Below are 72,089 nucleotides of genomic sequence, written 5' to 3'. Positions count from 1 at the left end.
GAATGACTTTCAGGAACTTAGCTTTAATACCAATTGTTAAAAATTTAGGCCTTAAACAAGAGGAAGATGAATTGTTTATGAAAGATTTTCGCAAATGTTGAAAGTATATTGAAAGCCAATGAGGAATCAATGAAGTATAAATCAATTAAGCCAATTTCAAAACTGTTTTTAATGTAAATCTAGAAAATCAATTAGTTGTTTTTGCTAAATCGGTTGTTTTTATCAGCAGAACATAGCAAAAACAAACTTAAAAGAGAGTAGGGATAGAGAGATCAACACAAAGAATTTATACTGGTTCACTCTTAACCAAGAGCTACATCCAGTGCTCATAAACCTCTGAGAATTCACTAAGCAATCAAATACATTGATTACACAACACACACCAAAGAGGTGATCTTGAACCCTTCAAGAACACACACCACCTTTGGCAAAACACCACAGATTTCATAACAACTTTTGAATCTGTACAACACCAGTCTTTACAGAAATACAGTAGTAAAGAGATAAAGGAATGAGTACAGGTACAATCTCATATTGAAGTAAAAAGAATACAATACAATCATATTCCACTCTTAGAAAAAGATCTAAAGCTTCAAGCAATCTTGGAAAAACTGTTTTAAAAGTGTTATCTTTAATCAATCACAACCAGGAGCGTATAACCACTTCTTTATACTCCAAACTGTTGTTAAAAGCATTTAATGAAAGAACCAAAATAGTTTTAAATCAATTAAAACATATTAAATCAACTTAACAAAATTCTATTAAGGATTTCAAAAAATCAACCGATTGAAAACACGAAACAATATTGAATTGGCTTGACAGGAAAGTCAACCAATTTCAAGCTTTTTCAAATTCTTTTCAAAAACCTCTAAGTGTAAAATAACCGGTTGAATCGAAATTTCAACAGGTTGATTTTCCACTTTCTTTAGAAAACATTTTTTTTTTAAAAGAACTTGAATCAAGCAACCTTGGATCATAACTATGAGTGAATTAACAAATTCAAACTACACAAAACACACACACAACAAGCAGTAGAGTCTTCAAGCAATCTACTTGGATTTGGAGACATCAAAGCTCATGTTCAATAATCACCCCCTATTTGGTGAAGACAAATCCCTAGTTTACTTGTGTTGCTCTATTTGAATTTGGAAGCACCTGCAAAGCAGAAATTGTGCATGTACAAGATAGCAATAATAACCCAGGTTTTAAGAGTACCCAAGAACCAGTTTTCATCAATAGGTTTCTAGCAAGAAAACCAACAAAATCAGTGTGAAAACTAATATGAATGAGGTGAAAGATTAGAGCATTCAGGAAAAACACAATAAACCAGAATATAAAAACCAGATAACTCTCCCCCTATTTGTCTTTACAAATAGAGTAAGACAAGGGATAAAACAAAAACAAAAAAACAAATTGTTCAGCAGGCTAAAATAGGATAAGAAATAAAGCAATAAAATTCTTCAATCATCTTTGCCATATTAAAGCTCAAAGAGCTGATTTTGAACAGCTTCAATCTGTTCATCAACGTTATGGAATCTTGTCACACAAAACTCATGATGACTCCTTTGTTCATTTGCAAAGTTGTCCATCCTGCTTACCATCAATCTCTCAAAGGTGACATAGATGTGATGCGTTCTCCCATATTTCTAGCACTTGCACCAACACCAAAAGCATCATCGTAACCAACATTATCTTGCCCAACTTGGTTTCCATCATCACCATCACTTCCAGCAACAACAACAACAGGTTCTCCTTCATCATCTTTAACATGGATACCACTTGAAGAACCAGCTTTGTCACCATCTTTGCTCACCCATTTTCCTCCAATTTTAGTGAATCCCATCTTGCTTAGGGATCCATTGTTGACTTAGTGTGATGCCTTTACCACTTTAGTTATCTCCTCTTCAAGATTAAATTCAAAATAATGCAAAAACTTAAAGATAACTATAGCATATGGATAGTGATAATCACTTAACCTCATGGATTTTTGCATATGCTCCTTGATGATATGGATCCAATTAATCTTGATCTTGTTCATGATGTAGTAGATAAGGACAAGATCTTCCTCAGTGAGTACTGAATGGTTGCTTCCTCTTGGAGTTAGCATCCAAGACATAATAAAAGCAACAACCCTTTCATTTAGCTTTAAACCTCCCACCGAAAAGTTCCTCACTTTAGATTGAGGATTCTTGAGACAGTTTCTATAGAACTACATTTTGTTGAATTCCTCAACAACCCCAATGTTCCCTTTGTTTATCCTTAATACAACATACTTCAGCCCAACAACAACATACTAAACCTCTACAGTTATCTCCATGTTTTTGCCTTTCACATGACATCAAAGATTGTCTCCATCCACATGAAGACTTGTGTAAAACATATTCACTAAGTCAGGATAAATATTCCCTGAGAGCTCCAGAAATCTTTTCAGCAGTTGCTCCTTCAAGACATGCCTCACTTTAGTGAGATTCTGCCCTTTCAGCTAGTTGAAAGTAATAAGCTTTGAGTTGTTGATAGCCTTCCTACTAGATTCATGTAGGAACTTTTCAATCTTTTCATCATCCCTTGAAAACCAGTTTTCAAGGTGCCCTCCTCTATTCACAACATGAGTCTTCATCCTTTGTTATGAGGGAGGAGTTGAGTCCATGATTCAAGAATGATTTTTCATAAAAGAGAGAGAGTCCAACAGATGCAAGATGCAACCAGAGGAAAAACAATGGGTTGTTTCTATGAAGAAAAACAACTAAACAAGCACATGTATATAAGTAGTAAAGGTAGTTAACAAATTTTGGCTTTTAATGGGTTGTTTTCCAGAAGAACAAGAATATGGTCAAAGGGAATATTGTCATACGTCAGCCCCCAAAGAGATTGCCCAGTGACAGCATAGTCCAGATTTGACCATCCATAAAAGCACTTAAACTTTCAAGAAGTTATGGAATATAATTCATTTTGACCATAATAACTCCCAATCAGATTGTATTCAAGGCCATAATAAATGTAATTTTGACCCATGACAACTTTGAATGGGAAGCAACAATTGTACCAATGCACAGAGTTTCAAAACAGCTTTATCACAATGCTGTCAGAGATAAAACAATCGGTTGTTTTTCTGTGACTACACTTTTGAGTTTTCATAAACCAAATGTCTTTGGAAGAGATAAAACTATATAGTGTTGATCACATAAACTGTTGCATAGAGATGTTTCACAACAATTTTACTCAAGAGTAAGAATCAATTAAGATTTCATTTAATCAATGTGAGCAAAAATATACAAATTTAAAAGTAAGAAAACACATGTTCTTAGCTTTTGAGAATTTTTCTCTTAAGACAACCTCTATATATAAGTCAAGAATGTCACTTGACTTTCAATAAATTCTCTTGAAGCTTCATCCTTCACATCAGTATGATTTTATACTTTCAAGGGTACCACATATGCTGATTTTCCATCAAAGAACACTACAAGAAACAAAAACCAAGAAACAAGATTTGGTCCCCTTAAAAATTTGGGCCTTTGGGCATTAACAGGAATATTTTGATCATTGGGAACTTTAGAGTTCTTAGGAACCCACTTCAAAACATCCTTGGGAACAAAAAATTTTCTAACTCTGCAGAATCTAACAGAGTGACCATTCTTCATGCAGTAAAAGCATGAAACAATCGGTTGTTTCAACTTTTCAATCGGTTGCTTTTCACAGAAACTTGAAAAAGGCTTTGAAACAGATATTTGCTTGCTGTGTGAATTAAAACTCAATCCCTCTTTGTCAAAAACACAATGTAGTGATGCAAGAACTGTCTCAAAGTTTGATTGACCTTTTGAAATTTTATCCACAGTTTTCACAAGATAGCGAACCTTCCTTTGATGAGATTCACAATTTTCACAAAAATGTGAGTCACATTTGTAAGAAGAGTTTTTGTAAATTAATTTCAGATTTTCAAAATCATTTTTCGAATTATTCAGCTATTCTTCCAATGCTTTGACTCTATTTTCCATCCAATTATTCATGTCTTTCAAGCGATTGTTCAAAAAGGCCAGTCTATTAGCTTCTTCACGAGTTCTTTAAATGCATCAAGAAGCTAGTTGTAATTTTCAAAATTGATTGAGATGCTGGAACTTACACTGCTTGTGTCAGATTCTCCTTTAGCCATCAAGTAAAGATTTACTTGTTTAGCTTGAGGAAGAGACATCATTGTCTTGCCAAGCAATGTAGACTCTTTTAGATTTTCTCTTCTTTTCAAATTTCTTGCCTTGCCCTTTCTCCTTGCTTTCATTATTTGGGCAATCAGCTTTTATATGACCCTGTTTACCACATCCAAAGTAGGTATAATTGTTAGCATTAAAATCATTGAGTTTCTTGTTGTTATACCTATTGGAGGATTGATTCTTGTTGTTGTTTTTCTTCAAGAATTTGTTGAATTTCCTAGTCACCAAACTAAGAGTTTCTCCATCACTATCCTCACTTGATTCTTGACAGTTTTTGTGACCTACAACCTTCAAAGCAATGCTTCTTATATGTTTCTCTTCATGCTCTTGATCATTAAGTCTATTCATCTCCAATTCATGTTCCCTAAGCTTTCCAAACAAGGAAGTTGTTGTCAAGGTTGTTAAATCTTTGGATTCAGAGATGGCTGTGACTTGGGCTGCCAAGATCTGTCTAAACACTTGAGGATCTTGATATTGAGTTCCTCCCTTTCTAAGTTTTTTCCTAGGCTGATGAGATGATTGAAAATATGAGTGAACCTCTTGTGAACATCAACAATGGTCTCCTCTTTTTGCATTCTGAACATCGCATACTCCTGGATAAGAGCATGCTTTCTTGCTTTATTTACATAATTGGTTCCTTCATGAGTAACTTCAAGAATATCTCACATTTCTTTTCCTAAAGTACATTGTGATACCCTAAAAAACTCATCAGAATTTAGAGCAGATGTTATGATGTTCTTAGCAATGCAATCAAACTTAGCCTTTTTTGCTTTCATACTCAGTCCATTGGGACCAAGGTTTTTCAATAGAAACATTATCTTTTTCAACTTTTGGAATAAAAGGTCCATTTTCAATGGCATACCAAACTCCTCAATCAATTGATTCCACAAACATCTTCATTCTTACCTTCCAAAACAGATACTTCAAACCACAAAGCAGAGGTGGTCTGTTAATTGAGACACCCTCTCCAAAGGGTAGTTTTTCAGCCATGAAAAAGATTTTAGAATAAAAAACTTGAATGAATTTCAAGAACTTAGCTCTGATACCAATTGTTTATGAAATATTTTCGCAAATGTTGAAGGTAGATTGAAAACCAATGAAGAATCAATTAAGTAGAAATCAATTCAGCCAATTCCAAAACTGTTTTTAATGTGATTCCAGAAAATCAATCGGTTGTTTTTGCGAAACAATCAGATGTTTTTATCAGCAGTGTTAAAAACAAATTTAAAAAAGAGTAGGGATACAAAGATCAACACAGAGAGTTTATGTTGGTTCACACTTAACCAAGAGCTACATCCAGTTCTCATAAACCTCTGAGAATTTACTAAGAAATCTAACACCTTGATTACACAACACACACCAAAGAGGTGATCTTGAACCCTTCAAGAACACACACTATCTTTGGCAAAACACCACAGATTTCATAACAACCTCTGAATCTGCACAACACCAGTCTTTACATAAATACAATAGTCAAGAGAGAAATGAATAAGTACACCTGGGTACAATCTTAGATTGAATTAAAAAGAATACAATGCAATCCTATTCCACTCTTAGAAAAAGATCCAAAGCTTGAAGCAATCTTGGAAAAATTGTTTTGAAACTGTTATCTTTAGTCAATCACAACCAGGAGCGTATAACCACTTATATATACTCCAAACAGCTGTTAAAAGCATTTAATGCAAGAGCCAAAATAGTTTTAAATCAATTAAAAAAAATCAAATTAACTTAATATAATTCTGTTAAGGATTTCAAAAAATCAATCAATTGAAAATACGAAACAATCGGTTGAATTGACTTGACAACAAAGGAAACCAATTTCATGTTTTTCAAGTTCTTTTCAAAAACCTGTAAGTGTAAAACAACCGTTTGAATCGAAATTTCAACAGGTTGATTTTTCACTTTCTTTAGAAAACATCTTTTTTTCAAAAGAACTTGAATCAAGCAACCTTGGATCATAACTATGAGTGGATTAACAAATGCAAACTACACAAAACACACACACAAAAAGCAACAGAGTCTTCAAGCAATCCACTTGGATTTAGAGACATCAAAGCCCATGTTCAACACAAATGTTATTAGTTGTAAATGACATATCGAATAAACAATGATAACATGAGCACACGGAAGACGGAGAGTTTGAAAATCCTCGTAATCACATCACCAGTCATTTAGTCTTATTGTATATGACATACACTACAACATTTTTTAGTTTAGGCAAGACTAAAATAGATTACAGGTATAAAAGTGTTGCCTAAACCTACTAAATGCCATAGTTTTAGAAATAGGCTTAAAAATTATAAGAAGCTACATTTTTATCTATTGAACTTCAAACTCTAAATTTTATCTATTGTACCTTTGGACATGACACATAACAAACTGTTGTTCATTTTTTCGTAACAAGGCAATAATATCTTATGGATATTGATGATCAACTCTTAACATGCACTTGTCTTCGCCTCTCGTTCAACAAACCAAGATTTGGTTCTTTCAAAAGTTGTCTTCACAAGAGCACAAGTGTGTAACAATCATGCTCCCTTTAATACAAAGTTCATGACCTCAGCTAAATTTGTTGTCATGTGGCCATACCTCCTGCCTCCTACCATGCATTGTTATTGGTCCACAATGCCTTCATTGAGGTTTGATATTTCATCTGACGATAATGAAGTGGAAAATAATGATGATGAATCCCTCATTCGTCAAGACGTCCACTGAGACAATGAAGAAGGCGCCTACGTGGAACAGGATCTCATAGATAGTTCGATCATCTTTAAGTTAAAACAATTACATAAATTGTTCAAATTAAATTGGGTTGTCATGTTTGTGTGTTTCACATAATCTTATACTTTCATGTTTTTTTTTAATATAACTTTATTCAAACATGTAATTATTCCTTTCCGGTTAACATTTTCAGTTTTAATTTTCTCGTTAAAGTTTTCGGTTTATTTTTAGTGTCTCGATTTTAGGTTTTACCAATTTAGTTTGTTATCCTATGAATTAGATTTAGTTTGATCATTTTTCTCAAAATAGTTTAGTTATGTTATTTTATATTATAAAAATATTACATAATTAATTTTATTAAGAATTTAAAATAATTTAAATATATTAAAAAAATTATATTTAAATTATTTTATGCTATAAAAGTATTTGTGATTTACTATTTTATTTAATATAAAAAAATTAATTTTAAGAAATGATTTTTGAAAAGAGGTATTTGTAAAATTGTATATGTGATTTACTATTTTCAATTTGAAATCGTATTTGTGATTTACGATTTTTATGTAGATTTATGTCCATCAAATTGTATTTGTAATATACGATTTTTTAATTAATTTTTTATTTATTGTATACGATTTTTTTTTATAAAATTTTTGTTTTAAAATACATTGAATTTTTATATGATGTATATGATTTTTGTGATATTTAGGAAAATCCTATAAGAGATTCAAGATTTCAGTGAAATTAAATCGTATTGATTATATACGATTTATTATTAAGAGATATTCATTTTAACTTTTTTTTGTCTTTTTTTTTTAATTTTTTGTTCATCTCTATTTTTTTTTCGTCAAACCGATTTTTGACATCAAAGTTGAGGTTAAAAAACATTGATATCTTGATAAGATATGTAATTTCTCATGAGGGATTGTTATACAATATTTATATTGAAAAATGTATATGTTCTTAAGTTAACAAGGTATTCTCACATAAATCAGTCTCTTGCGTCCAAACTTAATACAAATAGTCTTGATAATTTAGAAGTGATTATTGGTTTGTTATAACATTATATGTTTAATTGGATAGTTATTTCACTGTAATATGTTTTCATTTTATGATCTAGTTTGGATATAAAAAAAATATTAAATAACAATTAATTTAGAAAAAAAAATTAATTATTTTAGTTTATAAACTAATATAATTTTTTTAGTTTATAAACTAATATAATTTTTTAGTTTATAAACTAATATATAATTTAATCAATATAATAAATAATTATTTTTTATTTTTAAATTAGTTGTTATTTAATAGTTTTATTATAGTACAGGAAGAAATAATTATAAAAAAATAAACATGTAAAGTTTAGTATATGCCTCTTTGTTTTTTTATATTTTTTTTCTTCTGTATATATTTAGACATGTATGATAAACATAGTGAATATGAGACTAGAATAGAAAGTATATACCTGTAAGCTTTACATAACTTCAAACTAGAAATTTTGAGACGTTATACAAATGATCTATAACTTCTTAATATCTTAATTTATTGCAATACTTTTATCCAAACACGTTTTTCTTCCGTTCACTGGATGATAAACTAATATTATTCAGTTGATCCCAAACTCTTTTGCATAAACAAAAATTGAACATGAAAGTTTTCATTAAGTATAATTAAGTTTACATTGAAATCATATAATTAATGTCTAAAACTAAATTATGGTAAGAACTGTGCATGAATCTCATGTGGTCACAGAGTTTTAGACGTTTTCGTAGATGCTAGATTGCCCTAATATGATGATCAAATTTGGCGACACCTATGACAATTCCGTTGGTTTTGCAAACTCCAAGTTCAAAAAACCACATGAAAAAGATTTTTATAAAACCAAAAACGAACTTAGAAAGGTAGTTTTGGTTCCAAGAAAAGGTGATTGAATCACGTAACACCACTTTCCTCATTTTCCTCAACCTCGTTCTTTATTCTACATAACTGCTAAATAACCCTCTCACAACATACTTTATAGTTTCAAACTCTCATATCTCTGGTACCCCATTTTTTTTCTTTCTTTCTCTCTAAGTGATGGCTTCAGACCCCAGAAAGGGACTGGTTCTGAGTTCAAAGGCCCTAGCTGATGCAGCTTCATGGTACTGTGCCTTTGTTCTTGTTGCCCTTCTGCTCCTAAGCATGTTCAGAGACAGCTCCATGCTTCCAACCCATGCCAACTTCGTAGACAACCAACTCCTGTTCCGGCCATGCGAGGAAATCTATGTTGTTGGAGAAGGTGAGACACTTCACACAATAAGTGACAAGTGTGGTGACCCTTTTATAGTTGAGAACAACCCTCACATCCATGACCCTGATGATGTCTTCCCTGGCCTCGTTATCAAGATCACACCCTCGTATCATCCCTAGAAGTTAAGGTTTTTTTATATATAAGAAATAATCCATTATGCTTTTTTTCATCATCCTTTTTTACTTCCATTCTTGTATATATATCTTCTCAAAATCAACATGAACTTATACAAACGTTTTCTATGTTAGCATTTATTTCCCATTTTGTATAAATAAAGAGTAAGGGAAATTCAACAGTTTATAGCCTTTCTGGTGGTCTTTAACAAAAGAAAACAGTGTAGTAAATTCAGTTTTTCTCTTATGTATTTGCTATAATTAGAATATACTTAATATTGTGGTAATTAGATTTTTTAGAAAGTGAAAGAGTTATATATTACGAAGCTTTCAATAGATTAATTCTGCAATTAATGTTACAATTTCGTTTATGATTGTTGACAAGATTCAAAGCTTTTATTTGTTGAGGTTGAGGAATTATTCTCATAGCCACATATGGGCTTGGAAGTTTTGAATAAATTTAATATTTTTTATGGACTTTATTTTGTTTTATATGCAATCGATTGAGGGCAAAATTGTCACAAGCTATGTATCTTGTTGAGTCTATTTATTTGGTCTACGAATGTTAATATTCTTTAATATGTTTTGATATACCTTGAAATTTTATTATTATAAAGTATGAAGTGTGGGTGGCATTTATTAGTTTAAAAGTGGAGTTAAAACGCCATTTTGTGTGTTTTAATAATTTTCAAACATAAACATGTATTATTAACTATGGTGTTAATACTTTTGTTACTACGAAACAAGAACAAGAGAGAGAATTTTGCAAAATTGGTTAATATACCTTGGTGCAAGGATGATTTTAGAAGTTTGCTATTTATTGATTATTTAAAACTTACAAAAGAAAAAAGAAATTCAGGTAGTTAAATGAAATCACGAAAAGAGTATTCTATACGCCTTTACGCAATTTCTTTTGATATAAAAACAATACTTCTCTTGATTTTTATTAATGTTGATGAAGACTCATTTTCACAAGTTTGGCACCAAAAGATGGAAACCTCCATTGAATAGACACGAGTTTAGACCTTTATGTCATTTTTTGTTTTACAAAAAGATGAATTTGGGTTCCCTAAAGGTGACCTACATATCTTGTCATGCTAACCCTCAATTTTAGCTGGTTACCTTCTCCTTCACTCTTTACATGAAAGATTGCTTCATATTTTGAAGTTGTTTTAGGTTAACTATATTTAGAGTGTTCAATTCACGCCATCCTTAGGTGTATAATTGGAATATTAAAACAAAATAACTCAGATATACAACCTTCTTCAAAATTGATTTGGAGTTCAAATCGAAACTTCATGTGTTTTTTTCTCTATTTAAATAATAAATTGAAAAAAAATATGAGTATTTAAGGAATACATAATTCCTTTTGTAATAATAATAATAATAATAACTCTCAATCTCACATCTCTTTCTACATAAATATTTCTCTCTGCCACATAAGTAACACTTGACATCATAAGGTGAGACTTAACATAAATGACCAATTTGGATACATTTTAAAAAACATAGGGACGAAATTGATGTTTTTAAAAATCATTGTACTAAATTGAATATTGACCTCAAATATAAGGATGAATAAGGTAATTAAATCAATTTTGGTGTTTCACTCTCTTAATTCACTCCGGGTTAACTTTTCCTATCCATGTTACAAAGATCAAGGTCAAAGACTCATGAGAATAGGGAAAAACCATAAACCGACAAATGGTTGGAAGTTGACAAATCTTAAAGGGCAGTTATAATTGAGAAAGAAGTTGTGAGAAAGAGAGAAGATGATTATCATCAGTTGAATCGTATTTTGATAATTGAAGTGCTTACAAGTTGAAAAAGTCTCAATAAAATTTAAAGTGTAACATTTTATATCTAGGATTTTTTTTTTCTATCATTCCATTAATATCCCATTTTGCAAAAATAAGAAGTCGAAGGTGAGGTTGAATCCTGGTAATAAAAAATCTCAACAAAGCAACAACAATAATGGTTTTCTGAAGAAAAAAAAATCTATTCAAAGCAACAACAATAATGGTTCTCTCTGGACGTTGCTTCTATAACCTTAGTCTAGGCTTTCCTTTGCATTCCCAGAAACATATTTTGAGATTACCATTTTGTACTTAAGTTTTGAGTAATGATTAGTGTACATATTTTGGGAAGAATGGGGAAAGGTGTTATTTTTGGTTCAAGAAACTCCATTTTGAGGGTTTGGTTCATGTTAACATGAGAATGAAAGTAATAAAATCAACAATATTAAAGGATAGATGGAAAGGGTGAATGATGTTTGTGCTAAATGTATAAGTGTAAATACTAACTATTAGTTTATTTTAAGGTAGAGACACGAGGAACATACACTAATAATTGTTTTGCATATTTTTTTTATTTTTACTTTACAACTCTCATTAATATAAAATATTATATTTAATTAATAAAAATAATAATAAATAAAATTGTAAGATAAAATAATATTATTATTAATTATGAAAATGAAAATGTAAAAGAAATATACTAACAAACTATCATAATCCTAAAAAAATGCGTTCAAACTATCATCATCGTTTATTAAAATATTGAATCTAAAATATTACTTTCCATACTTAATGCTACATTAAGTTAATTACAATGTATTTAAATATTCTAATGATCTTATAAAATGTTACGTTATGAAATATTTAATTTTTGTTTTTCAAATTTAATATTTTGTGTTGATTTTGATAAAAATTAAACATAAGTAGTTTTTCTTTCAATAGTTTAGTTAAAAACAAATATTTGTTTAATATATTTTAAGATTGTCGCTTTAATAAATAAAATGGAAAAGTATGTAACTGAGCACTACAAAAAAAATCAGTATTATCTACGGATTTTTATCTACGGATCTGAGTTCGTAGGTAAATTCAGCATTACCTACGGATATTACCTACGAACAACATTACCTACGGACATTACCCACAGATTCTGAATCCGTAGGTAAATTTAGCATTACCTACCAACTATTACCCACGAATTCTGAATCCGTAGGTAAATTCAACATTACCTACCAACTATTACCTACGGATCTTATTACCTACCAACTTTTATCTATGGATCTCTATTACCTACCAACTATTACTCATGAATCTCTATTACCAACGAACTATCACTCACGAATCTCTATTACCTACCAACTATTATCATAATAATTATATATATAATATTAAAAATATTAATATAATATGAAAAATCATAATTCATATTCATAAATAATAATAATCATAACTAATTTATATATATTATTAATATTAATTTAATAATTTAAATAATATAATTAGTATTATATTAAAAATATTAATAATAATAATATTAATGATATTAGTAATATAACAAAATTAATAATAACATTAATAATATAAATACTATTAATAAAAATATATATAAAATTAACATTATTTATAATATTAATAATATTAATAATATTTATAATATTTAATAATATTTATAATATTTAATAATATTAATAATATTTAATAATATTTATAATATTGAATAATATTGAATAATATTAATAATATTGAATAATATTAATAATATTGAATAATATTAATAATATTGAATAATATTAATAATATTGAATAATATTAATAATATTTAATAATATTAATAATATTTAATAATATTAATAATATTTAATAATATTAATAATATTTAATAATATTAATAATATTAATAATAATGATGATATTAAATATTTGAAGAATGTTATTAATTTTTATTTTATTAATTATATTAATATTGATAATCATACTCATAAATATAATAATAATCATAACAAACAAAACTTGACTGGTGTAATGGTTAAAGCTTCTATGGACATTTCTCAAGGGACTTGGCTTCGAGTTTCACCTACTGCAGTTTAGTTCTCCCAAGCCCAACGAATCACTAGGAGATGGTTCTTCCTAATAAATAGGTGTGTAAGTAGTAAGGGATGCTAGGGGAGTGTAGATAGGAGTTAGGAGGTGCCAAACTAGGAAGGAAAGTCACACTTCCTTCATGCACTAGTTGGCGCCGAATTTGTTTTCCAGCTTTGTTTTCAAATTCTGTTCGGTGCAGTAGCATTATTTTCAAATTCTGTTTGGTTTCCAATTCTAAGTAAAGTGCCACTTCATGACCAACTCAAGTTGCTCCTAAGAATGTCAAAGAATCATGTGTTCTTCTAGTTACATTCACATCATGTGGTATCTAGAGTTTAGGCTTGTTTTTGCTTAAATTTTGAGTTGTATTGCACTCTACTTTCAAGAGCTCTTAAATTCAAGTTGTTTACCATTCTGTTTTAGGATTTATTTTGAGTTTCCTTGCTGTTTTTTTTTTTCTTTTGTTACACCAAGTGTTTGTGAAAAGGTTTATGGCACTCATTGTTCATATGAGTATGGCTGCTCTTTTGGAATGGCACTCTCCTTCCTAGAGCTGACCTTAAGCTTCCTTTCACTTGTTGCTTTATCTTGTTATATGTCTTTTAATTTTGTAATCATGTCAAGTTTTGTCTTAGTCATGTTATTCCATAATTGTCATTACTTCTTGTAGTACTTTTTTTGCTTTGATTGTTTCTTGCTTTGGTTTACTTTTTGTTTTTTGAGTTTATTGCTTGATCCTTTGTGCATTTTCATTTTTAGATTTGAGTTCATGCTTGTATTTTCATTCTATACAAGTTCCTTTACACAAATTCCATTATGTCTTTGCTAGTCATCATACTGTTTTTCATTCCTAAATAGGATACTCTATTTTCTTACAAACGTGTTACTTTCAATTTACTGCAATTAATTGGCTCACTTGAAATTTGTGAAAATTTGGATTTACATTCTTCAAAGTGTTACAAAAGCATAGAAAAAAGAATTACTCAAAAATTCCAAGTACACAGAAAATGATAAATAAAATACGGAAAGTGTACAATTCTGCCAAGAAAAATACGGTAATTGGGCAGCAATTTTGAAAATTTTATTTCTCTCAATTGGCTTACTGTTTTTACCTCATTCCAGTGCCATTATTGAGTTAAGACATTGAAGTTTCTGTGGTTAATTTTTCACATTCCAGTTCGCTTCCAATCGTTCCAGTTAAATCTGTAAACATAGCACAGTTTGCATTTAAATTTTTTTTTCCAGTAGCTGTTTTCTGTTTTCTTCAATCTACTCTAGCACTTTTCTTTAGGACTCTTTTGGTGTGCCTTCTTTATTCATTGAGTTCCTTATTTTCTTGCTTGTCTTTCATTCATATTCTTTTCCAGTTTGTCATACATTGCTTTCTGTTTTTGGTTTAGCTTTTCTTGTTTCTACCTTTTCTTGCTTGTCTTTTTTGTTCTTCTAAAAGTTTTGTGGAAGACTTGTTCTTAAGTAAGTTGGTTTGCTGTGACATTGTTTCATTTGAAGCTCCTCCATTTCACAAGAAAGGCTTGGTTGAGGACAGAATACTTTCTTGGAGTGGCTTGAGTACTTTCTTGGGCATTTTCCAGCAACCTATATCTCATTTTATTTGTCTAACCACTTTCTTTCACTATTTGTTTCTGTTTTTTTTTTTGTATTTTTTGATCATGGCTCATTTTTCTAGTGGAGAATCCTCCAAACCTTGCTCCCCACAAAAGGCAGCCCTTTTTGAAGACTTAAAGAATGCCAACCAATCCAATGCTCACTATCTTGAGGTGATAAGACAAATGGAAGCAAGGCTCCAAAGTTTGGAGTTAAACCGTGAAGAAATCCATCAAAATAGGGAGAGAAGACCTCATCCTCCTCTTCGGCATTCTTCAAGACATTCACATTCTTCTCATGGTTTTTATGAAGACAATGCACGACCAAGGCATCATCACCATGAAGAGAGGCGCCAACATGTGGCTGGCCCTTGTTCTCCTAATGTAAAACTTCCTAGTTTTAGTGGTGAAAGTGATCCCAATGTATACTTAGGATGGGAGGATAAGGTTGACCAAATTTTTAATGTAAATGGGGTGAGAGATGAGCATAGGGTTAGATTAGCTTCTTTAGAATTTTTGGACTATGCCATGCAATGGTGGCATCAATATCTCATGGACATTGACCTACACAAGAGGCCGCCCGTGGTCTCTTGGAACGATTTGAAAGCATGTTTACGCGCTAGATTCGTACCCCCACACTTTAGGAAAGACCTAATGTTGAAACTCCAACAGTTTCATCAAGGCACGCTAAGTGTGGATGATTACTTTAAACAACTAGACACGTTTTTAATTCGAATTAATATGGATGAGAGTGAGGAAGCTAAGATAGCTAGGTTTGTGAGTGGCCTTCGAAGGGACATTCAAGACGTGGTAGAGTTACAAGAATATTCTTCTTTGGAAAATGTGGTGCACCTTGCTAGTAAAATTGAAAATCAACTTGCAAGGAAAAATGCTTTCAAAAATTCTTCTAAGGATAACTACTACCACTTTTCTTGGAAAAATAAAAATAACTCTTTTGCAAATATCCCTTCTAAGGACTCTACTTTCAAACCTAGAGAGTCTAAGCCTTCCACTTCCAATTCTAGGCCTAAATCACCACCTAAATCGTCTAGTAAGAAGTGTTTTAAATGCTTAAACTATGGACATATTGCTTCTAATTGCCCTTCTAAACGAGCTATGTATATGCATGATGGGGTAGATGGTAGTGAGCATGAGTCCGAATCTTCTAGACATTCCTCACCTTCTAGATCCCCAAGTGAGAGTGAGAGTGAAAGCCCACATGAGGGTGACCTATTAGTAATAAGACGCATGCTTGGCCAAGTTTTGAAACCTTTTGATGAAACTCAAAGAGAAAATATTTTTCATTCAAGGTGTCTTATTAATGATAGGGTATGCTCTTTAATTGTGGATGGGGGGAGTTGTGCTAATGTGGCAAGCACAAGAGTGGTGGACAAACTTGGATTGCCTACCATCTCTCATGCCGAGCCCTACAAGTTACAATGGTTGAGTGAGGTGGGTGAGTTAGTGGTGAACAAGCAAGTCCTCATTACTTTTTCCATTGGCAAATATAAAGATGAGGTCTTGTGTGACGTTGTTCCAATGGAAGCTACTCATATACTTTTAGGTAGGCCATGGCAATTTGATAGAAAAGTTTTTCATAATGGCTTTACCAACAAAATTTCTTTTAACTTCCATGGGCACAAAGTCATTCTTAAGTCTCTCTCTCCAAAGGAAGTGCATCAGGACCAAGTCAAAATGAGAGAAAAGAGAGAGAAAGAAAATGATAAACAAAGTTCCAAAAGAAGCCTTCTCATATCTTCCCAACAAGTTAAAAAGGTAATAGTTACTCACAAGCCTATTTTTTTAGCTATTCCTAGACCTATTGAATGTGAGTCGGCTAAGGATAGTCCCACATGCTTGGACCATTTGGTAAAGGAATATGAAGATGTGTTTCAAGATCCTCCTAAAGGCTTACCACCTCTAAGAGGGATTGAACACCAAATAGACTTCATGCCCGAGGTTTCTTTACCAAATCGCCCTGCATATAGGACCAATCCCCAAGAGACCAAAGAAATTCAAACACAAGTTGAGGATTTATTAGCTAAGGGGTGGGTACAAGATAACATGAGCCCATGTGCTATGCCTGTCATACTTGTCCCAAAAAAAGATGGGACATGGAGGATGTGTACGGATTGTCGCGCTATAAATAACATTACCATCAAATATAGGCATCCCATTCCTAGGTTAGATGACTTGTTGGATGAATTACATGGGTCTAAAATATTTTCCAAAATTGATCTTAAGAGTGGTTACAATCAAATTAGAATTAAACATGGTGATGAATGGAAAACCGCTTTTAAGACCAAATTTGGTTTATATGAGTGGTTGGTCATGCCTTTTGGCTTGACTAATGCTCCTAGTACCTTCATGCGACTCATGCATCATGTATTAAGAGCATTCCTTGGCAAGTTTGTTGTGGTTTACTTTGATGATATTCTTATATATAGCTTGTCTTTAGAAGATCATGAGTCACATGTTAGACAAGTATTAGAAACCCTTAGGAAGGAGAAATTGTATGCTAATCATGCTAAATGTTTCTTTGCATTAGATCATATAGACTTCCTAGGGTTTGTGGTAAGTCATAAAGGGGTGCATCTAGATCAAACAAAAGTTGCAGCAATTTAACATTGGCCTACACCCACCAATGTCAATGAAGTACGAAGTTTTCATGGACTTGCTAGTTTTTATAGGCAGTTTGTGAAAGACTTTAGTACAATTGTCGCACCTTTAAATGCCATAGTAAAGAAGGATGTGGTTTTTAAGTGGGGACAAGAGCAAGAAAACGCTTTTCAAACTTTGAAGGATAAATTAACTAAAGCCCCCATTTTAGCCCTTCCTAACTTTGCTAAAACATTTGAAATAGAGTGTGATGCCTCTAATATAGGCATTGGGGTCGTTCTCCTTCAAGAAGGACACCCCATAGCTTATTTTAATGAGAAACTTAAAGGGAGTCATCTCAATTACTCCACTTATGATAAAGAACTTTATGCTCTTGTTAGAGCTTTGCAAAATTGGCAACATTATCTTTTTCCAAAGGAATTTGTGATCCATAGTGATCATGAGTCCCTTAAATATTTGAAAAGCCAAAGTGATGTGATTCCACTAGCACAATTAGAATGATTCTTGACATTCTTAAGAATCATCTTGAGTTGGTTAAGAGCTAGGCACTTTATCATAGAAATGGATCAAGGTTCTATGAACAAGAACTCACCAAAACTAGTGCCAAAACACAAACTCATATAGAAGATCCAATTATTGTCAAATTGAATCGAACAAAAAGGCACAAAAGCTAAGCAAACTGAATTTGAAAGCTGGAAATTAAATTGAACCGAACAAAAGCTGGAAAAAGAAGAGAATAAGATGAAGAACAACAAGGAACATAAAAGAACCGAAGCTACACAAAATAAATCTGAAAATGCCGAACCAAAAACAACAAGGAAACAAGCTAAGACAAGGAATTAACAAAGAAGAAAGGAAGGAGAAGAGAATTGCTCATGAAGATGGATGTATGATGAATGATCACGCCACTAGAAGTGTGGTTGCTCCTAGATGAGTGTGCTGCCGCCACTTGAGGACACCATGGATCCTTCAAGATAATACTAGAGAAGAAGGCTCAAAAGCTCTCCAATGCTTACTCCAAATTTGAGTATAGTTTCTTTAGATAAATTCCAATCTGAATTTTACAAAGAGAGCACCTCTATTTATAGCCTAAGGTGCTGAAAATGCAAGCTAAACAATTCAAATTTCCCTCCTAAAACAATCTAGAACCGGCGCCTATTTACAAGGCATGAGGAAGGTGTGACTTCTTCCTTTACTTTGGCACCTCCTATTCTACTCCTACACCTATCTACTAACACACCCCCCCTCCTAAAGCTCCTAACTAAAACCTAAAAGATGCTATAACAAAAGAGGTTTCTAATGTTTCCCTCTAAGCACCTTCAACCAAAGAAATTACAAAAAGAGAAAATAAATGTCCCCTAGCTCCTAAAGCTTTGAACATGCTTCTTGTAAGCCTTTGAGGTGGGCTTTGACCTCCATGGGCGTCCTCCCTTTGTGCCTCTACCTCTTCTTGATCTTGTTGATTGGCCTCCATGTCCTCTTGAGCTTGATCTCCATCACAAAGCAAGCTTAATAAGAGACATGCTAAGTGGGTGGAGTTTATTGAACAATTTCCTTATGTGATCAAACATAAACAAGGTAAAATTAATGTGGTTGCCGATGCTCTTTCAAGAAGATATACCTTGTTAAATGTTTTGTATTTAGGATTTGATCACATCAAAGAACTTTATCATGATGACTTAGATTTCTCTTTAATCTATCAAGAGTGTTCCAAGGGAGGTCACAAAGACTTTTTCTTACATAATGGTTTTCTTTTCAAAGGAAAAAGACTTTGTGTTCCCCAAGGATCCATAAGACAATCTCTTGTTAGAGAGGCTCATGAGGGTGGGCTTATGGGACATTTTGGGGTAGCTAAGACCTTAGAAACATTGCATGAACATTTCTTTTGGCCTCACATGCGCAAATCCGTACATACCTTCTGTGATAGATGTATAGCATGTAGGAAGGCTAAATCTAAGGTCCAACCCCATGGTTTATATACCCCTCTTCCTATCCCTACATTGCCTTGGGTTGATATTTCTATGGATTTTATCTTAGGACTGCCCAAGACATCGAAGGGTAAGGATTCCATCTTTGTGGTAGTGGACCGTTTTTCTAAAATGGCTCATTTTATTCCATGCCACAAAGTGGATGATGCATGCCATATTGCAAATCTCTTCTTCAAGGAAGTTGTTCGTTTACATGGACTTCCTAGAAGTATAGTATCCGGTAGGGATTCTAAGTTCTTAAGTCACTTTTGAAGGACCTTATGGGGGAAACTTGGCACAAAACTTCTGTTTTCTACTACTTGCCACCCCCAAATTGATGGTCAAACCGAAGTGGTTAATAGAACTTTGGGTCAATTATTGAGATGCTTTATTTCCGGGAATCCAAGGGCTTGGGAGGATTTACTACCTCATGTTGAATTTGCTTATAATAGGGTAGTAAATTCCACCACTAACCATTCTCCTTTTGAGGTTGTTTATGGGTTTAATCCCCTCACACCTCTAGATCTTCTTCCCATTCCTGTACTTGATGAGGTTCTATGCAAGGACGGTTTTGAAAAGGCTTCTTTTATTAAGGATTTGCATAACCGCATCAAGTTACAAATTGAGAAGAAAGTTGGTAAGTATGCTGACACTGCCAACCAAAGGAGAAAGGCATTAATCTTTGAGCCCGGTGATTGGGTTTGGCTTCATTTGAGAAAGGATAGATTTCCTTCTCTACGGAAGTCCAAACTTATGCCTCGTGGTGATGGCCCTTCCCAAGTCATCAAGAGGATTAATGATAATGCCTATGAGTTAGATATGCATGCTACTTATCTTGGCAGTAATTCTTTCAATATTACTGATCTCACTCCTTTTGCTGCAGGTTTCCCAAATTCGTGGATGAATTCTCTCCAACCCGGGGAGTATGATGGAAACCAAGTAGAGGATGCTCAAGCCCATGAAGCCCAAACCCAACAAGGGGCCCAAGCCCAACGAATCACTAGGAACATGGCAAGAGCTTTGGGACAAGAGTATCAAAAGATGGTTCTTCTTATTTCTTTTGTAGAGTAGGGGTGCGGATGTAATAAATAGGTGTGTAAGTAGTAAGGGATGCTAGGGGGAGTGTAGATAGGAGTTAGGAGGTGCCAAACTAGGAAGGAAAGTCACACTTCCTTCATGCACTAGTTGGCGCAGAATTTGAGTCTCATTTGAGGCACATTTGGCTTTGCATTTCAGCACCTTATAGGCTATAAATAAAGGTGCTGCCCTTGTACAAATCAGATTTGGATTTTGGAGTAGAGAGACTATACTCAAATTTAGAGAGAAATTGTGAGTCTTGTGTCTTCTTCTTCCTTTGCCTTATCTTGTGTGCCAATGGTGAGCTTCAAGTGGCGGCATTCCATCACTTATCTTGGGACATGGCTCCAAGTGGCGTGATTGAACTTCCAAGGTCTCAAATCCAGCAAGCTTCATTCCATAAGTGTTCCTTCCTTCATTCCTTTCATTTTATTCGGTAGTTTCCATGCTTATGTGTTTTCCAGCTTTGTTTCCAAATTCTGTTCGGTGCAGTAGCATTATTTTCAAATTCTGTTTGGTTTCCATTTCTTGTTCTTATTCCTTGTTGTTTGATTCCATTTGACAATATATGGACTTCCATATGAGCTTTGGTTTGGTGCAAAGTCTTGGTGAGTTCTTGAATTAGAACATTGATCCAATTCTAAGTAAAGTGCCACTTCATGACCAACTCAAGTTGCTCCTAAGAATGTCAAAGAATCATGTATTCTTGTTATTGCATTCACATCACTTTCAAAAGATGAAATGTTAAAGGAGCAAGGTTGGGGTGACCATGATTTCTTTAATATTAGAGGTGGTGTTTTTTATCTTCGGATATCGGATAGACACCGTAGTTTTTGTGTTGCGCAGTCTTTTTTCAAGACGTTAAAGAAAGTTTTAGGTTGGAGGATGTTTTTGTTTTTTTATAAGGGTTGAGGTATCTCTGAAATACCTTCATTATTTATTATTTTTTTCCTATAAAAAAACTATTTAGTATTTTGTAAATTTTAATGTTTAATCCATTCATCATTTTCAATTTTTTTTTTTTAAAATTATCGGTTTTACAATTGCAGATGCAGTGTATAAAATATTAATATAAATATTTATTGCTAATTGATGTCTTTAATTAGTTCATCTCTTTCATCTTTCATAATTGGCCTAAGAATCCTGACCAGCTTTTGTACCAGCTTCATCAAATCCAAGAAAAGCCTAACAAGAGGAGCACCATCAAGTTTTAGGCTGCACTATACAACAAAAATCTGCATAAAGCTTCATACAATTTGTACATAAAAACAATGGTGCTTGACTATAATGGATCTCTAACTTCCAGTTCCACAAACATAGAAACCACAAACTATACAGTATACATGTTCCTTCTAAACTGCTTCCCTTTTTCCTGCAGACCAGCCAATAAAGTTGATTCATTCCACCCTGCTTCAAAAGATCCATAGAAACAGTTCACGTGCTGGTTAATCTTTATGACTAATAATTAGTACTAATGATACTTTATGATTAATACATAATTAATTGGTTAATATAATGGTGATTCTAAAATTAATTAATTTAATGATTATTTTTAGAATTTTATTTTTTTAAAGTAATTATTTATTAAAATAAATTATCTTATTAAAAAATTATAACAAAGAAGTCATTTTTCTTTTGAACTAAAAACAAAAAATTGTCGGTTTTACGAATAAATTGTATAATAAAATATTAATATAAGTGTCATAGATGATGAAGTTGTTTGTCCAATATGCTTCCTAAAACAAAATAACCAAACAATGAGAAATTAAAATTGTATTTCTTATAATTGGTACTAATATTATCTTATGGTTGACATACAGATCATCGTCATGTGTTGTGTGTTTATATGACTAGAAATGACTCGTTTAATAAAGATATACTATTAATGGGATATATAAAGTTATGACACATTATCAGTTAATGTATTTCCTCTAGAGGAAGTATGACGTAAAATCAGGATTATTATTAAAATATTATAATATAAATTTATAATAATATTTTTTAAAAGAAATATATATATATATATATATATATATATATAAATAAAAGTTTATGATAAAATTAGCGTGTTTATGTTTTTCTGGGTAAAAAAAAAAAAAAATCAAATTACATACTTTATATTAGATATTGATGTTTCCTACTATGTTTTTATTTTTATTGGTACTAAAATAAATTGTAAATATTATTTAATTTGATTAAAATTTATATTTAATTAAAATAAAATAAAATTGAATAATTAATTTTTACAAATGGATGGTGTTTGTAATTTACCACATATTACTAATATGTTGGTTATGTTTTTATAATAATATATCTATGTGCACTCAAAAAATTCATATGTTTTCTCAGGTGTATTGTATTTATTTAAATAAACTATAAATTTATATTACAATATAAGTATGCAAATAATGACATCATTTATTTAATTTTTAATATTGAACATAACTATATATAAAATGATAAAAATAAAAAATATAAATACACAAAAGAATATTTAAAAAATACACAAAAGTTTTTAATAAATTAGAATATTATAATATAAATGTATAGTTTATTTTAATAAATACAAATTCATATATGATACTGAAAAAAATAAAAAAGTGGATACACATACGTTCTCACACTTGTGTTTTCACTAGTATGTTATAATGAAAGTTTTAAATTTAACTCTTAAAAAAATAGATTTACAAGAAAGGAAAAAATGAAAATATATCTATTGTTAATTTAAATTAAAATAAGGTGTAAGTGTTAATATATTTTGAAATTAAAGTTTAGGAAATAAACTTTTGTAGAAGTTGAAAATGCATTCTAAAATTTTAAATTAGTGTAATGATAATGTTATTGTAAAAAATTTTAGTGCATCAGAAACTTTAAAAAAGTAAATATGTGATTTATAATATATAGTGTTATTACAAAGTCTTAGAAACAATTAACTTCTTCTCCTTTCGGCTTCTTGGCTTTTCGGTCTCTTGTTGTTGATTTGGGCTTTCGATTACTGGATCAACTAGCTTGAAATTTGTTATATGGGCTTGGGCTTGTTCTCGGCTACTAGATGTGGACCATCACTCAACTATTGGGTCCGGTTCAGCTCTTGGCTTTTAGGTCTAGGATCACTCTCGGGTAGGTGTGCGTACCTGTAAGGGACTCTGATGATAAAGTCAAAATCAGTTTGTTTGATTATTGGATAAAAATACTCTACTTACCTGTTAAACAAATCACCTATTTATAGTCATGAAGTTCTAGATCTTGAGGCTAAAGAACAAGCCGAAAGGGCGGAAGAAAATTTGAGCCTCGGAAAAGGTTATGAGTGGGTCAACTACAGAGTCCGAGAGTATTTTTCTCAGTATTGTTGGTCGTCAGCCTTACGTAGTTTTTGTTGAAGATGGATATTGCTCCTTCAAGTCAATGTGTTTGATGTAGCAAAGTGTGTGCCTTGCTTTGAAGTTTGTAAATTTGTCTTGGGTGGTCTTGTATATAGGTTAGAGTGTGTTTAGGTAGTTTTTTTTTGCATCGTGACCCACCTCATAAACCTTATCAAGGTGATAAGATCAAGCACAATGTTTTCCTAATTTTTTTCTCATGTTTTCTCAAAATATGCTTTACTGCACAAAAAATAAATATGTTATTTCTCAAATAAATAGATTCTTTATTAAACTGGTGCCTTGTTTTTAAAAGTTTTTCATAACTTTGTCTTTGCACCAAGAAGTTTGACTAAGTCTCTTATGACTGAGCTGCAACAGTTGAAAATCTCTCTTTGCCTGTTGTGAAAATAAATTTGTTCATTTTATTTTCAATATGTTCTTTTTATAACAACTCTTTAATTGTTTTTTAAAGTCTGTTATAAAATGTTTCTTACAAAAAGAGAGATAAATCTCACTTGAAAGGAGTGTTGAGAAAATGAGTTTGAAACAGAGATTAAATTTTTTTTAGTGAATTGAAAAGAATTTGCACATGTTCTTGAAAGAGTTTTTGAAAGAAAAAGTTATTGTGTGTCCTAAGCTTGGTAGGAGGTGTTGTTACTGGATTTTGCAATCTGTTCTATTGGTCTTTTCAGGATTCTGTATTCTCTTTCCAAGTGTATTCAATTTCATCATTCTCATCTTTGTAATAGTGGTTGTAAGACACTTCTTGATAGTGTTTCTTGAAGTGTTGGTTGTGCTGAAATAGTGTTTTTCAACTGGTGTGTCATGTTCTTGTAGGGTTCAAGAACATTAGGTTGTGTAATTGTTTTGTACTGTTTTTAGTGGATTTCACCTTGGGAAAGGTGAGACTGGATGTAGCTCATTTGAGTGAACCAATATAATCGTGTGGTGTTCAATCTCTCTTAATCTCTGCACTCATTTACAGTTTCTTGTGTTGATCTGTCAGAAAATAAACCTGTTGAATTAAAATTGAATATGTTCTTTCTGGGTTTGTTCATATTGTTCTTGTTTTCTGGAAAACTGATCTGAACATCTTGCAGTTGCTTGTTGTGTAATAGTCTTGATATATGTAAATCATATAACTGAAATGTTGCCCTGATAACGTAAGCAGGAAAATAAATCCATTATTTCCAAAATAAATCGATTCATTTGCTCTGTTATGTTAAAAGTCTGAATCTGTTTGAGCCCCCTCCCCCCCTCTTGAACTTAGACACTAATAAACCCAATAGTTTTTTTGTCAAATATTTCCATTTATTCTCTTGAAGCTATTGAGGAAATCATTTCTTTTTTGCGTTGTCGGGCTATCGACAATGTTTGCCATGACCGTGAGGGTGAGGCTTGCGAATTTTTTATTTTTATGAGTGCCTTTACACAGACATTCATGTTCGGTTTCCTCTTTATGACTTCCAAATGGGGGTTCTTCGCCTTCTCAATGTAGCTCCTACTTAGTTGCACCCTAATAGTTGGGCTTCTATGCAAGTTTTTTGTATTGTTAGTAAATTTCTTTCATTAAATCCTACTCCTGAATTTTTGCTTCATTTATATAGCTCTCGGCCTGGCAAGCGTTGTGGCTAGCTTTCTTTGATTAGTTAGTCTGGGGAGAAATATTTTTATGATGAAGATATTCCAACATTTCCTTTCTATTGGATGAACAGTCCTCTGAAAGTTCAACTCTTGGTCGCGCATTTTAATGAAGCCAGAAGATCTTCAAGTTATCTCTTATCCCGAAAAATTCCAACTCGTGGCTTGCTAAGAATTTACCTCTCCCCAAACCGGAAAGATACTTTATTGGTATGCTTTATTCTAATTTGATTTCCTTTATCGAAGAGTTTTAACTTTGCTAAATTTTCTCTTGAATTATAAGTTTAATGACTTCTACTTATCTGAAAGGCCGAGCATAAACCCTAAACAAGCCCGATGGCTCTACCCCTCAGCCAAGAAGAGAAGCCGAGAATGTTGAACCCATTTCTCAGGTTAAACATATTTTTGAAAGCGCTCATGTTGAGCCTTAAAATAAGAGCAAGAAAAGGGATAGATGTAGTAGACGATCCCACTCATCACCAAGGTGTCATCGTCATGGTGTCGATAGCTCTTCTCTACCTCTTTCAAAGAGTTTTCGGTGCCTCCATGCGGTTTTTTGAATCTATTAACATAAATTTAAATGAACCTGAACAACAAGTCTTTCGGTCAGCAACCATTCCTTCTTTGGCGGATGAAACTATTGAGCTTTCAACTCGATGTTTGCTAATTTCAAAAAAACTTAAGGAAGAAGTTGTAAATGGTGTTTCTACCACTGAGCATGAAAACTTAAAGAGAAAGCCTGTGGAATTCGGGAAGAGTCTTCAATCTGCTCTTGATGCCAATTTGGCTTTAACTGCTCAAATTAAAGAGATTTCATATATTCATTCTTGTTGTGATGTCAAGAAGGAATCTTTAAAAGACGAAATTTGTATTTTGGCTGCCGAAAAACTTTCCTTGCAAGCTGAGAATGAAAAATTGAAAGGAGGTTTGAACGATTTATCTGCTTCCAAGCATGTTGATTCCGAAAAGATAAATCGGTTAGAGAAAGATTTTAAGGAAGCCATGATAACATAAGTTGGGCTTTTCTAAAGCTCTCCAACAAGCGAATACTTTTACAAAATTCCTTTGAATGAAGACAAATTTGATGTTCAAAAAGATTTTTATAACAACAACCTCATTCCCATTGAAGAAATACCTTATGAAGAAGGTCAAGAAGAAGAAGATGTTAATGATGATGACGTTGTAGTGAATGTTGAATGATTAAGATCATTCTCTTTTTTTCTTTTTGATGTACTTCTCGGTTATTAGTTACCGATTTTGTATGCTTTGGTTTGGCATTTGTCAACCATTTTGAACTTGTTAGATATAATATAATAGTTCCAACATCATTATTTTCTTTTTATTTATCTTACTTACCTTTCGACCTCTTGACCTATGAAATTATAATTATAAAACAACTAATGTAAATATGGTTAAACGGTTTTAACCTCTCAATTTTAACCTTTCAACTTCTCAACATCATCAACTCATAAAACAAATCATGTAAAGATGGTTAAATGGTTTTAAACTCTCGGTTTTAATATTTCAACCTCTCGGTATCATCAACTTGTAAAACAAATCATGTAAACATGGTTGAATGGTATTAAACCAACATTTTAAACAAAGTACATTTTCGGCCTCTCGGCCTAATCAACTCATTATAAAACAACTCATGTAAAGATGGTTAAGTGGTTTAAAGTCAACATTTTCAACCTCTCGACCTTTTCAGTCAGATCATGAAAAAATGATTAAGTGGTTTTAAGCGAGAGCTTATATTTGGTTAAGAACATTTAGTTTAACAATATAAGTTATTTTCCAAAACTATATCACTTATATTGAACACATTTTTTGCCGAGAGATTTGTGTTTTCTCTTAAGCCGAGATATTCAACTTAAACAAAAATAAGTTTTTCTTGAAGGAGAATTTTGCTTACGGTGAAAAAGTCTTTAGCCGAGAGTTTTGAAGTGTTGGATTATGTAGATTTTCTCGGAAGGGATTCATTTGTGGTGAAAAGTTTGGAATGTATTTCTCTCGAGAGGGATTCATTTGGAGTGAAAACTTCCTTGGTCGAGAGTTCTAAAGCATTAGATAATATAAGTTTCTTCTCGGGAGGGATTCACTTAGAATGAAAACTTTGATATGTATTTCTCTCGGGAGGGATTCACCTGGAGTGAAAACTTATGTATTTTTCTTTGAAGGGATTCACCTGGAGTGAAAACTTTGAAATGTATTTCTCTCGGGAGGGATTCACCTGAAGTGAAAACTCCTTGGCTGAGAGTTCTAGAGTGAAAACTTTGAAATGTATTTCTCTTGGAAGGGATTCACCTGAAGTGAAAACTCCTTGGCCAAGACTTCTGGAGTGAAAACTTTGAAATGTATTTCTCTTGGGAGGGATTCACTTGAAGTGAAAACTCCTTGGCCGAGAGTTATGGAGTGGAAACTTTGAAATGTATTTCTCTCGGGAGGGATTCATCTAGAGTGAAAACTTCCTTGGCCGAGAGTTCTGGAGCATTAGATTTTTTAAGTTTCTTATCGGGAGGGATTTACCTGGAGTGAAAGCTTATTGGCCGAGAGTTTTGACTTGAATGAAATAAAGTTTCTATCAGGACGGATTCACTTGGAGTGAAAACTTCTTTGGCTGATAGTTCTGGAGCATTAGATTATATAAGTTTCTTCTCCGGAGGGATTCACCTGGAGTGAAAGTTTCCTTGGCCGAGAGTTTTGACTTGACTGAGATAAATTTCTCTCGGGAGGGATTCTCTTTTGGAATGAGAAAGCATCCTTGACCGAGATGTATTATGTACATTGGTTGAGTCTTGATAATATTCATACAAGTCTTCAACTAAAATAAAACTTCAAATGACTTGTATTCCATGTTCTTGGAATTGCTTTTTTGTCCAGGGTTTCCAATCTATAGGCTCCATTTTGTAAATTCACGGTTATTCTGAATGATCTTTCCCAATTTGGCTTAATTCCTAAATCTTTTATATGTCCCACAGTTAATTGAGAATCACTTCTACAAATGACCTTCATAGATCCCATGTCTCTAGCACACAATAGACCTGCAATTAAAGCTTCATATTCTACTTGATTATTAGAAGTTTTGAAATTAAATTTCAAAGCTACATCAAGTTGAAAATGTCCTAGTCCTTCCAATACTATTCTTGCTCTATTTCCCTTCTTGTTTGATGATCCATCGACATATAAAGTCCATGTTTCTTCTTCCAATGGTGTTTTCGGCAACTCGATGATGAAATCTACAAGAGATTATGTTTTGATTGTTCTTCTCGGCTCTCATTTTATTCCAAACTTTGAAAGCTCGATTAACCACACTACCATTCTTCTTGCAAGCTCTGGTTTTCTCAAAACTTTTGGTATCGGACAATCGGTTTTCACTATTATTTGATGATTCTGAAAGTATGGCCGGAGACATATTGCTGCATACACCAAGGTAAAGACTATTTTCTCTACAAGTTGATACCTAATTTCGACATTCTGTAAGGCTCGATGCACAAAGTAGGTTGGTTTTTGTTCTGGGAACTCTTGGACCAAGGATGCTCTTATGGCTTCATGTGAAATAGCTATGTATACAATGATGAGCTAAGATGACATTGGTTTCAATAAAATTAGGGGTTCAACTAACATTTTCTTGATCATTAGGAAGGTTTACTCACATTGCTCATTCCACTTGAAAGCTTATGCTTTTCTCAGCAGTTTGATTATAGGTTTCATCCTTTCGGCTAGGACTGGTAAGAATCTTGCTAAGGCAGTCAATCTTCCAACTAACTTTTGAACTTCTTTTAAGTTAGTTGGGCCTTTCATTTTCAAGATTGTTTCACACTTATCAGGATTTCCTTCCATCCCTCTGTTAGTCAACATAAACCCTAAGAACTTTCCACCTTTCACCCCAGAAACACATTTATGAGGATTCAACCTTATATCATATTTTTTACTCTTGCAAACCTTATATCGTTCCTCCTCCAACAAAACTTCTAGAAATAGTGTTGATAAAATCTCTGACAGGCCTACCCAAACTTCGTTCACGACTTCTCCTCCTTTGAGGACTTTGACAATTTATCTTTTCTCTTCTTTCGACCCTTCTGTCTCTTCTTTCATGCCTCCTATCAAAACGTTCTTCCCTTCTACTCGCATACCCCTTTTCCCTTTGTTTTGGACTTCTTCCCCTTCTCGGTATCCCTCCATCTATTACAAAACGCTTCAAGTGCCTAGCTTGAACTAAATATTTTATTTGGTCTTTCAAAGCTATGCTTTCTTCTGTGTGATGGCCATGATTTATGTGATATTGACAGTGCTTACTTTGATCAGCTCGTTCTGGTGTTTGTGATTTTCTCGGTGGTGGTATTATCTCTGCATCCATTACCTCTTGTAATATTCGACCTCTATTAGTGCTTAAAGGTGTATATTGTCGAAACTTCTATCCACGAGGTCTTTCTTTAACTCCTTTATATTGTTGCCCTCCTTCTCTTTCATTATGTTTCTTTTCAACTCCTCCACCTGCTCTCACTTGATTCCGAAAATCCCTCAACTCCTCCATTTGCATAAACTTCGATGCATGTTGCCTCAAGTCATCACAATTAGTTGTTGGCTTTTTACAAAGGCTATCGGCAAAAGGTCCCGGCCTTAACGCCATGATCATATGATACATTCTTACTTCTAGACTTAGATTGCAGATACTCAATGCAACCTTTCCAAAATGCTTCATAAACAACCTGAGCAATTCTCCATTCTCTTACCTTATATTCACCAAAGCGATTGAAGTCATGTGATGTCGTCGACTTGTAGAAAATTGTGCTCCAAACTTCTCAACAAGTGTATCGAAACAATCAATGGACAACGGTAAAAAATGACTAAACCAACTTAAAGTTGCTCCCTTTAAAGTGGTTGGAAATACTCGACACAAGAAGACATCATTCCAGGTATATAAGCTTATCTATGTTGTATAAATTGATATGTGTTCATCAAGGTTCGTGCTTTTGTCGTATTTATCCATAGTTGGATTTTTTTAGTTCTCGGACAGTGGAGTCTCTATGATTGCTTCAGAAAAAGGATGTCTTCTCACATATGTTCCAAAAAATGTGCATGATGTTTCCGGTTGCCTCCTCCTTGTCGCTTCAAAACTTGCTTCATTATATGTGCTATGATGAATACATGCTCTCAGTTGAACAGTTTCATATGAAGTTGTGTTCAAAATTGTTTCTTCATTCAACTTTCGCTTTTTCATATATGCTTTTTCAACTCTCAACATACTTGGTAACTATCGTTTTGTTGTCAAATTAAAATGATTCCAACGCTGGACCTGTCTAACGCTAGAGAGATGATAATATAATTTTGGTCAGATGACCCCAAGTCGTCTCTCAACGAATTCAATAGTGAAATTAGTAAATCAGTGTTTAGAATCTATCTGCAAACAATAAAAATTAGCAATAACAATAAAGATAAAAAGGGGTTGAGATAGTTGTGCAAACAATATAAAAGAGATTAAAATAACAAATAAAAAACGGTTGATCCCCAAGTTCTTCCACCATTGAATTCTTTATAGGTTCTCTAAATATTAATTCTTTCTCAATCCTCTAACAGAGCTAAACCAAATTGAACATCTGTCAATCTTATTCAACTGAAACTCACCAGTAAAGCATGTATATATTAGTTTAATCAGTACCCACTTTGTTCCATGTATATACTCCATGGGATTGTTTATCTCCTCCCTCTTGAATCATGCGCCCAAGAAATTAATTAGAACAATGTGAACTAACTAAGAAACCAAAGTTTAAGATAAGGAAGACTCTCAATCATGCGTTCAAGTACAACTTCTCATAAAAACTAGTTTTCCAGAAGATTAGAATATTAAAACAACTACTATAGAGAATTAAAAATCGAAACTTTTATTGAACAAAACCTCAAAACTCAAAGGGGGGATTACAAAAGAATCAACCAAAAAGGTTTAGCTTTCCATGTGGAGGCAAAACAAAAGAATTACAAAGAAGAAAAGAATCTAAGAAAACCCTATGAAGCTTCCCCATTTTCTCCTTGATGCTTGTACCTTTTATAGGCTTTTCTGCTCCAAGGATTTGGGAAAAATATTTTAGTTTAGATTTTGTTAACAGTTTCCAACTTTTCAAAATTCTTATATTTTGCAGAAGATTTGCTTCCAATTCTTTTTCTGAGATATTATAGATTTTATTTTCTCTTTCTTCTCCTTAGAATTTTTTTTTTTTCTGTTTTGATTCAAAAAGCAACTTGAACTTCTTTGCATATTTGGCTCTTTCACAAAGTTAGACATTTCATTCAGACCATTTACTCTAAAAACACAAAATTAACAAAAATAATAGTTATGGCCCAAATAAACTCAATTATATGAATATTAATTAAAACAATAGATTTATTTATTATTATATTCTAGTAATCTAAAGACATATTCTCCCAAGTTTTTGATGTTCCATTTCATCATTCCAACGTTTCAGAGATAAAGACATATTGAGACACTTCACTTTTTATGTTGAACCATCAAAAGAGTTGTTCTTTAAGTACAGTACTGATATATCTTAGTTATGTATGATGCAAGTTAATCCATTCTTATAATTTTCATACCACATCATTTTCTCTAACTTCTTATTTATAGGTACAGAAACTCTATTTACTCCTCTTAGTATGTTTTGACACTCAACTAACTTAAGTTTTTTACCACTACATCTAACACTTGGATTGTTTTCTCACTTAAATTTTTTTAACCATATTCACCTTCATCGAATGATATATGAGTTTGAATTTATAATACTTTAATGACTTCACCAATATATTTTATCACGTGTATAGTCTTTTCTAAGACTCTTACAATTCTAAACATGTGAAACTAAGCAATATAAATAGTGCCTTTAAATCTTCAAGTATCAGTACCTCCATCTTTGTATCATGGGTAAAGTAATTCTTTTGATGAACTTTTAGTTTTTTTTTTTTCAAATATAATCTATTACCTTCTTTTACAATATCCACACAACTAAGCCTATAATATGATACTTCATAATTAAAAAAAGTTTGTGTGTAAAAAATTTCCAATACTAATGAACTAATTAATCTCTATTACAATTCTAGAAAATTGCGCTCCTATCAATTTATCCAAGAAAAAAAAATTCAATCATTAGTTATATTAACAATATTATTATCTTATATCTTAAAAAACTCTTATATCAACATCATAGCACAGGTATTAAGAAGGTGAAATATAAGTCCAAATTAAACAAGGACATGAATATATAATTATTTTACATTATTGATTCATTCGAATTAAATCTAATTCTAAATATAAAATGTAATGACATTGCTGTCATTTGTTTGATACAATATTAATATTCTTAACACAATTTCTAATATAATATTTATCGTTATAATAAATAAATAATTATAACAGTGAAACCAGAATAATAGTTGACCTAGACTTTTTGGTCTTAATTGTTCTATTTATTTTTGTTATTTATTCAGTGAAATAGAGAAAAAAAAAGTGTTTTGAAAAACAAATAAAATGAAAAGTAGTATTTGTGTGATTGATGGGATCAAAGATTTGGATTCGTTTCGTACTATGGAAAAATGAGTCAAAAAAACTCTGAAACCAGATTCGCAGGTTGTTGAAATCGAAGGAGAAAGAATCACGAAAGAAGAAGAAGAAGAAGAAGGAAACAGTGTGGCGACTTTAGTTGTTGTGTGAATAAAGGGGTGAATTAGGTTTCTGATCGATTGATTGATCGGAGAGAGAAGAGAAAGGGAAATGGGGGATCAAATTGAGGGAACGGTTCAGAACATTCTGGAACAGGAGACTCTGAAGTGGGTCTTCGTCGGTGGCAAAGGCGGCGTTGGCAAAACGACATGCAGTTCGATTCTCTCCATTCTCCTCGCCAGCGTTCGCTCCTCCGTCCTCATCATCTCCACCGACCCCGCTCACAATCTCAGCGACGCATTTCAGCAGCGTTTCACCAAAATCCCCACTCTCGTCAATGGCTTCTCCAACCTCTACGCCATGGTGATTAATCCCCCTTTTACCTAGGGATTGTTTTTTTTTTCTTGTTCAATTGTTGACTTATTTATGTATGTTGGGATTGTGGTGTAGGAGGTGGATCCTACCGTTGATCATGACGATATCGGTGGCTCTGATGGGATGGACAGCTTGTTCTCCGAACTTGCCGGGGCGATTCCTGGAATTGACGAGGCCATGAGCTTTGCTGAGATGTTGAAGTAAGAATACTGTGACAATTCAATCTTGCTGAACTTGGTTTTGAGGCGCGAGTGTATTGGTTGTGACAGGATAAGTAGAATGATTTAGGTTTGAGGCGTGTGTGTAATGTTAGTGACAGGATTAGTGGTTTAGTTTAGGTTTGTTTGAGAGGAAGAGGAGTGACAGTTGATTTTGGATTGACGGCTACCTGGTTGTATTTAATCATGAAGAACTTGCTTGTTATGAAAATTTTCAGAAATGAAAACTGTCAACAGACACCACTACCCTAATTAATGTCTAGAAGTCGATAGAGAAAGAAGAGAGAGAAGTGTAGATGTGATGGAAGATATGGTGTTGTTAAGGGAAGAGATGAATAGAGAAAAGTTATAAGTGTTTGGAGTGTATGGTATGAAGGTCAGCACATATTATTACTCTTTAGGAAAAACATAGGGAAACAGTTATTGAGATTTTAATCTTGAATATAGGTGCTGTAGTAAAAAGTAAATAGATTTCTGGGTTTTATTATCTATTTTTATGTGAATGGCACAATTCATGCGTGTTCATAATTTCTTAAAAGAATCTTGTTATAAGTTTGATACCTGCCATTCTGGTGGCCTTTTTGTTGTTGCCTCTGCCTGTGACAGTAAATTTCCTGATTGAGATCGTAGTTCTTTATCTGTTTCTCTAAAAGTGACACGCTAAAGGAAACATGTTAAGACGTTGGGATATTGATTTTTCAATTTTGTTGATTGTGTCAATTTGTGGAGATTAGTTCAGGGAAGAGAAGATTCTTTTTGTTACACCACAGCCCAGCAGGAGCCTTTAGACCATCATTGAGATTTTACTTGGTATTTTATGAGTAATGTTTATAGGGTTTTGTTGAAAGGACTAGTGACAAAACAGCTCATATTGGTAGGGTTCCGTGTTGAGTGGAGAGAAACCGAAAAGGAATATAGTGAATTTTGTGTATTGTGTACACAGTATTATTATTTATAATGAAGATGATATATATATTGATAAGGAACGAATTCAATATATCTTTTAATGGGAAATATTTGGTAAGATATGTCCTATCAAATCAGATCATATCTCCCTGTTTAATGCAATCAAATAAGATCTCTCGTAACAGTTTCGGTAAGTGTCAATTTTGTATATTGTCATTTTACTGGGTGGATGGAATGAGGGTGTTAGTGGCAATAATAGTGTAGGTTTGCAGTGGGGGGATGACAAATAGTTTCTCACATCTAAAAAAAATTATTTGAATGGAAAAATAGAAGGCTGGGAATCCTAATTTAAATCTCACATCACATGAAATAGTGAAGCTACGAAAATTCCAATTGTAGGTTCCTGAAAATCCTGTCTTTTAGCAAGTGTTGAGTTCTTTCTGACTCATGTAAAATATTAAAACGCAGTATTCAGTAGGTATATGGTTAATGAGAGGGAACACTCCCATCATGGGTATTCTGCCTTCATAATTCGTGCATATTTGATTATGGGTCTAAGGTCAAAGCAAACGTAAACTTGTAAGGATGACTGTTGATTTTATACAAGAAAAGACTGAACTTTTTTGCTTTTAAAACAACCTATGTGTATGTAAAGTTTAGTTGCAAGTGAATCAATACGCTGTAATATCAAAATCTAAAGTTGGATGCATAATTTTTATCCACAGTAAGCTATGTGAATTTTTTATTTATTTGTTTATTTGCAAATCATTCTTAACAGTGCTTGATTAATCGAGAAACCTGTTAATCAAGCATGTGGTGCTCTCATTTCTTTATCTTTCCTTGAAGTGCCACTTTTCAACTTAATATTTCCTTTTTATTCACTGTGCGTTTTGATCTATAATAATTTTGCAGATTGGTGCAGACCATGGATTATTCTGTTATTGTATTTGATACTGCTCCCACTGGCCATACACTCAGACTGTTGCAATTCCCAACGGTTTTAGAAAAGGGTCTTGCAAAAGTAATGTCTTTGAAAAATAAATTCGGTGGTTTGTTTAATCAGGTATGAACTTAGGAATGAAATTTTTGGCATCACATGATATTTGATTTCTAGTTTAATGTTTTACTAGGCTCAGTTCCAGTATTTAGATAGACTGTAATATTCAAATTTAATTTTAAACTACTGTATTGCCTCATAGTGATTCTGGGATCAGTGCAATATAATATCTATTTTTAACTTACATAGAAGACTTATTTAATACAAGATCTTGATAGCCCCTCCCTCCACACCAGTTCCCTTTTAATTAGATGGTTAGTATAGAAACAGACCCTCATTTCATTTGGAAATCTTACAGTTTCATTTTCAACTTCAATCACCTCTTTCCATTCCTTGATGTAATTCTTTTCCTCCCAGATGTTTCATTCCATAGCAAAAGGCTGTATTCTGGTCCTGTAAGTACGGTGATCCCACTCTAACTATTTTGTCTTTCTTTGAGCTAAAATTCAGGATGGAAAGTGTGGATGTCTGTTGTCTATTGTTTTAGAATTGAATCACAGGAGACCTCTTTGATGTTGTAAAAAAAATACTGATCAGTCTCCTTGCCATAGTTACTTCCACCACCCTATTCAATCAATCGGTTATCATTCGATGCCTTCAGAACAGTAGACAAAGTTCCTCATATAAACATGTAGTGCAGCCTACGGAGTTGTCATTAATAATTTATGCATTTAATAACAGTCCAGATAGTTTCAGCATGAAAAACCAATTGTTTCTGTTACTTATCAATAGCATTGTCTTTTTCGTTTGATGGTTTTCGGATAGCTTCTACCCCTCGTCATAAATTATAGTGCATGACTTACAGAGTGAGAGGTTGAGACATTCTCCTCATTCTCTCAATTAGACACTTTCATTATTTTCTTTCTTCTCTTGTTTTGATGTATTTTTCACGCACTCTTACAGCTAGTAATATAAGTTCAATTTTTATCTTTATTTGTATACTTTATTTTCTTAACCACCACTTTCAATTTAAATAGTTTATTTAAATCTGAAGTATAAAGATATTTATCATAAAATTTGTGTATAATATGATTTATATATTAAAAAATAGCTATTATGAATTTTAATTTTAAAAACATAAATATTTATCCTGTGGAAGCAAACTATAAGACTACTTATATTATTCCTGTATCATAGATATGTTTGTATCCAACTTGGAAGAAGCTTTTCTGATATTCATGAGACTGCTTTGTTTTAAAATATATTGTGTAATTGGAATCCATTTTGAACTTTGACCACAGATGACTCGTATGTTTGGCATGGGTGAGGATTTTGGAGATGATGCAATTCTTGGGAGGCTTGAAGGCATGAAGGATGTAATTGAACAAGTTAATAAGCAATTCAAAAATCCGGTAAGAATTGCATTAAATTTCTGTTTGGTATTGGTTTAAAAAATGTGGATTTCTTGGTTATCCCTCCTTAAGTTGTCTTGTATTCTTGGAGCTGAATGAACTGTAAATTTTTATTTATTTTGGATAACGTTAGTTATCGGAGCTGGATCAAAAAATGAAGACAGATTCTTTATTGCTTGCATATAAACTAAATTACTGGTTTGAGAGTCCTGCACTCTCCACAACAATCATCAATGCCCCTTCCTTGTTGGATTGGATTCAATGAATGTCTCTCATCATCTAGAGAATCCCATTTAATAAGAATCTTTAACGTTATACAAGGAAACTTTGCCTATAGCTGTGCAAGGAAATTGTCTAATACATGACTATAGCTATTTAAAACAGTTAATAAAATAAAACAGCTAGTAAACAGCTGTTCGAAACTGTTCATAGAATATGGGTTTGGTTTCAAGTTTGATAACACTAGTCAGCATGAAGAGGAGTAGCCTCACGTCGAGGAAATCCAAGTTTTCCCTATAATCCACAAAGCCAAACAATATCAAATCAAATAGAGGGAATAGCTGAGGAAACTCGAGCTTGTTTCTTTCTCTTCCAAGAAATAAGAGCATGAACTAGAAATATACACCAACCAAAAATTGAACTATGATTATTCACACAACTAGCCCAACTAGCATCACTGGAAAGAACCAATTGAATAGGATATGCATGAGGAAGTAAAGACCTCAACCAAGAGTACCTTGTAGGTACCTAATTATTCGTTGAACAACAACCAAACGCGGAAGGAGACTGCATGAATTGACTAACTTGTTGGCCAACAAAAGCAAGATTAGGACTAGTAATAGTCAAATAATTAAGACTATCAACCAATTGATGATATAGAGAAGGTTCGGTCAAACATCTACCTTTGTAGTGTTTCACATTCACTTCCATAGGAGATTGGACTGAGTTGCATCTCACAATCCAGCCAAAGTGATTTCTCGAGTATAACTGTGTTGGTGTTAATCAAATACTAACAAAAGTATTTTGCACTTTCAATCATGGTTATCAAACTCACGAGTCAACTCGTTGACTCGTCCGATTTTACGTGCCCACTTTGCCTTATCGAGTTAACTCGGTAGTAAAATCGTTTTTTGGGTAAACTCGGTGGACTCAGCGCAGACTCGGTGAAATCGCAGTGGACTTGCGACTCTGGTCCGAGTTGGCGAGTCCAACTGGGATTTTTTTAAACCCCAAAACGGTGTCGTGTGTGTTTGCGTATGGACTGCGTCTTCTTCGTGTTCTTCTGTGGAGTGCGGCGGTAGATTGAGCGGAGCGTGCGGTGGTCGCGAGTTGCAGGCGGTGGTCGCGGGTTGCAGGTGGTGGCGTCACGGTGGTCACAGGTTCCTGCTTATCATTTAAGTTTAGAGATGGGTGGTGTGAAATTAGGGTAGGGAAGGGATTAGGGTTTTGTGTTTTTTTATTGGGCTGCTGCAGAATGAAGTCTGTTTTTTTAATTGGGTTTGCTGCACATTTGTTTTTTTGGGCAGAAATTGAATTTGGAGGAGCAGTATATTTTTTAAGGAATGTGTGGGAGGGAGTGGATCAAATTCAAGTGAGGTTAATAGAACTGCATCTTCTAATAGAAGTAAAAATGCTCTAGGAAACTATTAATTTTTTTTTTAATATGAAAGTAGACTCTTACGAGTCTATCGAGTCTACGGAGCTCCCACGAGTCTGTGTAGACTCGCGAGTTTGACAACCTTGCTTTCAATCACAAAAAATATTGTAAAGGACCTAAGTCTTTTATATGAAAGAAACAGGGAGATGTTGTAGTTGTTGAATCAATGCAGGATCTAAACCAATGATAGCAACGTCGTTGACGTAAACTAAAACAATGATCTTATGTAGAAAGAAAGAGAAATCATGCCGACTCTGATTATAGGAAAAGTCAAGTACAGTGGAACAAAACTTTTCAAACCATATTTGAGGAGCCTGCTTCAATCCTTAAAGAGTCTGCTTTGAACAACATCCATCATAAGAGGGTGTGACCAACAAACCTTGTGGTGAAGTCATAAAAATTTTCTCTCAGATGTCCATGTAAAAGAAATTCTTGACATCCATATGTAAGAGTGGCCATCATTGTGGTGCACACACCAACAATAGTCATCTTAGCCACAAAAGCAAATGTCTATTCATATTCATAATCCACTCCAACTTCTTATTGATTACCAAGAACCACCAAAGAAGCCCCTTATATTGTTCTAGAGAACCATCAAATTTGAGTTTGATAGTGTAGATCCATTTACATCCAATGGGTTTAACAACAGATGGACAAGAAACCATATCCCAAATATGATTTTCTTGTAAGACTTGCAACTCTTCTTCCATAGTTTTCACAACAAGCTTGGGTTGCAATTTGAGAATAAGAGGTAGGCACCACAATTTGAGTCCAAGTGGCAATAGGAGATGTGTGATCTTGTGGAGTAGAGAAATCATATTGATTTGGTGCATTAGGTGATAGGGCCGATGAAGACCAAAAACTTTAGGAACAAAAGTTGACTTAGGATTTGGAGGTTGAGATGTAACTGGAGGTCTTTGTCTCTAAAAAGCAAGGTTTGGCTTGGAAAGTTCAATGCAATGAGGAAAATCATCAAGTTGAGTCTTAGAGAAAACGAACAAGAATAACAAACTGAACTTTAGTTATTTCATCACACTTGATAAGAGGAGTATAAACTTGTATACATAGGCACCGCTTTCATCAAGAACTATTGGTAACAATAGCTGACAGCTGTGATTCTGTGAAAACTTACAGCTGTACAAACTAACTATATTTATTTATACTAACATCCCCTTCAAACTCAGGGAGAAGATTTTTCAGAAGAAAAATTCTTCACACTGAGTTTGCTTCTAAGAGAAGTAAAACGAGCTTAAGAGATAGAGGCTTGGTCATCACATCTGCCCATTGATCAAGAGTGTGAATATGATAGATGTAGAGTTGTTTGGCCATAACCTTCTCCTGCACAAAGAAAACATCAATCTCCATGTATTTAGTGTGATTATGAAATACTGGATTGTGAGCAATAGACACAACACTTTTATTGTCACGAAGAAGAACAAGAGTAGTAAAGAAAACTTGCAACTGAGTGAGCAATGTAGAAATCCTGGTTAATTCAGTGGTAGAAATCAAGTTAATGAGGATGATAAGGTCTTAAGAAAGGAAAGCAGGCACAACCAAAGGTTTTTAGATAATAAAAATCTGGATCTTTATTAAAGAGAACAAAATAAGAAATCTCTAAGTTAAGAGAGGCTATAGGAAGCCTATTTATAAGATATACAACAGCGGTGGTAAAGGCATACTCCCAAAATTGTAAGGGAAGAGAAGCATAATCCATTAAAGGAGACTCAAATCAACAATGTGTCTATGTTTTCTTTCAACAACACCATTTTGATGATGTGTATGAGGACAAATGAGTTTGTGATTAATATCATGACCGGCTAAAAATTAGTAAAAGGTCGATATTCACCACCCCAATCAGATTGAATATTTTTAATTTTTGAATTAAGTTGTAACTCAACTATTGATTTGAAGTTTTGAAAGACAATCAATGTTTTAGCTTTGGACTTTATTTGAAAAATCCAAGTGAACCTTGAACAGGCATCAATAAAAGACGCATAATATTTGTATCCTGCATGAGAGGTAGGATGAACAGGGTCCCAAAGATCGGTGAAAATTAGTTCTAAGGGAGAATATACAAAATTTAGAGTCATTTGAAAGCAATTTATGTGATTTGCCAATGCAACCCGATGAGCAAGAATAAGAGTCAATTTTATTGGATGGAGAAATTTTACAATGCGTGAGTACAATTTGCATTACATAACTGTTTGGATGACCAAGTCTATTATGCCACATATGGATATTATTATGTACAGAAGACAAGTTACCAAGATGTGCCTTATTTGTACCAGTTTTAATTTAACACTTCTAAGCAAAGAGCTAGTAATGGTTGAACAACTTAGAGATTTAGGAGATGACTGCAGCTGGGGGGAATGACTTTGAAGCTGGAGATTATTAAAGGAATAAAGCCCATCAACGCCAGTAATACCTCGAAGATTAACTTTATTCATTCCCTGAGATATGATGAGACACTTATCAGAATCAAATTCAAAGAAAACAAAATTATCTTTAGCAGATTGACTGACACTTAGCGAGTTCTTAGTGATAGAAGGAACGTGCAACAAATTGTTTAGTTGAGGAGTGATATGTGAATCATGAGGTGACACAAAAGAAGAGAAATCTTCACATATACTTAAACCTTCACCATTGCCAATGAAAATTTTGATCTGGACCATCAAAATGAAGAAGCTGTTTGATATTTTGGCTTTCATAGTCACATGAAAGCTTGCACCAAAATCTGGTATCCAAGACATATTGCCATTTCCTTGAGAACTGGACTTCATTGACATTGCACTTAGCTGAGCATTGTTTCCAGGCTTGCAAGTATTTTGAGGTTTTGTATGAGCCACCAGAATAAGGAATGTACTATTGTGTAGCTGAATCAATGAAGTACAGGGACTCATGAAGTTGATAAGAAATATTAGACCTGAAATGACAAACATTGGCTGTGTGACCAAATTTGAGACAGATCTGACTGAAAATTGGGAAATTTGCCATCACCGCAACCTCTGCGAGAAGGAACTTCAGTACAATTACCATTAAAGGGAAGGGTTTTGCTTTTGCCAAGTATGCATGAAGCACAGTTAATAGATAATACAAGCTCATATGTCTTATATTTATTTTCATGAAAGCCATGTTGAAACAAATGACTTAAAATTTTAGAGTTTGTTTGAACTAATCTCTTATGCCACACCTCACTCTGATTATTAACAATGCTACAAGCAAAAGGCAAGGTTCGAAGATTAGAAAACGGCAGAAGAAATAGTCTTCCCTCTTTAGGTCCCTTTGTGATCACTTTCCCTGACACCATTATGAATTGAAATTCCTAACTAAAATAATTCTTCCCATTGTATTGTACGATAGAATTTTCTCCAGACATGATTAACCAAGAGTAACAAATTCCCACTAAACAAGAACCCAAGAAAAATTGGGTTGCAAAGTGCAAAAGCGAACACTCCTAGAGCATAACAAGAAATTTAGGTATTTAGAGCTGAAGCTTTGGTAACCAGATCAACTTGGATTGGATGCCTCTCATCAGCAAGAGAATCCCATTTAATAAAATTCTACAAGGAAACTTTGCCTAAAGCTATACAAGGAAGCTTTGTGTATTACATGTCTAATTTACAAATATTCAAATCTGTTAGTTAATGAAATAAAACAGAAAGTAAATCAGATGCTCAAATATTGTAAAGAAACTTAGGAAAATCGAATAAGAGTGAGATAAATCAGAGATTTAGCTAATCCCGTTGACATTTCTAACTCACAGCCCCCTTTTATAATACACATCCAACTAATAACTAACTGTAGTTAGCTATCCGTTATTTCTGTCACAATTATGCCTTGTATACCTCCTATTTCTCCTACTGTAGATACTCTTAGTAGGAGGTCTCAATTCCTATAACTTAGAATGTAGTTTGTATATTTATGAGAGAATTTGAGCTTGTAATTCTTATAAACAATGGCTAGGATCTAATAATGAGTGAAAGTTGAAATGACACATTGCTGGTAGCGCATATTAATGTAAAACCAGAAAGACATGAATATTTTACTTTTAATGAAATATCGTATTTACTATTTCACACTAAGACTGCTGGTTTTTCTTTTGTAGAAAATGTTGAGGAGCTTATTAAACTTTTATTCGTGGACCATATTCTTTTATGCTTATTTTTTGAAAGGAGAATGTTGAGTTTGATTTTAAAATCAGGATAATGCTAGTATTTGAATTTTTTATTAGACTTTAGGTCTATATATGGCTTTATTGTGGCCAAATGCTAACATTATCTTAATTTAAAATCAAACTCGTTACATTCTAAATCAAAATGATAAGAATAAGATCCTTTTCATTATCCAAACAATATCCTAAAAATTCGAAACATTGCAAGAATCCTATAAACTAACTTTTGTTCATGTTCTAGTTACAGATAATTTAGTCACATTTCTGACAAATGTTTTTTTCAGTTCTTATATGAAAAATAAATATTATGTGATAGGAAAGTAAAAAATTAAGGTGAGTATACAAACATTCTTTGACTATTGTTTGGATTTGATCAATTTCAGTAGCTACGGCAGGTCCTTCCCTGCATGAAAACAATCTGTTTGTATAATTTTAATAAAAAGAATGGGCTTACTTTCCTTCAGTTATTCTTATAATAAGACTTCAATGTTCGTTGAATTTTTAACTTCGAGTTGTTTGATTGATTGGTCCCAGCCATTTGTTGTTATTTTTATGTTCCCTTAATTTGAAATGTAGTACGATCAATTAAGATGTATTGTTTTTGTCTTTGAATTTTTTACATTTATATATTATGTGCTTGATCTTATTTTCTATTGTACCGAAACCCAGGTACCTATTCCATAAAAATAACTAAATTGTTGTATTTCTCTATTTACAGGACATGACAACCTTTATCTGTGTGTGCATTCCCGAATTCCTTTCTCTATATGAAACAGAAAGACTGGTTCAGGAACTTACAAAGTTTGAAATTGACACCCACAATATCATCATTAATCAAGTAATCTTTGATGACGAAGGTAACATTTCTATCATGTCCTGGATAACTTACATTATTTTTTTTAATATCTTCTCCAAATCATATTATTGTCGTCTAATCCTTTCACCCTTGTAGATGTTGAATCCAAGTTACTTAAGGCAAGAATGAAAATGCAACAGAAATATCTGGACCAGTTTTACATGTTGTATGATGATTTCAACATCACCAAGCTGCCATTGCTCCCAGAAGAGGTTAGTTGTTGCATTCTTGCTATTCAGCAGTCATACACGTGTAAAAAACTTACTGGATACTTTTTAAACCACTGAAACTGTGTGAGTAGTTTGCTTTTATTTTGCATGTTATTTCCTGCTCCTCGTATGTATCATTAGACTTAAATTAACCAGCAGAAATTGATAGGTTACTGGGGTTGAAGCTCTGAAAGCATTTTCTAGACATTTTACATCACCATACCAATCCTTGGCTGGTGGAGCAGACCGTACAGAACGGTTACAGCGCAAATTAGCAGCACTACAACGCCAGATACATGAGACTGAGGACGAATTGGAGAGAATCAGAAGGGGCCTCTAGGCTTGACGGTTTCTATCCATGAATAATGTCATAGTACACCTTTTTGGTTCACATTATTTTTTAGCTTACATTTGATAAAGCATCTTTTTCTTTGTTGGGCTGCCAACACAAGTCATTCTCTATATGCTTTTATTTTATTAAGGTCACAGTGAGCTTTCTCATGTAACCCAAAAAGTACCGAGGTTAGTCTAATTTGTTTCATGAATATTCTTTACTTGTCTTGTATCTTTTATTATTCATATTTTGAGATGGATAATTTCTTATTAATATTCTTCCTTGTTTTGTTTAAACTTTCCAAGTAATGATGTGCTTGTTAAGATGTTCAGTTGTCCATGATGAAAAAAAATTATGCTTTGGTTGGATAAGATGATGATGATGATGCAATTGTAAGTGAGGTAAAAAGGAAAAGAAAGGAAGAGTAAAAAAATAAGCAATAAATTAGTTAAATGAAAGTTGAATTAAAGGTTTGAATCCTGGATGAGCTTCTTAATAAATTTGGGTGTTTTAAATTGAAATTATATTTTAAAAAGTTTATTTATTGAGTATCCAATTTTTTTATTTTTCAATTGAGTTTTTGTGAGTTTGGTTTTGTTATTATTTTGCATTATAATTGTTTACATGTCTTTATGGAAAATTTTAAAAATAATTTAATTAAATTTTAAATTTTATAAATTTGAATATTTTTAATTGAGTTTTTATTAAAATAACTCGTCTTCTTTAAGTGTTTAAATTTTTTATATTTTTTAATTGGGTCTATGTAATTAATTAAGATTTAAAACTTAATACCTAAATTGAAAATATTCAATTTATTACAGATTTAGGATTTAATTAAGTCTTAAAGAAACGAAGAGAGGTAAAAAAAGTTAAATAGTATAATATTAAATATTGTTTATATATTATTTATTATATTTAAAATATTAACAAAAATTGAAAAATACACTTTATAGTTGATTATGTAATTTCTATAATTTATTATGCGATTCTTATTTGTAATGCTAAAAGAGAAAACAAACATAATACTATATAGTTATTTTTAACATTCACTTTCGCATATTTCTTTTATTTTTGTGTAAGGAAAGTATGAGGTTTTTTTGGTTTGCCCATTTTCTTTTCTTATACTTAAACAAATAACTATAGTTTTCTTTTATCACTCGCATAAAGACAATTAATTTAGTCTTGAACTAAGAACAAATGATAAAAATGAATGGAAAGGAAAAAATAAAAAGAAAAATTGTAAAATTTTGTATATAATTTGATCAATATAATAAATTTTTTAAAAAGTTATAAAATGGTATATCTATAAAATAATAAAATTATTGTATTACTATGAATTAAATTTTTATTAAATGTCAAATTATAATTATAATTTTATCATTATTTTTATTTTATAATTATGATTATTATTTATTATTTTTAATTTTTTTATATTATTTTCTTTATCTTATTCTGTTTATATATTATGATTATTTTATTAAATATTAAATTTTTATTATTTTATATATTATTATTTTCTTTATCTTATTTTGTTTATATATTATTACTATCATTATTTAATTACTATTAATTATGTTATATTATATAATCACAATCAAGACATTTAATTGATTATTGATATGTCATATAACGTGTTAAGAAATAAAAATCATAATCAATTATTGATTTTAATATAATTGTGTTTTAAAAATATTAGATTTACATGCATGATTAATTAATTGTTTTTTTTAAATATAATCGATTATGTAATTATTTTTAAACATAATTTATTACAGTGATCCATTATGACTCAATTTAATCATTTTTTAATACATTTCAGTGGTGTAATATGAAGGAATAAATTATTTTACCCATGTATAGATCAAGTACCAACTTTAAAAAAAATTAAAGGGGTTTGTGAATATGGTCAAACACTACAATAATGCATAGAGTGAAAAAAAACTCAGCAATAATGTGGAAACAAACAAAAATGAATGCAGCTTAGTTTTGTCATACTTTAAGTCACATTAGTATATAATAGCGCAAGATGAACCATTACAAACAAGAGGTTGAGATGGCCGAGTTGGTCTAAGGCGCCAGATTAAGGTTCTGGTCCGAAAGGGCGTGGGTTCAAATCCCACTCTCAACAAACATTTAATTTTAATTTACAATATTTTTTATAATGTTTCCTCTCAATCTTAGCTATTTTCATCATATTTAATGGAATTTTTCTCAAAATACCATTCATTTAATTTAAATAAGACAATTTAAAAAGAAAAGTTCATTTTTTTAGAATAATTAGATTAGAGTATCTTAGTACTGTTTTTTTACTAGCATGAATTAATTTTTTATTTATATTTAAGATCAAATGAGATTGTAAATTATTTTATCAATAATTATTTTTTCTTCTGTTGGAAACTTTTTACTAGAATCATAAGTAAAGGAACAATTAATTATCTATCCACGAAGTTTTCACATCAACAAAAATATTTGAACTCAATCTTTTAATGTACAAATTCAATCCTTCCCAATCAGACAAACTCTTATTGATTTTTATCTTTAAAAACACAATTTAACCATTAATATTAAAATTTATAAATAATCTTGACAACTTAACCTTTTTCAGTTTGTATTATTTAATTTCTAAATTCTTTTGTATTTTAAAAATCTATCATCAATCCATATCAATTCAATCAAATATAAATATAAATATAAGATATTCGTATTCTCTTGGAAAGTCAAAGATTCTTAATTCATTAGTGAAAGGTAAACGATGGATGAAACCTAACAGTAGTAGTACACAATACCATATCCAAAGATACACATAATCTATCAGAACAAGTAAGAGACTTCACTTTGTTAGTGTCAGACAACAAGTATGATCACATCCTTGCCAAAAACTGTAGTGCAATACAAATTTGATTTCAGTGAAAGTAAGGACTATAAATAGCATTATGCATACTAGAGTTTGCAAGTTTATTCATCCACAAACTTCTTAGTTATCATGGTTCAATGACTTCAACAACTATGTTTAACAAATAAGTGATAATAACCATTTGATAATCTGTGTCCTAACCACCATGCAGAGTTGATATAAAAACCACCACATCTTTCTCTTCCAGTGATGTGTCCAGCTGACCACTTAGCTCCCAGTCACAATCATTCACTAGGACAAGAACTCCAGGTCTCCTGCACAACAAACCACAAAACCAAAATATTAACATTGTTTAGCACTATAATATTACATACATATATATGCAATGCCAAATATTCAGTATAGGTAATCTTAATTAGTTTAAGCATAAACTAATGAGAAACCTGACTTAATCATTAAAGTAAGCTGTCTCTGAAGTTTGCAATAGTGCATATACATTAACTTATTCAGTGGGGTTAAGATTAAATTGATGAAACATACCTTTCCTCTATTCATAAACAAGCTAACTTGTTCCTATTACCAATGCTTAATTCAAATGTATTTAGATCATAAAACTTACACAGTATCTCCTTTCATGAACATCTCAGGCCTCTCCTTAATCAAGTTGGTCCGCACCCAAGAAAGCAAATCTTTCATGGTTAACTGAGAAAGTATGAAGAAAATGTTAGAGGAATGAAAGAATGTTCCAATGTATCATCATTAAAAAAATATATATTTATAGCTGTATATTGTACCTTGTCTTCTCCATTTTGCAGCTCAATATTTACATCATGAATCTTCTTAGAGTCACAAAGAAGTTCCAATCCCCCACTGTATGTTTCAGTAATTTTCTCAGATCACACAAAGATTCAAGGTTCTAATCTTATAGATAGATAATTCGATATTACGATGGATTCTAATAGGGTAGACATCCAAGCACCATGATTTACAATTGTAAGATGAATTTATATTGTACTCCATCAAATAACATTCTTAGCAAATATCACATTCTCTGACCTATCTCCAACACCACTGCCACATACCCACACACCCTCATCCACTCCCTAGAGTATTCTTTCAATAATGTCCTAACTATTATTTTTGAATGTCATAATTGACATTAATAGATTGGAACCATGTGTGTTCTTTCAGTGTCTCGACCAATCTACACGATGTGAGGGGATGATCATCTATAAAGAAGGTGTCAACAGAAAGCTCTACCTAGTTCCAGAGAGAACAAGGTAAAACGCTTTGTCGACTCCATCTGATAAGCTGATCATTCCGCTGCACAAGGTGCACTATGTAGCCATGTCTAAAAGGTTGCATAGAATAAAAAGAACCCAGAACATGAAATGTTCCCTATGGCTTTAGTAACAGAAATTTGATAAAGGGGAACATCAGTTCAATATCTGGAATCACCTTTGTTTTTATCTTTGAAGATTTTTACTGTTCAGAAGGAACTTAAACTATGAGAATTTTTTTCCTGTTCCTATTATGATTTGTGTTTTTTTGTACCAAGAAGATGCATAAGCAATACTCCTCAGTCCTCATAAAGAGGGAGATATGAAGTTAATCCTAATACCATGTTTGGAAAAAATTAATTAATTAATTATACCTGAATGATCACTTCTATTAGATCCCTTTGTTACACAGCATAACAATTAGCCCCACTTTGAATTTTGCAGTTGTTTGTTTGATCAGAAATATCTTCCACAACTTTCCATTTTCTTGAATTATAACAGCTTTTCTGAGCATGCCTCTTTGAATTAACCAGTTATGCATGAGTAAACACCATCCAAATACTACAACATATGATCAACAGAATCCAAGAACGATGTGAATAAATAAAATGAAACTGTTGCAGCAGACGAAGAGCTAAAACTCCACGCAATGTTAATAATCACCCAAAAAACAGTTTTATAAATCTCAGAGAAAAGCATCACACTTTCGCCTAAAAAGATCAGTCTCCCCATTGAAAAACTCCTTTTCTTCATGAAGAAATAAAATTATAGTTTACTGAGAAACATAACAAGCAGTGACTTATGACATATACAACGTAGACGTACCCGAATTCAAGCGTCAGCTGCATGTTCAACAACGTTTCCTCAGAACCCCCAAAACCCTAAAGAGAGAAACAATCGAAAGAGGAGAGAGAATGAGAGAAGCCTTCAAATCAAACTCCAAAAGCCATCAACTTTAACTCCTACAAACTCCACTGCACAATAAAAAGTTCATTACCCAATCTTAGCCGTCCATATTTTTTAAGCTTAAACACTCTAATCCAACGGTTGAAGAGATAGAACGGTGTACAAATCAACGGTTAAGATCAAATGTCCCATTACCCAGAACATGACACGTGATCATATACCCAATTAGTTCCTCGATTTCTCGTTTCCGATTGAAATTTTGGAAACCCATCTATACTACAAGCAACTTGTGTCGAAAGTTTAAATCTTGACCAACTTTGTCTCTTCCAATTCCTTCAGATTTTGCAAGCGAGGTTTGGATTTCGTGCTTTTGTATATTTTTGTTGAGTTTTTGAAGCTATGGAGGCTTACAAGAGATGGGTGAGGCAGAACAAAGAGTTTGTGCACTCCTTGGAGTCTTTGGCCAATGTAAGGTTACCTTTTGGATTAACAATTTGACAATACTTTTTTTGTTAAATTAAATGTAATCATTCCGTTGTTACAACTTCATGAGCCAAAGTGAATTTGTAAGTTAGGTCATACTTTTGTGTTTTTGTTACTTCTCACTAATTGTGGCTTGGCAATTATAACTGCACACAAAAATTTGGGGGAAATGGTGATCCTGATATGAATTTCGTGGGTCTATGTATAATTAGGCCATGCTGTTGCATCTGGTGCTATTTTGTTGTGTTTTTTTCACCGATGATCGTGATTTGGTTGTTTCATTTGTAAAACTGAAAAAATTGGGTTTTTGTAATTATTAATGAAAATATATGTAGTGCAGTGGTGTTAGAAAATAAATGAAGCTGCCTGTTTTGCTGTGATTGTTGTTTTCTGTTTGTTCAAGTCTATGAAGGCATTGTGTTGAAGCATAGTTTGTGAATATTTTATTGAGGAGTTGAAAATGTGGACAGGGATTGACATGGCTTCTTCCGGAACGGTTTTCTGAATCAGAGATTGGACCAGAAGCAGGTTTTGTGAATTTTTATAACTTTTTGCTCCCTCTTTTGAGTTTCATTAGAAGCTTAGATGTCCAGTTATTTGTTCATGTTGATCTCGAAGATGATAACTAGCTAATAAAAATAAATTTACTTTTTAAAACTGTGTATCCCTAAACTTAGTTTACCTGTTGCAAATCCCTATTGCAAATTGCTGCTGTTAACTAACTAGATTCCTGTTGCAATTTCAAAAGACATGTTACTTTCTTCTAGTCTAGCTATAGTTTCCTTAAAATTAACAACTTATAATTACCTTCTCTATTTTTTTAATTATTTTTCTCCTACTATATTTGGCTATGATATAGAGATCGGTACCTTATTGAGAAGATATATGATTTCATGCAGTTACAACCATTCTGGGTATCATCACAGCTCTCAATGAACACATAATTGATACTGCTCCTAAGCAAAATATTTCAGGCTCTGTTGCGCCTTATTCATTTCCTTATACATTATGGTTATCTGCATTAAAGGATTTGGAAACATTAGTTGAAGTTGTGGCACAACATTACTATGGTGATGATAGGAAATGGAATTTCCTTGCTGTTACTGAAGCAACCAAGTAAGCAGAATAATGTAATTTAGCGTATGGCCCTTCTTAATATCCTCTGTCTATTGTTACATTTCTTATATATGTGGTCAGCGATCCATCTTTCTTATTATCTTGTGTCACTATGAATCAGGGTACTGGTTCGGTTATCTTTATTTCGTAAGAGTGGATACAAGATGCTGCTACAAGGAGGTGAAACACCTAATGTTGAGGAGCATTCAGATAATTTTACTTCACAACATGTAGGTTTAAACCCTGATGGTCATCATAGACCTAGTTATATGAAAAATAATCTTGGTGCAAACCCAATGAATCTTGAAGGAAGAGCACTATCTGCTTTAGTTAGATTTGGAGAAAAAGCCAAGGTGTCGGATCCAGTGAGGTTACACAGGGTTCAACACCAACAAGAAACTATGGAGCCTACAAGTAATTTGTTTATAAAAACATTCCTAGCATTAGGTAGCAGTGTAATTGATTGTAATGCATGAGATATTCAACTAATATTTGTTTCTTTCAGCTTCAAGAGTAGATAGAGCTACACTTTTCACCATATTGTCAGAAAGGGGTCTGCGTGGGGCTCTATTTTTTATTGGAGAGGTTCTATTTATAAGTAGACCACTTATTTATGTTTTATTTATTCGAAAATATGGTATTCGGTCATGGACCCCTTGGTTCGTTTCGCTGGCTATTGATTGCATAGGAAACAGTTTTCTTTCACTTGTTACATCATCAGTGGCTGGTGGGAAGGAGCAATTGTTTCATCTGTCTGCCTCAGAAAAGGACGAGGTTTGTGTTTCTCTAGACTGAAAAACCATACCACATAAGATGCACTGAGCTTAAATAGTCTTCTGCATCAAATCTTGGCTGTTAATTTTGTGTTCCGAACTCTTGGATCCTTGTAATGTTCCACCCAGTAAAGAGCTAATGCTTAAAAAGTTTTGCTTCAGGCTAAACGACGAAAGCTGCTGTTTGTTCTTTACCTAATGAGAGATCCATTTTTCAGCAAGTATACTAGGTAGCAATGGTTTACATTTTGTTCTCATTTTTTGCCTTTCTTTCACATTTGTTACACCTTACGTTTTGCAATGTGCTACTTCTAAGTTGGAGAAAAAATGATACTAATTTTTTTATAATGTTTTAGGCAAAGGCTTGAAAGCACGGAGAAAACTTTGGAACCTATTCCTGTCATAGGTTTTCTTACAGGTGTGCTTCATACTTTGTTGTTTTCCTAGTTTACCTTTTATTGTCTCACTTGCTTATTATCTTCATTTCTGCTTGGTTGATTCGTATTTGATCTGTTTTCCTAATGTATGTTACAGCAAAACTTGTTGAGCTTATGATTGGAGCTCAAACACGATACACTTACATGTCAGGATCGTGATATAAAGTCCGGAACAAACACCTAATTGCCCTCCAAGATTTTGGAAAGATACATATTCTTACTCTTCTTCCATGCCATCTCCTGTTTCAGATCTTTCAAATGTTGAAGAGATATCAAACCAGCTACTGCTATGATTGAAAAATAACAAACCGTGCATGCTTGAACATTTCTTTTGCAAGACAATCCCAGACATAGAATGTGTTAGGCTGCAACCCATTTGTGGGACAAGTTGTTTGCAAGGATGATTTCACCATCAAAAACTCTGTATAAGCTGGAATATTTCTTTGGGAGATTTTGTTCTACTCCTATACACAATATAGGTTGGTGAGAGAGATTACACTTGTAGTTCTGAGCATCAATTGGCAAGTTAATCTGATTCTTGAACTTGGAAAACAGTATTATGTTCAAACTTGTTAAGTTTTAAGCTTATCTTCCATCAGCATCCATGTGTGGACAAATGTATTCTAAACTATGTTTTTTTTATCTCAAAAGAAGGTAAATGAATAACCATCTGAAGCAGCAATGCTGGCCAAATTATGTATTTTTTCTTATCAGCGTCAGCTTTTAACATCAGCTTCTAACATTCTTTCTCTTGTACATTTTAGTGTCTACCAATTCTTGTGCACCAAAATTACGTATCTTATGGTTCAAAGTTACTGTAAACTACTCAATGTCTTTGTAACATTATAGCTGTTTTGGTACGCAAAAAAATTCAGTTATACTGTTTAATACTTTCATATTTGATTGAGCAAAATGTCTTTGGTGTTACAGTGTCATGGCATTGTTCACAATTCTGTTGCATTCCTTTTCATAACAGTGGCAGTGACATACTTATTTTCATAAACTTTTAATATAATTTAAGTAACATTTCCCATTTCTTAGCATTTATTGTATATAAAACCAACCCTTCTCTCATAACAACAATGTTTCTCATCGTTATTTGCATTCTTCCTCTTCCTTACTCGTCATAACTGTATAAAATGAATTTCATTTTGGTTGTATTGGGTAACCAAATATGCTTAAGAGAAGAAAACAAGAAAAAAGTAGAATATTTTTTTTCATAAACTAAAACCAGATTATATAAAATAGAGAAGCTAATGAACATTTTTAGAAATCAGTACACGCTAATCTTATCTAATGAAGACGTTTATTTCTTTTTCTATTTTTTCCTTGCAAGGAAAATTTTGTTGAAACATAGCTTCAATGTTAAAGATTATATTAGAAGTGATGAATTATTGACTCTTTTTTCTCAATTATTGGATGACAATGAATAAGAGACACAATTCCTTATATAGCACTATTTACACTTTTAATTCTCATCTATCACAATTTTGTTTTTATTTCTCTATCTAACATTCTTTTGTTTTTATTTTCCTATCTAGCACCACTTCAAAAGTTTAAAAAAAATTAATAATTTTAATTTTGAATATATTAAAAAATATATTTTTAATGTTTAAAATAGTTATTAATGAAAAAATAAATGAGTTTTTACAAAATAAAAATAAAAAGTAATAAATTAAAAATGTTTAGTTTAAATTTTTTTTAAGAATGAAGAAAAAAAAATTAAACCCTACAACAACATAAAAGTTGAATCTATAAACATAAATTAATATTTATTTTTATTATTATTATTGATTATGTAATCATAATAATTTCAAGTAAAAAATATAGAACATAATTATAAAAAAAAAATAAAGTCAATTAATATTAATTAGTAGTGGACATACCGATAATATTGAAGTGTCTACCCTAAATGCAAAATCTTAAAAAAAAACTAATGCAAATGTTACACTTAATGCTTAAAAATATTATCTGTGTCTATTACTAATTAATACTAATTGACTTTGATTTTTTTTATAATTATATCCTGTATTTTTTACTTGAAATTAACATGATTACATCATCAATAATAATAAAAATAAATACTAATTTTTATTTATAAATTCAATTTTTATGTTGTTGTAGGGTTTAATTTTTTATTTTCTTCATCCTTAAAAAAAATTAAACTAAACATTTTTACTTTATTACTTTTTATTTTTATTTTGTAAAAACTTATTTCTTTATCCATTAATAACTATTTTAAACATTAAATAATTTTTTTTTAATGCATTCAAAATTAAAATTATTAATTATTAATTTATTATTATTATTTTACTTTTGAAATTGTGCTAGATAGGAAAATAAAAATAAAAGGGTGCTAGATATGGAAATAAAAACAAAAAGGTGCTAGATGGGGAAATAAAAGTGTCGACGTATATAAGATTTTAGAATATATTATTACATTCTCCTTCCTCCTTTATAAAAGAAAAAGACTTGAACTTCAACCTAATATTGGTAATGAGAATTACCAAAGCTTGAATTGTGACTTTATTTTGAGATATTTTTAGTCAATTGAAAAATATCCCCACATATGCCTAATTTTTTTTTTCATTGCATTTGAGGCAATTGCTTCCTGCACCCGATCAATTGTGACTGGCACCCGACATATTTTTAAAAATCCTACAATGCCCTTGTCTTCTTCACTTATGAAAACATTGAATGGTGAGGAAGAGGAAGTTCATGGATGTGTGAAGCTTTGCTTTGAGCTGCAAAAGAGGATGTGTGAAGCTTTGCTTTGAGCTGCAAAAAAAACCTCACAACTCACTTACGGATAAAAATATCTGCAAGTCACAACTCACTTACGGATAAAAATATCCGCAAGTCACAACTCACTTACGGATAAAAATATCCGCAAGTCACAACTTACTTACGGATAAAAAAATTCGAAAGCCACTAATCACCTACGGATAAAAATATCCGGAATGCAGTAATGGGTAATGGGTTACGGATAAATTTATGCGGAATGCAATACAAAATTACGGATGAAAATATTTGTAGGCATGTCGTACCTTCGACTTCAGAAGCTCTGCCTGCGAAAATGAAGGTCACGGTGGTTGCAGAAGAATGGAGAAGAAGGTGGCTCATGGTGGTTGGACAACAAGGTTGCTCACAGTGGCTGGACAACACGGTGGTTCACGGTGACTGCGGCACTGCTTCATGCACAATGGAATTGAAGAAGAGAAGAATAGGGTTGGTGCAGAAAATTAGGTGCATATCACAATTAAACTATTATGAAATTCATTAAAGGTAAATTTGTCTTTTACTAATAGGTGATTAGGTGCCAGTTAAAATGTGTTGGGTGCAGGGAGAATGTGCCTGCATTTGATTAACGGTTTGGCCCAACTAGCTTGAGTTAGCCCAATATGAAACCTTGCTTTAAAAATTGAATTCATTATATAGGGTGTTTCTTCCTACACCCCCATCAACTTTTAAAAAGACTGTTTTATTTCTTTTAACGATTTTTAGATTATCTTTTTTCAGAAGCTTTTTCAGAATATATTTTTCTAGAATTCATGAAATGTATCCTAAGATAATATTTCCATATCATATATATTAAGTTCTTCTGAAATTAATTTTTCAAAATAACTTTTCCTTAACGTGTTTCAAAATGAGAACTCGATGGGATATTTGATTATTTCACCTATTTAATGGGACGTAAGAAGAATTTTGATGAGGTGCAGAAAAAACACATTTCATTATATGGTAATAAAAAATGTCGTTTTAGTTATAAATTTAACTATCGAAAAATAATCATAAAAACTGTTAATCGAAAGTGCTGATTGTTAATTAATTTTTGATAGAAAGATATTTTAATTCAGGAAAAAACATTTCATTTAAAAATATTCAAAGATGTTTCATATCTTAAACTATGAAATGAAATAAATGTGTAATATCAATTTCACATGCGTAGGGTGAAACTCTTACTTTATTGTGAAAGAAGGACCAACTATCATCCTTATTCAATTATTATACCAAACATAAAATGTCAAATGTTACATACATTTTTAGTTACACCTTTAATTATCTTTAAATATAATCATCTTTAATTATATTTAAACTAGGGTCCACACTTAAAGGAAGAAAATACATTTTCATAATTATTGATTGAAATTTAAAGAGATTTTAATGACTTTACATATGCCCACACATATGGTATAGATTGGTCCATTAACAATTATAAATTCTTTGTTTTTACCATTATCAATTTAATGAGTCAAATCTACAGTTACGATATGAAGGCATGGAATTTAATAATAATTGATTCTGCATTCATCTGGGTTTAAAACAATGTATCAATGTTTAAGAAGATTAAATAAAAGCAGACAAAACAGAATTCAACTTCGCAAAGTAGTTTGATGAAGTGAAGAAGGAGCAAATTTTTTCTTTCCTACCTAATCTTAATATTAATATGGGTTTGCACCCTAAAAAGAACTATACAAGGCATAATAAATTAAAAATTTAAGTTAATATTAAAATAAATACAATAAGATTTCTTACGGGAATTTTCCAAAAAGAGTATATGCTAAATAAATAAATGAATTATTTAATTTGATATATTAAGATAGTAATTAATCATCTTAAGTTTAAATATCACAATAAATAATTTATTTAAAGGTTAAATATATTTCTCGTTATTTTATTATAAGATATGAAATTGTTTTTTCTTTTTTTCTAGTTTAAACTTTAAACTACCTGAATGTAAGAAAACTATTGGATTTTTTTTTTCTAGTTTAAACTTTAAACTACTTGATCAATATTTTTTTTATTACGTAATACGAATGTAAACTATATTATAATATTATAACATCTAAGTCAACGATAAATTAACATGTAATAATTTACCATTCTAGTACATAATAAAAATTTATTTATCACGAAAAAATGACTCATTCCAATAATTTTCTTATTATAAGTATCAAAAAATATAAAAACGAAAATCAATTTTGTATGAAAATAATGAGTAGAAAAACATATTTAACTTTTTATTTAATAAAAAATATTATGATGTAGCTTTATTGTGTGTATTTTTTTTTGGAACATAGATAATTGTAAAGCCATTAGGGGTGGATAATGTGCTTAGGTTGGGTGTATAAAAGTAGTTTAATGTAAAAGATAAAAGTGATTTGAATGAGATGAATATATGGAAAGGGATTAATGTCTTACCCTAATAAAATATAACCCTAATGAATAATAAAAAATAGTGGATTGTGTTGATGGTAAAATTACTTATTTCTAGGTGTCATACCCATTCATCACTCACCAATCACCATTCACCATTCACATCTCACCACTCTCCAACAAGCCTCATGGATGAAGCTAAGAAGGGCCCCCCAATCTCAAACAAATAAGAAAACCCCATTCTCATCCAATGGAATAGTTCTTCCCACCATTCACAATAAATAAACACCATCTACATTCAACCAAAACAAATCAAAATAAACAATGATGTCATTAGGAGTAGCCAAAAGTTGGTAGAATAATAAAGAATAAACAAACCATCACCAAAGTTATAAAAAAAAAAAACACTTGTGAGAAGGGTGAGAAGGGAGAAGTGAGAGGAAGTGCCCTACACCATAGGGCCCACCTCCAAAGGTCCCCCATCCAGAAGCCAAGAGAAGAGTTGGCACTCAAATATTATAATAAGTAAAACTTTAATTATTTGTTCATTCTCATGTAATATTTTTAAGAAAAATATATTTAAAGTTGTATATAAATTTTGATTTATAAATATATAATAAAAAATATGTTTAAAATTAAATGATATAAAAAATATTAAAATAATAATATTGAAAATTGTAATTTGATTATATAAAAATTTGGGTTATTAATATATTATTATTCTACTTTTAATTATAGAACACCATGAAGAGTGAATAAATAATTTAATAAGGCAAAGAATATAGTAAAAGTAAAAAAGTAAATTTGAGTAGTGGGAGATATGTTTAAATGTTAATAAATTATTGAGATATAAAAAATGTGGAAAAGGAAGAAGCATGGGTGTTGGTGAATACTGAAATTGGCACAAGAGGGTCCCAAGATTAGGGTGAGGGAGATGTGAGAATGGTGGGTCCCACATAGGGGCCACCACTATTTTTCTTCCATTGTGGTCCACTTTCAAAGTGAGGGGAGGGGGGCAGGGGCAGAGCCACCCAAACCAGCAAGGTCATGGGCCTATTTGCTTGGGGTGGTGGGGCCCACGTGGGGAAGGGGGACCGTTGGATTTAGGGATGGTGGGTCCCACAGGGGGCAGTGTACGTAACAGTGGGCAGCATTGACACGCATGCAGAGAGTGATTTGGAAAATAAAGTGGGTCTCTCTCTCTTTGGCCCGTCGCCCATCATCTCACCACCTTGCCGCCACCACCACACACTCCTTCCTCCGCCTCCAAAAACACCCTCCCCAAATACATATATTTTTATATTCTATTCCTACTTCTACACATTTTTTTTTTAATTTTTAATAGTTAATTAAATATTAATTTACAAACTAATCTTTATTAAAAAAAACTCAATTATTATCTTAAGATAAATAATAAATTTATAAAAATTAAAAGATAAGCATACTTAGATATTATCAACTATAATACGGATTAGTTACTAATCCTTAAAAAAAACACTTACCTTGCATGTTCCATTTCATATAATTTACAAGTTTTATGATCTATATAACATCTATGTAGCACAGACACTGACAGGAACATTGATACAACACGGATACGGATATGGAGATACGTAAAATCTTTAAAATGTAGGACACGGAGATACGAATCTATATATTATATAATTATGAATTATATAAATTGACAATAAAGATTTATGTGAACAAGTATATTCCAGATTATTTTTTAAAATAGATTTCATAACCGGTTCACAAAGATTTGATTCTTATTTTTATAATCATAATAACAATTTATACAATAAAGTTTGAATTTTGAGAAAATTAATGTATTTTTTCTTTTTAAAATTGTGTTAGAATCGTATTAGAATTGTTAGAAATTTAACAAATATTTTTTGAATTGGACACTTCACGGATACGTGTCCTATAAGTGTCGGTATTTAAACGTCTTTTAAGAGGAATGTCCGAACTTCATAATCTATGATTCAAAGTGCGGACTGACCAACCTTTTTTCATGTTAGTTCTTTTTTAATTTTTTATCAGTATATAGTATAGTTTGTTTGCTAAATATAATTAAATATTTTTATTCATTAATTTATTAATATTTTATATTTACAAGTATTTATCTAAATTTTATGCATGATTCATTTTAACATATATATTTTTCTGATATACTTCCTTATTTATTTATAATAAATAATAAATCATTAGTCTTTTAAATTGTATTTAATTGTTACACTTGCACTGAAACGTTTTTTTTTTATAAAATACTTAAATTTAGGATTAAAAAACTACAAAAGATTTTACACAAATCTTTAAAAAAATTAATTTATACGGATGAATTTGGAAACCTGCAACTATGTGAGACAAACCAGTCCTTGTAAGTTTTATGCTGATCAATTTGTCCTAACTCATTTTAGGTAAGTCAAATATAAACCATAAAATAAAACAGTATCAACTTTTATTTTCGTCTAGAAATCGAATGTTTTACATTTTGATAAGAATATTTTTATTTACAAACGATGGAATGATCAGATAGTTTTGTACCATTTTACTTTGGTTTATATTTGGTGTTGAATTTAATTAGGATGGTACTCCTAACTTGCAATATTGTGACTTGTTTTAGGCTTCTTAATTACCAGCAACCGTGTGACATAATAGCTATTAGAATGAGAGGTGAATGCTGTATTTCGTATCAGTTTTGGAAATTCTGCTCTCTTTTTTTGTTTGCTACAAAATATAGTTTTGTTTTGTATTCTTTAAAATAGGGTGTTCTTCATTCTGCTGATTTTTATCATCCAATTATTTATTAATGTTTCTATAAGTTGGTAGAGCGTCAAAAGATAACGTTTTCCTCTCTCTAGGTATACTACTACTAATAATTATGTAAACAAAGTTGTGAGAACTCATTCGCATTATATTATTAAAGTTTAGAAACAAGTAAATTCTTAAAATATGAAAGATTAGACTAAAACTCATATGTTAACAAAAATGATACATAGATAGATTGTACTTATTCATAAAGAATTCTAAGAACAGACTAGATGATATCCTATTCTATCACTGAAAAGATTCTTTATGAATAAATCATAAATTAACCAACTTATCAGCACACACATTTTCTTCATGAAAAATATGGGTAACCCTAAACCTGATTTTCCCACAGTAATTAAGACAAGTATTCCATCGATTACAAAGCATTCCAGAAACATTGGTTCTAGTAGTAAACACAACACAAACCAAAACAAAATCACATTCCAACCAGACATTAGTAAGCTCCATCTTTTAAGTTTCTTCCATAACATGTATAACCCCATAAAAACTCAACAAATAAAGCAGTCTGAACTTCAAGAAACGCATAGAAAGGCATAAGAAACTCTTGTTTATAGAGTGGGAAGCAACAATTCAAAACTACCACATCTCCAAACTTGACTTTAACGTCACTGCTCCCATCCCAACACCACAAACGTCCCAAGAAAAACAGAGGAGATTCAAAAGTCTGAGTCTTACACGCAGAGATCCAGCTCTAGCAGAGATTGTGAGTTATGAAAGAGGATTTCGTGTCCAATAAGCGTTCCAAAGAAATTGTGACAGGTGGATAAAAATTATCGAAAAAAAACAGAATGACACTATTCATGTTTTAAAAAAATATATTTTTATTTTTCTTGATATTTCATATTAGATTTTACAACAAAACTAGCCACTCTTTTACTAAAGAAAAAGGAAACAAATTTGTTTCGTGAATCAATATTTATATATTTTTAAATAATAATAACATTAGAAATTGGAATAAAAGTTGGATTAGGAAGAAAAAGAGAAAGAACAGAAAAGAGTAGGGGAGGGTGGGTTTTCTATAAATGAATAGAAGAGTTAGAATTTATTGGTGTGGATTTTGATGATAATGTGGTGGCATGCTTATTGATTCTCAAGTGAGTGAGTGGTCCTTATCAATTTATTTCATACTATAACTATCATTAAATAACATTAGAAAATGGAATATGAGTAGCATTACCCTCTACAAAAAAAATATAGAACTTAAACAATATATAGTGTCGTAATTTATTAGTAGAGGACTTGTTATCCTCCAAAGTAAAGGTACTTTGAGTAAAGTGTGGTAAAAAAACATAAAACATTTAAAAAAAGTCCTTCAAACATTGGGTGATAGACCCACACGCCCTTAACCATTCACTATTTCACACGTCCTATGATGTATGTTGTGTGTTTTCTATATATCTTCTTCCACTATTCTTCAAAACCAACAACATGCACCAAGCACACGCTCCATGCCATTGACTTTCCATTTCAAGTCTTGCTCATTGCACGCTGTCTTTCATTATTATTATTTTTATTGTTCTTGTTATTTGTTTGTTTTTTTTTTGTTTTCTTTCACTGAATATAATTGTTTGACACAAACTTTGTGAGTCCAAAAGTGCACCCATATGGTAGCTGCTCATTGTTACGTTATACCCTTTTCTCCTTTCTTCCTCATCTTAATCTCATAGGCCAAAGGTAACATCGTTTTTCCCCCACCTTTTGTTTCTTTTTTTTTTCTTTTTCTTCATGTTAGTGTGTTTTTAGTTTTGGCATAAATCTCTGGTCTTGTTGGGCATGAAATGCGTCATTAATTAATGCATTCACGCCTTTAAACTAGTGGGTATGGGCAATGTGCCTTCTTTTAAGATGTTGGGTACGTGTAAGGTGTCTTATTCCAAATCATTTTTAAAATGGAATATTGTGAGTGAGCTCCTAAAAACAAAACTTTCGTTTGCATGCAAAAAATTTTGTTTATTCAAAACAATTCCAACTTGCCGGGATCAATTATCTCTCATCCACACCTTTACCATTTTAACTCCCTTTTTCTACTATATAATCTCACAACATCATTCAATGTCTCAAATCTCATCAAAATTAACTCCCTCCATCCTAAATAAGATGGATGTGTTTTATATTTCTTTCTTCCTAGCAAAATCGGATTAGAAATCAATTAATTGGATTAGAAACCAATATAATGTTAATCAGGAGTGTTGATCACTTTGTGACTTCCAACATCAAAAGTGCCACTTTGTAAATAGATAATCTTGGTGTTACCTGAAATCATTCGAACTCATATTGATGAGAAAAATATTCTAAAAAAGAATTAAAAAAAATAGTTGTTTAATGAAGTGAGTAGTTTTGTTAAGGATACATAAAATAGTTTAGAAAAAAAAAGAATAATTTTGGTTATCCTGAAATAGTTGAGGGCATGATAGATTGATGATGCGAGAATCTTATCGAGTTCACTTGCATTGTTACATTGAAAATTTGTTTTGGGTTTGTTTCTTTTTCTTGTGTTCTCCATGGCCTCCATGTTTTAACGTATTTTGCAGTTGCCAAATATAAGTGAATGAATTGACCAAAAGTGGGGTAGCCCAATGGGGAGGATGGGACCCATCACGTGCAATAGTCCTACTCTGCACGGCTCCATAAAAAATGAGCGTACATTTATTTGCATCTACAAAGTCATCCACGGTAAACACAAACAGGGCCCCCACACAAACAGAACCACCTTCTCATTCTCATTTCTCAACTCCTTCCTCACTATATATACTTTTATTCTCACTACTCACTACCACTCTTATTCTAACACCACTTTCTATCTTATTCCTACAACACTTTTTTTCTTCTTCTCTTCTTCTTTTTCTTTTTGTCAACACATGGCTCATCAATCTTCTCGAGACGTTGATCTAAGGCTGGGAGAACCCAAGGGGCCCAAACTGGAACCGGAGACGGAGGAGGCTTCTGCCATACGTGTCATGCCGGTGGCTGTGCACGTGCCCTCCATCTCCATGTCCAAGGCCCTGGCCCAAGCCCAGGCCCAACCGCAGAAGCGGGCCTCCACCAAGGACCGTCACACAAAAGTCGAGGGCCGAGGCAGGAGGATCCGAATGCCCGCCACGTGTGCGGCGCGGATCTTCCAACTCACGCGAGAACTCGGCCACAAGTCTGACGGCGAAACCATCCGATGGCTCCTTGAACACGCCGAGCCCGCCATCATAGCCGCCACGGGCACCGGCACCGTCCCCGCCATCGCCATGTCCGTCAACGGCACGCTCAAGATTCCGACCACCTCTCCCTCCGACCCAGAACTCGGGGACCCGCCCGAGAGGAAGAAGCGTAAGCGACCCGCCAACAGCGCCTACGTGGACGTAAACGACGGCGCAGTTTCAGTCCCCGCGGGCCTCACGAGCTCCACTAAGCAAAACACAAAGACAACCACCACCACTACCACCACGACCACGACAATTCCGCAACACACCGCGATCCCGTTGCCGCAGGGCGTGGTCCCCGTGTGGGCCGTGCCTTCAAACGCCGTCGTTCCGACTGCAGGCGCGTTCTTCGTCGTCCCTCAAACGGCTTCCTTTCAGCAGCAGCCGCAGTTTTTTACCATAGCACGACCCATCTCCGCGTTTGTCTCCTCCATGGTCACACCCGTTCAACTCCAACCAACCTCCACATCCTCTCCCGCAAACGCTAACCCTTCCTCCACCACGCCGTCGTCGAAGTCCCCAGCCAGAGCCACCGTGATGGCTCCAACCACTACCACCACAACACACATGCTCAGAGACTTCTCGTTGGAGATTTACGACAAGCAAGAGTTGCAGTTCATGTCGCGCGCGTCTTCCAAGAATTGAGAGGAGAAGAAGTGAATCTGGGCGACGTCGTTCTGAGCTAGCGAGAGAGGAGCAGCACGTGGGCACGTGATGCCGGATTAAAATGGTGGGACCACGTGCAATGATGTGGGTCACCCCCAAAAGTAGAGGGTATGGTGGGGGACCCAGTGGGAGCAACTTCTAGTACTCTACGCAGAGTAATTTTTTTCATATTTCCCAAAATAATGTTAATAATAATTATAATAAATTTACATTTTCATTTCTGTGTTTTCAATTAAAAAAATTTCATTTTTCAGTCATGATAACTAATTTAAACTGACGATAGAGAATTTTAGTTAAAATTATGTAAAACTAAAAATATTGTTTGATTTGTTTGTTGGTGAGGGTGGAAGGGGCCACTTAATGGGTGGTGATGTGAGGGTAGAAGAGGGACCCAAAAGGTAGGATTGTGAGGGTAATGGATGGACCCTACGGGACCGTTTACGCACCGTTCTCGAGTCAGCCTTTTCAAAGTGGTCCCTTTTGGTGCCAGAAAGTCCCAAAGGATACGTGTCACACTCTGCTTAGTCCACAGGTGGGGCACCACTTTTACCCTTCGACACGTGTGTTTTTCTCGGTCCCACTTTCCTCCACACCAACCACTTTATTGCTTTTGGTTTCCTTGCTCCAAAGAAAACATCAAACAAAATTAACGCAAAGAAAGAGAGAAAATAAATATTCTTATTATTTTTTTCTTCGTTAGCTTCATAGATAAAATGGTTTTTCCTTTATTTATTTTTGAAACGGTTGACAAGGATATATGCAAGAGAGAATTGAATTGAATCTAAGTTTTGATTGGCTTGGGATGAGAATAATAAATTTTTGTGGAAGAATGTTTTGTAGTGTTAGAGTTGAATGGGAAGATAGAATGTTAAGTGCGTTTTCTAGTTATGGTTTTCCCAATGTTAGTACTGTTGCTGCTGTGTTGTACTCAGAATCTTCAACTTTAAATGTATACATTCTATGTGAAGTGTTCTCCTAGAATTGAAACTTATTAAAAAAATCATGTTCATTTTGGATTACAACCCTTTTTCAAATGTTATGCACTATAAGTATTGGTTTAGTTTGTTATTTATAACCATAGAGTTTCTTCCAACACGTTTAATAGAGTGTCATATTCAATAATAATTTATATAATTTTTTTAATTTATCAAGATGTCTTTTAAAATAAAATAACGGAATTTTAAATTTTAAATCACTCCAAAGATAGTAAGAACTTAAAATAACTATTTTAAAAAATATAAAGAAGCTTAGTTTTAGAAATAACTATGTTTTTTGGAATATACGTAAATTTATTTGTTATTTTTATAACATTTTTGTTCTTATCGATTGACTTTCTCGTTGGATGACTTTGGTGACAAACTCTAGCTCCGATCTGTCTCTTCTGAGATCTGGTCTACGTCTTGTTGCATTGAAACGCGACTCCGTTGAAACAGGCATGTTGATTACACTTTGACAATCAAATCAAATTTAAGGAGTATTCAGTTTCAGTCTTAGAAACAACGTCCCTTTACTTGGGGATTTCAAGTCCCTTTTATAGTTTATCTCTTGTAACAACTTTCTCTCATGAGAATCTAATCTCAACTGAAAACATACTCAATAGGAAAACATTTTATTTATGGGTGCCTTCTCTCGAGGTGCTACATCATAAAGGAATCTTATCTCTAAAGAGAATATAAAATAATAACAGAACAACTACTTGTCAGCAGGGCACCATCTTAGGTGCCAACAATATGGAGATATTATGTTTACTTGGACACCCTACTCATGGTGCAATGTTATCCTTTACCATGCATGAAACTTAATCACTATGTGCCCTAGAACACACATACTTAGGTTAAAAGAACATTTACTTGACCTAGACACCACATGTACTATACATACCCATATGTTCAAAAATATCCTTTACTAGTAACCTTATACTAACGTATAAAAATGTTATTTTAATTATGCCTCAACGGGCTTATTAAGGTAACTAGGCCAAACTTATGACCTGTTTCGTAGGTCCAACAGTCGAGTTGACCTACTCACCTTGTGCACTGAGCTCCAATTATTGAGCGAGTACCGAGTATTCTGTCTAGTACAATTTTTTTTCCTATATTAACCTCCTTCGTTGTTTTCAGAACTGTTACATCATATATTTTTATTATTTTTATGAGAATAATTATTTTGAATATTTTAATTTAATTTATTCATATTATTATATAAAGTTAACACTTTTTTTTTGTGTTTTTCTAATTATATAATTTTAATTTTTATAAAATTAAAATAATTTTATTATTTAATAAAAACAAACGAACGTAACATCTTTCTATTTAAACTTTCCATATAAAACATTCTGTATCAAATGAGTGTATTATGTATATGTTTCCTTATAGTTTCTATATTATTTCTTTGTATTTTTTCATAAAGTGATTATTTTATTTTAATTTTTACTTATTTATTTATCCTTTTAATGCATCATAAAAAAAATATATGCACGTATTTGTTGTGCAAATATATTTTTTCTAGGAAAAATAATAACAAAGCAATAATTTAGTTAAAAATATGTGAAGCTGTAATTTTATATATATTTACTCAATTATAAACTATCATAAATGAAATTTATTAATTGCTATAATAATTATTAAAACTTTATATCTAAGATAATTTCAGATTAATTAATAATACAAAAAATAATAATGTATAAAGATTAAATTTTTAAAAATAAAATAAAATTGATATATTTAATTTTATTTATAATAATTTACATTTTAATATTTTTTAAATTCTTAAAAATTGAGTGAAAACAAGTGCTTTTAAAAATAAATTAAAATAAGTATTAATCTATTTTCAATAATAAGATATAAACAATTGTATGTTTTCTTAGTTTCAATTTCTTTAAAAGTGTGTTTGTATCTATCTAGTTGAGTGAATTGGATCCTCATTATTACATGAAGAAAAGTGAAGAAAGTCAGACGGATATGAGATTTTTACATTGATATGTTTCATAATATTTTGACCAAACCAAAAAATATGTGATTGCACAAAGTGTGATAATTGATTATGTTATTCATGAAAATCGATTATCTGACACAAAAAACACACAACATAGATTATCCAAGGTATACTGAAGCAACCATAATTATGACTTATTTTTTAATGGATAATCAATTATAGGTTGTTTTTTTACAAAATAATCAATTGTATGAATTCCATAATCGATGTTGTGTGTATTTTGTGTGAAATAATCCATTATGCTTGCAAGAGAATCATACAAATGATTTGTACTTCTGTATTTTTGGTTTTGATTTTATGCGTGTTATACTAAAGTTTCCCAAACGTTACCCATAAACTCAATTTCAAATCAATAACTCAAATCCAATATTTAAAATTTTGAATAATTTGATAATTTTATTTTATTTTATATTTTTATTTAAATATGACATTAAATAATTTAGAATTTTTAGTAGAGATTATAATTAATTTAGGAATTTTATTTATTTCATATTATTTTAAATAAAAAATAAATAATTTAAATTTGTTTTTATTTAGATTTTTAATAATATAGAAATTTTATTTATTATAGATTATAATTTAAATAAGATATTAAAATTTTTGTATTTATTTAAGATTTTGAATAATTTAAAAGTTTATTTATTTCAGATTTTTATTTAAATAGCATGTTAAATAATTTAGGATTTGTGTTTATTTAAAATTTTAAATAATTTAGAAAATCATTTATTTAATATTTTTTAAATACAAAATTAAATAATTTTGATTTATATTTATTTAAGATTTTGAATAATTTAAATTTTTTATTTATTTCACATTTTTATTTAAAGAGTACATTAAGTCATTTAGGATTTGTATTTATTTATAATTTTAAATTATTTAAAAATATTATTTATTTCATATTTTTTTAAATAGGACATTGGATATTTTAGATTTATATTTATTTAGGATTTTAAATAATTTAAAATTTTATTTATTTTATATTTTATTTAAATACGAAATGAAATAATTTAGATATATATTTATTTAATATTTTGAATAATTTAGAAATTTTATTTATTTAAGTAAGACATTAAATAATTTAGGATTTGTATTTATTTAAAAAAAATTAATAATTTAAGAATTTTATTTATGTAAAATATGTGTCAAAATTTATAAAATACTTTTACATAAAATTTAATATGTTTATACATAAAATAATTTAATCATATTTTATTTTAATTTAATTTTAACCATAAGGATAAATTTGTAATCTTATACTTTTATCTATTTAAAAAAAATATTTTATGAATCACATCTATTATATCACTCACAAACTTTCATATTTTTTATTTTTTGTAATTATCTTTCCTTTAATCCAAACAATCTCAATTTTTAGTAACTTTCACTTCAAAACTAGAAATATAAATGTTAAGAAGGAATGTTCACTTAAGACACCATGAAATTCCTTGATCAACTCAATAATTCAATATTCAATAAAAAAAAGTACAAAAATGAAAACAAAATCAATTTTTTTAAAAAAAGAACCTCATGAATGTGATTTTCTAAAATTTTATGTGTCTACTTCCATAATAGAAAAAATCACTATTATAGAAAAAGGACTTTTAATAACAGTTAAATGTGATTTTATTAACGGTTCTATACTTGTCGTTGAAGAAGACTTCGTCATAAGTTCAACCGATCAACGACGATCTATACCATCATTATAAAATAACATTTTAACAATAATTTTTTAAGAAATCATTGTCATAAATAGATTCAATAACGACGAAACAACCAATAACCATTATTGAAATACAAAAAAAATTAAAAACAACCAAGAAGAACACCTAGAGGGACTACAACAAAACTACCAAGACCAGGACCAATATGTACATACTGATTACTCTAATTATTTTGCATTTAGTTTTAGTTTTGAATATGTTGAACTATGCTAGCACTTTATTTAGATAATGTATTATTAGAACTTGATTTGGATTATATGTTCTTGGAGTTTCATTTTGAACTATGTGTTGCTAGCACTTGGTTTTAGATTATTTGTTGTTGGCTCTTGATTTGGATTACATGTTGTTATAACTTGATTTTGTATTATGTTAGCATTTTATTTAGATTAGGTGCTATTAGAATTTGTTTTGAATTATATGTTCTTGGAGCTTCATTTTTTATTATGTGTGTTAGATATAATTAGATATTATGAGATTCAAGTTACCTGCATGAAATCTGTTAACAAGTTGGGCTGGATGTCTTACACAACTCTTGTAGAATTGGTCTTGTTAAATTCCTGGATCCCAACATTGTTTCCTTTGCTAACTTTCAGCCCTGAGTATTTAATCACAACAATGTTGTTCCAGACTTCATTGGTGATTGTCATCTTTACTCCCTTCACATAGGAGACAAGGTTCCTGTTATCTTGAGTAAGATTAGTGTAAAAGACCTGTCATCACCAGCGAAGCTAGGGATAAGTGCCAGAGAGAGAAGAGAAAGACCATTAACGGCGACGATTTACTTTGGGCTATGGCCACTTTAGGTTTCGAGGAATATGTTGATCCACTTAAGATTTACCTTGCCTCTTACAGAGAGATTGAGGGTGATTCAAAGGGTTCGGCCAAGGGTGGAGAGACATCTTCTAAGAGAGATGTTTATCCCAATCCTAATGTCCAGGTGGAGAATCTTGCTCATCAAGGTTCTTTTTCACAAGGTGTTAACTACACGAATTCTCAGCCCCAGGGTCCACATATGATAGTTCCGATGCAAGGCCAAGAGTAGACCTTGATCCTCCTTAAACATGTGCGATCTGAATGTCGGTGAAGCTTTATATGTACCCCTTGGCATATTGAATGCATTGTCTTATCTCGATATTAACATAAGGGGATGTTGGTTCTTGAGACCAGATAATATTTATTAAGGCTTGCATTTATCTTTGGAAAAGAATCATTATTCATAAGTTCTATTGTAAATTATGGGGGGGGGGGGGGCTTGTGATCCGGTCGGTCATCGGTGGTCGGTGACGTCAACAACAGATAGCCACGTGGACCGTTCTTAGTGGGACACGTGGGCCAGGGAAGCTGATGTGTCTTGGAGAGGGTCACCCGGGGGTGATCGGTGATCAGGTGGTGATCGGTGGTCAGAAAGAATGCGCGATCATCGTCTAGATAAGCGCCATGAAGCAGAGGGCGTGGCGCTATGGGGGACCGATCGGTCGTATGGGGTGAGTGACGGTTGTCGGGTCTTCGTGTTACGCGCAGTTAAGCTGGGAACGAGAGGCGATTCCCGGTGAGAGTGTTGCATACGAGCCTTGTGTGGCAGAGTATCAGAGAAAGGAGAAGTTATGTGCTTTGTAGTGCCGTGCATGAGAGTGGCCTAAGAGAGCTAGCAGCCAGTCGGTGATTGGTGCTCTCTTAACCCATAACGTGCATGGAGCAAAGCAGAGGTGATCGTTCACATAGTAGGTGACGCCTGGTACGTGCGCTTAGCCAAGCCATACCTGGTACTCACGCTGAGGTTGCGCGAGACACCTAGTGAAAGAAACACGCTAAGTTACTTCGTACACGAATAACTTAGGCGCGCAAACAAAGTATATAAAGGAAATGTAGTGGAGTGTAGAAAACAATAGTTTTAGGCACATGCTTATATAAGAGCAATAGGTTCAGGAGTTTGAGTGTGGATTTGGGAAAAAATAACATGCAACAAATGCTTGAACAAATTTGACTCCTGAAGTGCATCAAGATTCAATTTCGGGTATAGCAAGAATATGTTGGAAATGAATTTTTCAGTGTTGTTTTGATTCATGAACCAATTAATACATTTTATGACCCAATGAATGCATCAATTCAGTTAAGATTTCCTAAACAAAGTAGTCAAAAAATTGTTAGTCAATAACCACCATAAAAAGCAGTCAATGGTCAAAGGAAAAGAATTTGTTTCTCTTTCCTAGTCATACATGTGAACCAGAATCAGAAAAACAACACATTAAAACGAGAAACAATAGATTAAAATTTTACTGCTGAAAGCAATTTATGGTTATTATGCCCAATTCATTTAGCAGAAAATTGAACCTATCTTTAGCAAGAGGTTTTGTGAACAGATCTAGTAGTTGCAGTTCAGTTCCTATAAATTTAATTTCACAATTCCCATTAACAATATATTCATGTAGAAAATGGTGTCGTATCTTAATGTGTTTAGTTTTAGAATGCATAACAAAAATTTTAGTCAAATTAATGGCACTGGTGTTGTCACATAAGATAGGTATTCTAATTAGCATGATACCAAAATCACTTAGTTGTTGTTTTAACCATAAAGTTTGAGCACATCAACTTCCAACTGCAATATACTCTGCCTCAGTTGTAAAAATAGCAACACATGCTTGTTTTTGCAGTGCCAAGAGATTAAGCTTGACCCAAGCATATGGCAAGTTCCACTTGTGCTTTTCCTATCAATGTTGTCACCTGCAAAGTCTGAATCAGAAAAACCAGTTAAGTTTAGAGACACATTGCATGGATACCATAAGCCAACTTCTTTGGTTCCTTATAAGTACTTCAGAAATCCTCTTAGCAACATTGAAGCGTGATTCCTTTGGAGCAGATTGGAACCTGACACACATACATACAACAAACATGATATAAGGTCTACTAGTTGTTAGGTATAGTAATGAACTGATTAAACCTCTGTATTTTGTTTGATCAACATATTTTCTAGCAGGGTCCTGATCAAGGTGACAACTTGTAGAAATTGGTGTGCTGATTGTTTTGCACTTGTCCATCTCAAACTTTTTCAAAAGATCCTTGCAATATTTGACTTCATTTATAAAATAACCCATCATTTAGCTGTTTGACTTGCAGACCAAGAAAATAGTTCAGCTCCCCCATCATAGACATCTCAAATTCACTCTTCATAGCCTCCACAAATGTTTCACATAAACCTTCATTTGTAGAACCAAAAATGATATCATCCACATATACTTGTACAAGTATAATGTATTCAGTCTTTTTCTTAATGAACAATGTCTTGTAAGATGTACCACGATAATAGCCTTGAGATAGCATAATCACTCAATCTCTCATACCATTGCCTAGGAGCTTGTTTGAGACCATAGAGTGCCTTTTTGAGCTTGAATACATGTTCAGGAAATTTGTAGTCCTCAAATCCTGGAAGCTGT

General features: G+C 32.3%; 5 protein-coding genes and 1 non-coding gene across 9 annotated transcripts; 5 read left to right on the top strand and 1 right to left on the bottom strand.

Annotated features, from left to right (window-relative positions):
• The first annotated feature begins 8,855 nt into the window (after positions 1-8,855).
• On the top strand, positions 8,856-9,370 carry LOC137817953 (uncharacterized). The gene has a single exon (XM_068621178.2). The coding sequence runs from the start codon at positions 8,994-8,996 to the stop codon at positions 9,324-9,326; it is 333 nt and encodes a 110-aa protein (XP_068477279.1). The 5' UTR covers positions 8,856-8,993; the 3' UTR covers positions 9,327-9,370.
• Positions 9,371-32,909: 23,539 nt separating this feature from the next.
• On the top strand, positions 32,910-44,544 carry LOC137818269 (P-loop containing nucleoside triphosphate hydrolases superfamily protein). Its single transcript, XM_068621576.2, has 7 exons — positions 32,910-33,476; positions 33,564-33,688; positions 35,525-35,675; positions 36,911-37,021; positions 43,568-43,706; positions 43,802-43,917; positions 44,084-44,544. Exons 1-7 carry the CDS (start codon positions 33,225-33,227, stop codon positions 44,252-44,254), a joined length of 1,065 nt encoding a protein of 354 aa, XP_068477677.1. The 5' UTR covers positions 32,910-33,224; the 3' UTR covers positions 44,255-44,544.
• A 1,751-nt stretch (positions 44,545-46,295) lies between these two features.
• On the top strand, positions 46,296-46,376 carry TRNAL-AAG (transfer RNA leucine (anticodon AAG)). The gene has a single exon. It is a non-coding gene; the product is annotated as a tRNA-Leu (tRNA).
• A 681-nt stretch (positions 46,377-47,057) lies between these two features.
• On the bottom strand, positions 47,058-49,349 carry LOC137818291 (ubiquitin-related modifier 1 homolog 2). Its single transcript, XM_068621618.2, has 4 exons — positions 49,208-49,349; positions 47,897-47,972; positions 47,722-47,804; positions 47,058-47,416 (listed from the first exon to the last, which is right to left on the bottom strand). Exons 1-4 carry the CDS (start codon positions 49,228-49,230, stop codon positions 47,299-47,301), a joined length of 300 nt encoding a protein of 99 aa, XP_068477719.1. The 5' UTR covers positions 49,231-49,349; the 3' UTR covers positions 47,058-47,298.
• A 1-nt stretch (position 49,350) lies between these two features.
• SSE1 (shrunken seed protein (SSE1)) lies at positions 49,351-52,797 on the top strand. 4 transcript variants are annotated; one of them, XR_016516270.1, is made up of 9 exons: positions 49,491-49,756; positions 50,242-50,299; positions 50,671-50,887; positions 51,009-51,301; positions 51,393-51,472; positions 51,576-51,661; positions 51,823-51,890; positions 52,017-52,078; positions 52,195-52,797. XR_016516270.1 is itself a non-coding variant. In XM_090296381.1 (8 exons), coding segments are annotated over exons 3-8 (756 nt in total). In that variant the 5' UTR covers positions 49,351-49,756; positions 50,242-50,299; positions 50,671-50,899; the 3' UTR covers positions 52,257-52,797. The 4 variants fall into 4 exon arrangements, 3 of the variants coding, with proteins under 3 accessions (XP_090152507.1, XP_068477718.1, XP_090152508.1); XM_090296381.1 differs by having other exon boundaries at positions 49,351-49,756; positions 50,671-50,901; positions 51,393-51,661; XM_068621617.2 differs by having other exon boundaries at positions 49,482-49,756; positions 51,393-51,661.
• A 9,980-nt stretch (positions 52,798-62,777) lies between these two features.
• On the top strand, positions 62,778-64,160 carry LOC137818690 (transcription factor TCP9). The gene has a single exon (XM_068622252.2). It carries the CDS (start codon positions 62,945-62,947, stop codon positions 63,920-63,922), a length of 978 nt encoding a protein of 325 aa, XP_068478353.1. The 5' UTR covers positions 62,778-62,944; the 3' UTR covers positions 63,923-64,160.
• The last annotated feature ends 7,929 nt before the right edge of the window (positions 64,161-72,089 follow it).

The sequence above is a fragment of the Phaseolus vulgaris genome, chromosome 10 (assembly GCF_051622355.1).
Source record: "Phaseolus vulgaris cultivar YP4 chromosome 10, ASM5162235v1, whole genome shotgun sequence".
NCBI lineage: Eukaryota > Viridiplantae > Streptophyta > Magnoliopsida > Fabales > Fabaceae > Phaseolus > Phaseolus vulgaris.
Note: the sequence above shows the minus strand (reverse complement) of the source record. Positions and strands in the feature narration are given on the sequence as shown.

Coding starts and splice junctions, on each gene's coding strand:
- LOC137817953 (XM_068621178.2), top strand. CDS start 8,994: ATGGCTTCAGACCCCAGAAAGGGACTGGTTCTGAGTTCAAAGGCCCTA.
- LOC137818269 (XM_068621576.2), top strand. CDS start 33,225: ATGGGGGATCAAATTGAGGGAACGGTTCAGAACATTCTGGAACAGGAG. Junction 37,022..43,567: donor ATAAGCAATTCAAAAATCCG/GTAAGAATTGCA, acceptor CTCTATTTACAG/GACATGACAACCTTTATCTG. Junction 43,707..43,801: donor AGTAATCTTTGATGACGAAG/GTAACATTTCTA, acceptor TCACCCTTGTAG/ATGTTGAATCCAAGTTACTT.
- LOC137818291 (XM_068621618.2), bottom strand. CDS start 49,230: ATGCAGCTGACGCTTGAATTCGG. Junction 47,973..49,207: donor CAGCTGACGCTTGAATTCGG/GTACGTCTACGT, acceptor TGAAACATACAG/TGGGGGATTGGAACTTCTTT. Junction 47,417..47,721: donor TTCATGAAAGGAGATACTGT/GTAAGTTTTATG, acceptor TTTGTTGTGCAG/GAGACCTGGAGTTCTTGTCC.
- SSE1 (XM_068621617.2), top strand. CDS start 49,688: ATGGAGGCTTACAAGAGATGGGTGAGGCAGAACAAAGAGTTTGTGCAC. Junction 49,757..50,241: donor CCTTGGAGTCTTTGGCCAAT/GTAAGGTTACCT, acceptor AAATGTGGACAG/GGATTGACATGGCTTCTTCC. Junction 51,302..51,392: donor AGAAACTATGGAGCCTACAA/GTAATTTGTTTA, acceptor TGTTTCTTTCAG/CTTCAAGAGTAGATAGAGCT.
- LOC137818690 (XM_068622252.2), top strand. CDS start 62,945: ATGGCTCATCAATCTTCTCGAGACGTTGATCTAAGGCTGGGAGAACCC.